The sequence below is a fragment of the Portunus trituberculatus genome, chromosome 32 (assembly GCF_017591435.1).
Source record: "Portunus trituberculatus isolate SZX2019 chromosome 32, ASM1759143v1, whole genome shotgun sequence".
Lineage (NCBI taxonomy): Eukaryota > Metazoa > Arthropoda > Malacostraca > Decapoda > Portunidae > Portunus > Portunus trituberculatus.
Genome location: NC_059286.1, coordinates 6538182 through 6595681, shown reverse-complemented (window position 1 = coordinate 6595681; position 57500 = coordinate 6538182). Strand labels below are relative to the sequence as shown.

Here is a 57500-nt window from a genome sequence, read left to right as displayed (position 1 = left end):
ACACACACACACACACACACACACACACACACACACACACACACACACACACACACACACACATGGACGCTGGTAGAGTAAGAAAAAATTATATTCTCTCTCTCTCTCTCTCTCTCTCTCTCTCTCTCTCTCTCTCTCTCTCTCTCTCTCTCTCTCTCTCTCTCTCTCTCTTTCTTTACATCCTCCAAACCCGATAGGAATTCTAATTTTGCGCCTGGCTGAGATAATCGAACGTTACTACAGCCCTACATAATGACAGGGGGAGGGTTGGGGAGCTTGGCAGGGGCTGGGAGACGCTAGGGAAGGGCTAGAAGGAACTGGAAGGCTCTAGGAAGGGGCAGGGAGGTGCTGGGGAGGTTATAACAGGCCCCTCCAGCGATACAGACAAAACACAGGGGGGCGACATCGAGAGAACTTGTGGCAAATATCAAAAGGCTTCGTGTGTGAAGGCAGCGTGTGTGTTATCAGGTGACAGGCGTGTTTTGTCCCAGGCTGCGGTAATATTGTCATTCTTGCCTGACTTTTAATACCAATTTCCACATACTTGCGCTGGCTAAGGTGAGTAATGGCGGTGTGGAGATGGAATAATTTGCATAAACGTCTTGTGTGTGTTTGTGTTTGTGTGTGTGTGTGTGTGTGTGTGTGTGTGTGTGTGTGTGTGTGTGTGTGTGTGTGTGTGTGGTGTGTGTGGCGCTTCCTTCCTTTATTTAACTTCAGTCTCGCATCTCGTCCATCCCTCGCTCGCTTACTGAGGCTGCAAGATTTGGGGTTCCCGTGAAATTGGGCCAAAACCCGCCCTCTTCCCTGTTAATTTATTCATGTATGGTACACGACCCCGCCATCAGCCAAGCCAACACAGCTCAGCCCATCACAGCCCATCCCAGCCCACCGCAACACAGCACAGCACAGCACAGCCCACCGCAACACACACACACACACACACACACACACACACACACACCAATCACTTCGCCCTGTCAATGTTTCCTGACGACTGTGCAGCATTCAGACCCTTACTCTAAAACACTTTGTTCTCTCACCACGACTATCTTTAACCCCTTCGATATTGGGACGCATTTCTCTGAGTTTTGAGTATGATTAAACGATTTTATTGACATTAGGAAGGGTTTATGGAGGTCAGAAGATAAATGTTCCAGAGTCTTCACTATTTTAATGCCCCTGAAGCTGTATGAAATCACCTAATAGTAACTAGAATGAATATGAAAACGTGTCTTGGTACTGAAGGGGTCAAAGGCTACAAATATAACTACTTGGTTTTTCATGAGTTTCTTCTGATAAGTGTCATAATCTTAATAATCTGTTACCTTACCTACGTGCGGTGCCCTGCAGACGCTGGCCAGCATGGATTAGCCACACACCTGTATTTCTTGCCATTTGTATATGCAGCTCTTCCTCCATCTCCTTGCTCTTTCTATTCCATCCATGTACTTCTTCCTTTGTTAATCTGCTTGAAAAGATTAGACAATTTTATGGACGAGGATGACAAATGGAAATAGGTAGACATACTTTATAAAGGAACTGCCAAGTGTAGCTCTGATGGCTTCTTACAGTTTCATTTATTTTCTATACCATAAAAAAGTAAAGTTGATGACAAGGTGGAATTCTAAAACACTTTGCTCTCTCACCATGACTCTCTTCAAGGGCCAAAAGAAAAAAAAAACTACGTGGATTTCTATTAGTTTCTTTTGGTAATAATGTAATAAATCTTGTTAATCTGTTACTGAAACCATGAAAAATACTCATAAATACCAGGGTTACATGACTCTGCCCGTCTTGAATGTAGTGAGGGAGTGTTTCAGAATACGGTTCTCATAAATACTTCTGGTTCTCGTGAGGACAATAAAGCACTAGAAACTTACAAAGGTGATGCATTGTACCCTCAAGTATGCTTTTACTCAGACTGGCCATGTAGAATCCTTTGTAAATTACTGATAATCATGAAATCACACATAATATATAACTTCCACTACAGATTATTAACCCCTTGAGTGCCATGACGCGTTTTCATATTCATCCTGCTTACTATTTGGTGATTTTGTACAGCTTCAGAAACTCATGTGGGGGATTGAGCTAGTGACGACTCTGGCTATTAATCTTCTAACATCCATAGACTCTTTTTGATATCAATGAAATGGTCTAATCGTAAAAAATCTCAAGGTAAAAATGTGTCTCAGTACTGAAAGGGTTAATCTTCTGACCTCAATATACCCTTCCTAATGTCAATATAATGGTCTAATCGTACACAAATCTCAAGGTAAAAATGTGTCCCAGTACTAAAGAAGTAAAAAGTTATCAAAATGACGTGCGAAATTGAGAAACGACAGAGAAAACGAGTAATATTAACTTCTAAACCCAAGGCATTCTTGAGACCCACTGGAATTTCAATGTATATACAGAATCTTCCACAAATTCAATATGGGTAAAGGGAAAATAGAACTGCATCTGATTCTAGGCACTAAAAATGAAAGTAGTAATTTTTAATCGGTAACATTCTTGAAATTCACTAAAACACAAGAAATATACAAAAACCTTCATTAAATTCAATACGAGTAAGGAAAACACAGTAATACGTACACTTGACCCCTGAGACACTAAATAGAAAAAACAGCAACATTTAATCTCTAACATTCTTGAAATCCACTAAAAACACAAGGAATATACAAAAACCTTCACTAAATTCAATACGAGTAAGGAGAATACCAAACTCTTGACCTCTAAGACACTAAATGAAAAGAGTAACATCTAAACCTCTAACACTCGAAATCCACTGAAAACACAATGAATATACAAAAACCTTCACTAAATCCAATACGAGTAAGGAAAACACACTTGACCCCTGAGACACTAAATAAAAAAACAGCAACATTTAACCTCTAATATTCTTGAAATCGACTGAAAACACAAGAAATATACAAAATACTTTCATTAAATTCAATACGAGTTTGGATGATTATACATACACTTGATCCCTGAGACACTAAATAGAAAAACAGCAACATTTAATCTCTAACACTCTTGAAATCCACTGAAAACATGTAGTATAATATCTTTACTGCACCGAAACTTATATCTTGAAACACTTTAACGCATCTCTACTACTTTCAAAAGGCTGAAGTTGAAGTCACAAGGATTTTTAAGATTGTTTTTACGATTATAGTGGCATATTAACAAGGTTTCTGCAGCATCACGAGGAGGAGAAGTCTTGAAAACGCTCCCAATCATCTTTGTGGCCTTTGAAAACAGTCGTGGTAAGAGAACTAAGTGTCAGTCGTGCTAAGAGGACAAAGTGTTTCCGAATAGGAACATGAAAAACGAGTAAGGAAGGACCTACACTTGCCCGCTAACGTCCAAAGACCAGCTAGAAAACAATGAAGGCAAAACACAGACCAAAATTAATCCAAGTAAACCCTCACTGACCGCGAACAACAAGGCGACGCTGGAATTCTAAAACGGCAATAATGAAAATGGATAGAAAGGGTCCGAGTATGAAAAAAAAAAATAATAATAATAATAAAAGAGGAGGAAAAGGTCGCGTCCTCTTTACGACAGGACAACAATATGTAACAGAAGCACCATGCGGCGGAAAACGGTCGCTGTGATTGTTACTAACTCATAAACGTCCAATAAACACGACGCTAAGAAGAGGGTGATGACAGTGTAGCCAGACTCCCAGGCGCCGCGCAGTTCCAGTGTAGTCAGAACAGACGCTCACCCCACACCAGCGGAGCATGCAATTCCCTACTAATTAGCAATATTAATGCCTTCATTTGTTTCAGTCAAGGACGCATTACCATAGCAGAGGCAGTGGGAGGCGTGGTGTGCCTGGCTGTAGAGAAGGCGGCGGTGGAGCCCTCTATGCTTCCCAAACGGAGGGGTCTGGCAGGGGACGGCACAGTACTTCGGCTCGGATGCAACAACACATCACTTCCTCACCTCGACAGTTTTCACGGACCACAGAGATGAATAACAGGGATTTCACATGTGTTTCTTTTGTTGATAATAGGGAATTTTTGTTAATCTGTCACTTGAACCGTGCAAACACCCTTAAAAACCATCGTAACAACAGCTTGAGCCTCTTGAAATAATGGAGGTACAGCGTAGAGGTGTTTCAGAATACGAGCCTTGGGTGTAAGGGAACGAGAGGATAACAGAGGATTATGCCAGATGGATAATAATTCACCGCTGGGTTTACACTAGGGTGAACCGCGAATATCTCAAGTACTGTGGTGAATTTGAACACTTGCCTTCTAAATTGAGTTACTGAAGAAGAGTTTGTCCAAGATGCGAGTCCAGAGCATGTATCATTGCTGTGTGCGTGAGACTATTGAGCGTTCAGAGGCGCGTTTGAGGGAATGATCAGGAAAAACAGAAGTAAGGCTGAAAAATAAGTTATAACAGTAAAGAATTTTGTTTTTGGTGAGCGTTTTAAAATGTGAATCTCAAACAAATATTGCATCTGTACACTGAAACGTTATTTGTGAAGTTAGACCGAGAAGAAATGTCCACAAATATCTTGGCATGGAAATATAACTTAACTAACCCTAACATAGATAACAAAGGAGAAATACGCACGTCTAACCTAACCTAAACTAACTACCAGTGAGGAGAAATGTTGAGGAAATCTAACCTAACCTTACCTAACATGACATAACTAGTATTGAAGAAAGATATCCACGAATGCCAAGTTGCAAGTCTAACCTAACCAAACGTAACCTAACGAAGGAAAAGGTGATAAAAAAAAAAAAAGGAAAAAGAAGGAAAAGGTAAAAGATTTGTTTGTTAAAAAGTGCTTAACGTAACTTAACGTAACTTAACGTAACGTAACCTAAAGTAACCTAACAAGCACTATGAAAAAAAAAAAATGTTAGAAGTGTCTGGTATAAAAATCTAAATAACAAAAAAATAAATGCAGTAGATGTGTGTGTGTGTGTGTGTGTGTGTGTGTGTGTGTGTGTGTGTGTGTGTGTGTGTGTGTGCGCGCGTTTGCGTTTTTCCAAGCCATGTTTTTTCTTCCCTCAAGTGACGCATGTGATTACTGCTTATCTATCTTCTCTATCTACCTATCTCTCTGCCTTACACCTCCCTCTTTTATTCTTCCCTTCCTATCCACCATTCCTTGTCTGCCTTCTCCCTACACACACACACACACACACACACACACACTTCTCCCTGTCTACCTCCCTCTCCCTATCTCCCTCTCTCCCTCTCTCTCCCTTTCTCCCTCTTCAGCTGTAATCCAATGTAACACGTAGCACATATTTGGCTTCCTCTGACCTATTTCTGACACCCTTACGACCACAGCAGCACACCTGTACACACATCCACTCACTCATCCCTTACTCAGCACTGTACTAAACACCTTACGCAGCCACACTCACTCGCTCACTCGCTCACTCCCTCACTTATTTACACCTTCACGTATTTACTCATCGCTTCTCTCATGTCTCCCATCACATCAGTCACACTCATCATTCATACACAGTCACACACACCACTGTTCTCTTTATTTCTCACCTTTTCCTCCTCCTCGTTCACTTTTATATCTTCTTTCTTCATCATCTCTTCTTCGTCAACTCCTCTCCCTCTCTCTCTCTCTCTCTCTTTCTTCTTCTTGTCGTTGTCGTCGTCCTCCTTTTCTTCCTCCTCCTCCTTCTCCTTCTCGTTCTCTTCACATTTCATCTTTGTAACTTCTTTTTCCTTCTTCTTGTTCATTTCTATATCTTCTTTCTTCACCACGTCTTCTTCGTCAACCTCTCTCTCTCTCTCTCCTCCGCCTCGTTGCCGTTCTACTCTTCCTCCTCCTCCTCCTCTTCCTCCTCCTCCTCGAAACACGCGACCAGACACAGCACGGGGTTCAATGCTTCATACGGCTTCTCGGTATGTGGATCCGGATACGCCTGCTTCATTTGTGGTTTCGTATCCAGAAAAAAAAAAGAAGGAAAGAAAGCGTAACTGTTACTTCCGCTTCTGTTTACTCATTTGGGTATTTTTCTGTTTTTTTTTTTTTTCTTGAGTTGCGTTATTTTCTTTTTCTATCTCTCTCTCTTCCTCGTATTTGGAAGCGTAGAGGGTTGTGTGTGTGTGTGTGTGTGTGTGTGTGTGTGTGTGTGTGTGTGTGTGTGTGTGTTATAAGTACGAGTGTTGATAGATATTGCTCTTAGTGAAATTTACTCTCTCTCTCTCTCTCTCTCTCTCTCTCTCTCTCTCTCTCTCTCTCTCTCTCTCTCTCTCTGTGTGTGTGTGTGTGTGTGTGTGTGTGTGTGTGTGTGTGTGTGTGTGTGTGTGTGTGTGTGTGTGTGTGTGTGTGTAGAGAAAGAGGGTTTTTCACTTATTTGAGAGAGAGAGAGAGAGAGAGAGAGAGAGAGAGAGAGAGAGAGAGAGACAGACAGACAGACAGACAGACAGACAGACAGACAGACAGACAGACAGACAGACAGACAGACAGACAGACAGACAGACAGACAGACAGACAGACAGACAGACAAACAGACAACCAGAGAGAGGAAATAAAAGAGAAAAAAAGAACACCATCCCGGAAAGACAGAAGGACACAAGGAATATTAGAGAAAGCGAGAAGAATGCGCCTTTCTTATTAGATCTGGGCGAGAGGCAAGGAAGGATTTTTGAGCTCCTAATTAGCCCTGGGGAGCGAAAGGACACAGCCATTAATCAGATGCAATGATGAAGGATCGACGCCAGCTTGCTCCCTTAATGAGACAACGCAAAACAATGCATTTATTTCACTTCCCATCGTCATCTTTTTCTCATTATCAGCACATCATGCATTGCGGAAGAGATAAGAAGATAAAATGTAAAGGAAGTAAGACCAGGAACTGATTTAAGGAACCTGGAAAAGAAATTAAGATCGAGAGGAGGACAAAGAGAAGGGATGGACTTATGGGTAGAAAAGTCAACAGATCGAAGGCACAGGGAAAGAAACAAGGAAGAGACTCGTGCATAGGAAAGAAGTAAAATTATTAGTAGTACAGAAGAGTGGTTAAATTATAGTGAAGGGGAAGACAAGGAGGAGGGATGGACGAAGGGTGGAAAAGCAAGGAAAGGAACGCACAGGGATGAAAAGCACAGGGAAAGATGCAAGGAAGAGACTCGTGCATAGGAAAGAAGTAAAGTTATTAGTAGTACAGAAGAGTGGTTAAATTATAGTGAAGAGGAAGACTAGGAGGAGGGAAGGACATGGGGCGGAAAAGTAAGGAAAGGAAAGCAAGGGATGGAAGGATGTAAGGAGACTCGTGCATAATAAACTAAGAGTAAAGTTATTAGTACAAAGGAGTAGTTAAATTATAGTCAAAGGAAAACAAGGAGGAAGGATACGGACTTGGGATGACAAAGCAAGGAAACGAAGGCATGGGGGAAAGATGCAAGGGATAGAAACGCTAGGAAGAGAATTGTGCATAGGAAAGGAGAAGTAAAGTTTTAATAGTAGAGTGACTAAATTACAATGAAAGAGGACGGATGGACTTAAGGTATGAAATCAAAGGATAGAAGACACAGACAAAGATACAGAGGGGATAGATACACCTGGACACTTACTAATTCTGGCACGTGGAAAATGGAAGGTGTGCGTCTTTTAAGTGTGCAATACATAGTTCTAGGCCGAGACATTAGCCGATGAGTTTAGAGAAGTCTGCCCCAATATGTGTGAGTGGCTGAACAACGGTGAGTATGGCGTGCTATTGACGATTGAAGCATAAGTGAACAAGTTAGTCCGTCAGCGAGTCTTGTCAGAATTCCCTCCCCTACTTACTACACACAGAACTCACCAAAAAAACAAACACTATATATATATATATATATATATATATATATATATATATATATATATATATATATATATATATATATATATATATATATATATATATATATATATATATATACTATATACTTACTTACTTTCATATATAGTACAAGAAATCTTCTTCACTTTTCCTTTTCTTTTTCACTCACGATAAGCACCACCACCAAGAGGAGAGGAGGAAACAGAACGGAAAGAAGGAAAGGAAGGAGAAATGTTGAATATAAAAAAAAGTACACTGAAGGAAGAAGGGTGGGGGGGAACTTTGTGTGTGTGTGTGTGTGTGTGTGTGTGTGTGTGTGTGTGTGTGTGTGTGTGTGTGTGTGTGTGTGTGCAAAACAGCAAACTTTTTTTTTTTTCATGAGGAGGCAAAGAAAGGACTTCACTTGTGAAAAACTACTAATATTTATTTATTACTCGACATCAACATTTCGGTGGGTGCCTCTTGCTAATTTTCATTCCTTTGCCTCCTATATATTTATTATGCTCTCTCTGCCTGCCCTTCCACGTGTGAACTCATGAATAAAATAGGTTTGCTGTTTGCACATATACAAAGGCTGCCGCCCGTCAGTGTGACAAATTAATAAAAACAACAGCAACAAAAATGTATTCCCTTTCGCTTCAACAATTATCCATCCTCTCATTTAAGTCACAACACTTAGACAAAAACAGACTCTTTCTTCTCTTGTTTTCCATCTTGCAAATCAACAACACTCAAATCTTATAAAAAAGACTTGATGATGGAAATACTTTTAAAGATACACTAAATAAAAAGGTATTTCGAGATTCAGAATCTCTTCATAGCAATTTGGCAGGGCTAAAAGCATCTTCAGGGAGCAGGAAGTTGCTTCTAAGTTCATTACCATTGCCTCCTTTATTGAGAAGAGACCAACACTGATACCTAATGCACTTTGGAGGCACAAGAAGGCCGAAGTTAAGAGAGAGAGAGAGAGAGAGAGAGAGAGAGAGAGAGAGAGAGAGAGAGAGTGTGTGTGTGTGTGTGTGTGTGTGTGTGTGTGATGCGGTGGTGAGGTGATGTGTGATGAGGTATGGTGATGCCTTCAATGGAGGATAAGGCCAGGGAAAGTTGAGACGAGAGGGCCAGCCCTGTTAAAACTTGAGAGAGGTGTGATGAAGTGATGAAGTGATGTGTAGTGAGTTGCAGTGATGATGATCTCGTGGTAGTGACTGTGGATGTGGTGACTGTTGTGGTGATCAACCACCACTACCAAAACCAACATCAACATCACCAGCCTCTCTCTTTCTCCTCCCTTCCAATATCTCTTCACCCACCATCATCACCATTAGCACTTCCATCACCTCCTGTGCCTCCTCCTCCTTCTCTTCCTCCAATTGCTTTTTAAATAGTATATATATGTTATATTATTTCCTCGGATTCACCTCTCTTTTCTTCTCTCTTCAACCACTTCCTCCTCCTCCTCCTCCTCCTCCTCCTCCTCCTCTTCCTCCAGCCATTCCACCCCTAATCACTTTTTTTTACTATTGTTTCTGTCATTACTTTTTCTTACTATATCTCTGTCCTCTATTCTCCCTTCCACTATTCCTTCCTACTTACTCCCTTTTCCTATTCCCTCCAGCACTACTACCACCACCTCTACCTTCTCCTATTAAATAAATACCTCAAACTAGTATTTCTGCGATTATCCTTTATCGATCGGGCTCTCATTTCCGTACCGTTAATGGAAGGCACGTGAAATTTTTATCAGCGATAGAGCTCACCTTGAACTTTCTAACGGTATGTTTACTTTCAATTTAGCCAAAACACACACAAAATATTTAAAAAAGATACAATAAAGTTTTATAATGACTCTTCAGTGTGTTTTTTTTTTTTTTACACTGCTCACTTTGGTTCAACGCTCACTGAGCCCAAACTATTGATAATTATGATCTGTTTTTTGGATATGATGCTAGAATAGGCATAATACTCATGTTGTGGGAGTTTCATTAAGCTGCGACCAAAACTGTGGCCTCAATAACTCGGTGACACCCGGTGACACCAGTGAAGAGAGAAACCATTCTTGTCACTCACTACTACTCCTGCCATCACCATATATATATATAAATAACTAACTGGCTGTCCCTCAGAGTGGCAACATCACTTATATAATATGCAGTTTTGCCTGCTCTTTCCAACTACGCTGAGTATATTTGCGCGTCACCAAGCGAAATATCCGATTCACCGAGGTGACAAGATAAGTAAGTAACAACACCACCACCAACCAACCAGGAAGGAGAAGGGTGTTGTTAGTTAAAAAAAACTAACCTGTCTCGCGGACCTCTCTTGCTACCTAATGCTTCACTGACCACTAGCGCGCCATACTCACCGTTGTTCACACACACACACACACACACACACACACACACACACACACACACATTAGGGCACACTTCTCTAACGCAATAGCGAATGCCTTGCATTTCTCACGTGCCAGAATTAACAAGTGTCCAAGTACGCAGACTGGCTGTAAGAGTAGCGTTATAGTTGAGTTAGTGTGTATCTGATAACACAGCAGGTACATGTACAAGCTAGAAATTACGGTCTGTGTGACGTGCTCGTGATAACTCGTTTGACATTCCTCTTTTCCCAATAGTAAGAGAAAAAAAACAATAACAAAAAATAAATAAAACAAAATGCAATGCTATAACATCGTAACAAAATCAATCTTATGCTGCAAAATTTGAAAACTGTTTTGTTACTGCTCAACATTTTCTGCTACTTGTTCTTTATGGACAACTTAAATAATTTTGTCGCTGGAGAGTTACGGTGGTGATGCCTTGAAGCGACGAGAAGGCCAGAGAAAGTTGAAACGAGAGGAAGACTTGAAATAACTTGAGAGAGGTGTGATGAAGTGGTGAAGTGATGTGTGGTGAGTTGTAATAATGATGTCCTCGTGGTAATGATTGTAATGTAGTGACTTGTGGTGATCAATGCGTCTCCTTTACTACCACCATCACAAGCCCCTCTCTTCTACGTCCCATCAAATATATCTTTATTCACCATCACGACCATCACCACCTCCATCACCTCCTGCTCCCCTTCTTCCTCGTTTTCCTCCTGCACCTCCTTCTGTTCCTTCTCCAATTGCTTTTTGAATAGTATATAAGTTATATCATTTCTTCCGATTCTCCTCTCTTCCTCTTCCCTCTATTCATGCCACTTCCTTCTCCTCCTCCTCCTCCTCCTCCTCCTTCCCCCCTTAGAGGAATTGATGGCGGAGTTGGTTAAGGGGGCTCGTGGTCGAATCCTTGCCAAACCTCATTGCCCGGTGGGAGATGATGTGTTCAACCGTCAACCCTAGCGGTGACATATGACCGAAGCTGTTGCGGCACCTAATGGATTCATTTCCATCTTTATTCTACTCCTCCCCTTCCTCCTCTTTCTTTTCCAATTCTAATCACCTTTTGACTATTGTTTCTGTCATTACTTCTTCCAAAACCTCTCTCCTGTGTTCTCTCTTCCACTATCCTCTCCTCCCCACTCCCTCTTCCCACTTCCTCCAACACACTCATCACCACCATAACCACCTCCTCCTCTGCCTCCTCCTATTACCTCTACTAAGTAGTATTTCTGCAATTACCTTTTAGGGATATTTTGGGTATTTATACGTTGCTACTGAACATATGGAGAATGAATGCACAGTAAATGTTTCACTGGAATTCTAGTTACACAATTACAGAAGTCACCCATTAAAAACAAGTAGAAGAAAATGTTTGAGCAGTAACTAAAGTTTTCAAATTTTTGCATCATCTAATTGCTAGCTTTAATATATTGCATCATCTTATGTTTCTTGTTATATTTTCCTTCTTCTCTTACAACTGGGAAAACAGGAAAGTCATACGAGTTATAACGAACACACCACACAGACCGTAATTTCTAGCTTGTAACTGCTGTGTTATCAAATGCACACTAACTCAACTATTATAACGCTACTCTTACTGCCTGCGTACTTGGACACTTGCTAATTCTGGCACGTGATCAATGTGTGTGTGTGTGTGTGTGTGTGTGAACAAAGGTGAGTATGGCGCGCTACTGACCAGTGAAGCATTAGGTATCATGAGAGGAGTTTAGTCCGGACCGGACAGGTTAGTTAGTTTTTACCCTCTTATTTTATTTATTTACTACCTCGGTGAATCGGGTATTTCGCTTGGTAACGCGCAAATATACTTATGACAAGAATGGTTACTTATCTCTTCACTGGTGTCACCGAGTTGTTGAGGCCAGTTTTGGTGCCAGTTTAATGAATCTCCTACAGCATGTGTGTAAATATTACTTACGCCTATTCCAGCATCGTATCCAAAAATCAGCTCAAAATTCCCAACAGTTTGAGATCAGTGAGAGTTGGACCAAAGTGAGCAGTGTGGAAACTCATCAGCACAGAGAGAGAGAGAGAGAGAGAGAGAGAGAGAGAGAGAGAGAGAGAGAGAGAGAGAAGACTAATATAAGTATATCTTAACCTGAAAAGAGGGAAAAAGCAAACATTAGGAGTGTTGAGTGTGTGGAGTTTGTCATGCTTTGTGGCTTATCTTTGTGGCTTTCCTTTGTGGCTTACCTAGGTAGTGTTCCATACGCCGGGCGGCGAGGGTACAGTAGTCAGCAGAAAGAGGCACAGCAGTCAGCAGACAGAAGCGGTGTGGCGCACCAGGGGCGGAGAGCTCGGGAGTGTGGTGGTGGTGCGGGAGTACAGAGAGGGTGTTGGTGTGTCGTGTGGCCGCCATTGCCATTGCCGCCCACCTCCATTTGCTTCCTGGGGAAGGTGAAGGAAGCGACACGCGCCTTCTCCTCCTCCCCCAGCAGCACTGGGTGTTGAGCGGACACCCACACACTCTACGGGGTCTCTCTCAGGTACCCTCACCTCGCCTCCCCCGGATCTGAAGAAGGCTACAGCCCGGCGCCCTGCAGTGGTGCACGTTGGCACCTGCAGGTGTGCGGCCAACGCCACCTCCCTCCTGAAGATACCACCCCGTTCGCGGCGTGACGGGGATGTGGCGTCCTCCCAGCACCCCAGCACCCCAGGGCCACCTCGGCCACCAGGGCAGAGATGAAGACTCCCCGCTCCCCGCCACCATGTGCTTCTTGGGGAGGGTGAAGGAAGCGCTGGACGCCTCCTCCTCCCCGAGCAGCACTGGGCGTGGAGCGAGATGCCCGCACACTCCGCCGGGCCACACTCGCCCAGTCATGCAAACAGTTGCTGTGCTGTTTTCTTCTGACTATTTTCGAAAAGAAAAATCTTGATGAGCTGCAGTTCTGCTCTAAACAAACTTCATGGATGGAGTGGCGAAGCCATGATAACAGTTCACCATCATTGCTCTCCAGTCTTCACTACGCTGTGTGACATTACTAACTCGCTCCACCGTTATTGTCTTTACTGTTAGTACCTTCATGTGTTGAAAAGACAACTTGCGTGTCCTTACAATTGGGAAAAAAGGAAAGTCAAACGAGTTATCACGAGCACTCCACAGGCCGTAATTTCTAGCTTGTACCTGCTGTGTTGTCAGATACACACTAACTCAACTATAACGCTACTCTTACTGCCTGCGTACTTGGACACTTACTAATTCTGGCTCGTGAGAAATACAAGGCATTCGCCATTGTGTTAGAAAAGTGTGCCCTAATGTGTGTGTGTGTGTGTGTGTGTGTGTGTGTGTGTGTGTGTGTGAGTGGTTGAACAACGGGGAGTATAGCGCGCTACTGACCAATGAAGCTTTAGGTACCAATTGAGAGGAGTTTAGACCGGCCCGCGAGACATGTTAGTTTTTTTTTACCCCTGGTGTTGTTGTCCCTTATTTTGTCACCTCAGTGAATCAGGTATTTCGGTTGGTGACTCACAAAATTAATATACTTGCGTAGTTGGAAAAAACAGGCAAAACTGCATAGAATAAGTGATGCTGCCACTCGGAGGGACAGTTATGGTGATGACAGAGTGGTGACAAGAATGGTTGGTTACTGGTCTTTTCACTGGTGTCACCAGGTGTCACCGAGTTGTTGAGGCCACAGTTTTGGTCCCAGCTTAATGAAACTCCCACAGCATGTGTATTACGCCGATTCCAGCATCATATCCAAAAGTCATCTCAAAATTCCCAATAGTTTGGGGTCAGTGAGCGTTGGACTCAAAGTGAGCAGTGTGAAAATACACCGATAAACTTCAGTACCATGACGCGTTTTCATATTCATTGTGGTTACTATATAGCGATTTTATACAGCTTAAGAAACTTGTGTTGACATAGAAATAGTAAAGACTTAAGATTTTGGCCATTAATCTTTTGACCTCCAAAGACCCTTCCTAAAGCACATAAAATCGTTTATTCACACCCAAAACCATGGTAAAATGGGTCTCGGTATTAAAAGGGTTAAGAGAATCATTATAACTTTACTGCATTTTTTTGTGTGTGTTTTGGCTGAACTGAAAGTAAGCATACCGTTAGAAAGAAAGCTCTCTGCAAGCTCTATCGCTGATAAAAATTTCACGTGCTTAGTATTAGTGGTATGGAAATGAGAGCCCGATAAAGGGTAGAATAAAATTACGCTGTCAGAAAAGAAGTTCACGGAAGGGCGGCAGACTTTGTATATGTGCAAACAGCAAACCTTTCTTTCATGAGGAGGCAAAGGATTTCCACCAAATCTCACTCTAGGCACGGGTGATTACTTTTCCTCACCACTGGGACGGGAAATGAAAAGGTGAGCAAATTGTGTTCCCAGACCGAGCGAGGGTGGCGCCTAACGAAAGTGAAGTCCGCGGCTCCCATGGTAAGTAAAGCTCACTCATCACCGACAGTAAACGCTTCTTAGGTCATGTTTTCAGACGTCTTAGTTTTACCCTACTCATTATCGGGCTCTTATTTCCATACCATTAATGGTAGATACGTGAAATTTTTATCAGCGATAGAGTTTGCCGAGAGCTTTCTAACGGTATCCTTACTTTCAATATAGCCAAAATACACACAAAATAACATAATACAGTAACTTTATAATGATATAATGACTCACTTAAGTGTGTGTTTCCACACTGCTCACTTTTGTGCAACGCTCACTGAGCCCAAACTATTGGAAAAATTTTAGCTGACTTTTGGATATGATGCTGGAATAGGCGTAATACACATGCTGTGGGAGTTTCATTATGTTGCGACCAAAACTGTGGCCTCAACAACTCGGTGACACCAGTGAAGAGATAAATAAGTAAGTAACCACTCTTGTCACCGCCCCTCTCATCACCATAACTGTCCCTCAGAGTATGCAGTTTTGCCTGCCCTTTCCAGCTACGCTAAGTATATTTGCGCGTCACCAAGCGAAAAACACTCGATTCACCGAGGTGACAATGTAAAAAATGAACAACAACAAGCAAACAAACACCAGGCAGGGTAAAACTGACCTGTCCGGTCCGGTCTAAACTCCTCTCTTGCTACCTAATGCTTCACTAATCAGTAGCGCGCCATACTCGCCGTTCTTCAGCCACTCACACAAATTAGGGCACACTTCTCTAAGACAATGGCGAATGCCTTGCATTTCTCACGTGCCAGAATTAGCAAGTGTCCAAGTACGCAGGCTGTAAGAGTAGCGTTATAGTTGAGTTAGTGTGTATTTGATAACACAGCAGGTACAGATGCGATCAGTAAATTCCTTGCCAATCTTAGCCCATATATTTTCCAGTAGCAATACCTGGCAGATCATCACCAGGTGAAGGCTCCAGGTTCCCTTGGATTGGTTAAACTCCCTCAAAAACTAAGCCTTAAAGCTCCACCCACTTGACCCATCTCCCCCGACCACCATCCCATTGTGTGTGTGTGTGTGTGTGTGTGTGTGTGTGTGTGTGTGTGTGTGTGTGTGTGTGTGTGTGTGTGTGTGTGTGTCTGATCTTTATTTTTATTTCATTTTCTCAATTCACGTAGCAAATGTAGCATAGCAATCTCTCTGATCTTCCTCCTCCTCCTCCTCCTCCTCCTCCTCCTCCTCCTTCATATATATATATATATATATATATATATATATATATATATATATATATATATATATATATATATATATATATATATATATATATATATATATATATATATATATATATATATATATATATATATATATATATCTTTCTATATATAGAGAGAGAGAGAGAGAGAGAGAGAGAGAGAGAGAGAGAGAGAGAGAGAGAGAGAGAGAGAGAGAGAGAGAGAGAGAGAGAGAGAGATTTAATATTTCCTTTTCAGCATTGATATTTTACTATTGAAATCAATATGATATTCATATATATTCATATATTCATATATTGATTCATATATTGGTTGTATAGTAGAGTTTACAAATGTCAAAGACTTCAAGATGGTGGTGGTGGTGGTGGTAGCAGTTGTAGTGATGGAAGCAGAAAGGATTAACAAAATATTTCACACTTTTTACGACTTTGAGTCTTCCGCCTTTTGACCTAAGGAAGAAGCTTATCAGGTCGTCACCTCAATGGATTAAATTTCTCTCTCTCTCTCTCTCTCTCTCTCTCTCTCTCTCTCTCTCTCTCTCTCTCTCTCTCTCTCTCTCACACACACAGACACAGACACAGACACAGACACAGACACAGACACACACACACACACACACACACACACATTATTATCATTATTATTATGAATATTATTATATGATTTTAGTGCTTCATGACATTATTATCATAATTACGATTATTATAATTGTTTTATTATCAATTTTCATCAATAATTAGTGTAGTAATTTCTCTCTCTCTCTCTCTCTCTCTCTCTCTCTCTCTCTCTCTCTCTCTCTCTCTCTCTCTCTCTCTCTATCTATCTGTTCATCTTATTTGTATTTTTTCTTCTTATTTGTTCTTAAAACTTTTATTTTCTATATAAATTACATTAGGCAGAACAATAAGTTTACTGAAACTACTTCCTGTACTACTACTACTACTACTACTACTACTACTACTACTACTACTACTACTACTACTGCTGCTACTACAACTACGACTGCTACTACTACTACTACTACTACTGCTGCTGCTACTACAACTACGACTGCTACTACTACTACTACTACTACTACTATTACCACTATTTCTACTACTACTATTACTTTTACCACTATTTCTACTACTACTGCTACTGCCACCACTGCTACTGGCACTGCTACTACTGCTGTTGCTGACTGCTGCTGCTGCTGCTGCTGCTCTTACTTTGCTGTTTCACTGCTGCTGCTGCTGATCTGTTGCTGCTGCTGCTGCTGCTGCTAATCCATTACTGCTGCTGCTGCTGATCTGCTGCTGCTGCTGATCTGCTGCTGCTGCTGCTACTGCTGCTGCTGCTGCTGCTGCTGCTGCTGCTGCTGCTGCTGCTGCTGCTGCTGCTGCTGCTGCTGCTGCTGCTGCTGCTGCTGCTGCTGCTGCTGCTGCTGCTGCTGCTGCTGCTGCTGCTGCTGCTGCTGCTGCTGCTGCTGCTGCTAATCTGCTGCTGCTACTAATCTGCTGCTGCTAATCTACTACTACTACTGCTACTACTACTACTACTGCTACTGCTACTGCTACTGCTACTACTACTACTACTGCTACTGCTACTGCTACTACTACTACTACTACTACTACTAATAATAATAATAATAATAATAATAATAATAATAATAATAATAATAACTGATAGTAAAAGGCATGAATTAAAGAAATTGTTTGATAGAAAATTGTTATATTCAATATTGAGTCCAGCCTCCCTGGTGAGTAATAACGCTTTGAAGGCGGTCTGGTAGAGAAGTTACTAATCGTTGGGTTAATCCAGGTCGTCGCCGTAGCCTCTCCCACTCCCGAAGTGCATGCCTCCATAGGTCCTCTCTCTCTCTCTCTCTCTCTCTCTCTCTCTCTCTCTCTCTCTCTCTCTCTCTCTCTCTCTCTCGGCTTACAACCGAAAATGCTTGGATTCGAGTACCGGGCGAGCGCGAGGCAAATGGGCAAGCCTCTTATTGTGTAGGGTCTGTTCACTCAGCGTAAGGAGGTACAGGATGTAACTGGAGAGGTTGTGTGTGACCTCGCTTTCCCGGTGTATGGATGAATCAACTTTCCTTATAGTTGATTGGTGAAGACAACTATTACGGTACTTAATTCTGAGTTTTTTTTGTGGTGTGTGTTGTGGTCTCAGTCCTACCCAAAGATCGATCTATGAGCTCTGAGCTCGCTCCGTAATGGGGAAGGCTGGCTGGGTGACCAGCAGACGACCGTGGTGAATTATACACACACCGAGTAGTGTAGTGGTTAGCACGTTAGCTCACAATCCAGAAGGCCCTGGTTAGAGCCCCTGAAAGCGGCGAGATAAATGGGCAAGCCTCTTAATGTGTGGCCCCTGTTCATCTAACAGTAAACAGGAACGGAATGTAACTCGATGACTTATGGCCTCGCTTTCACGGTATGTGGAGTGTTGTGGTCTCAGTCGTACCCGAAGATCGATCTATAAGCTCTGAGCTTAGAGAGAGAGAGAGAGAGAGAGAGAGAGAGAGAGAGAGAGAGAGAGAGAGAGAGAGAGAGAGATGAAATGATGCCATAGTGAGATGATGTGTGATGAAGTGTGGTGATGCCTTGAAGGGACAAGAAAGCCAGGGAAAGTTGAGAAAAGAGGAAGACTTGAGAAAACTTGAGAGGTGTGGTGAGGTGATGAAGTGATTTGTGGTGAGTTGTAGTGATGCTGTTCTCGTGGTAGTGACTTGTGATGTGGTGATTTGTGGTGATCAATGCGTCCCCTTTACAACCATCACCATCACCAGCACCTCTCTTTCTCCTCCCTTCCAATAACTCTTCATTCACTATCAATATCACCATCACGAGTTATCACGAGCACACCACAGACCGTAATTTCTATCTTGTACCTGCTGTGTTATCAAATACACACTAACTCAACTATAATGCTACTCTTACAGCCTGCGTACTTGGACACTTTCTAATTCTGGCACGTGAGAAATGCAAGGCATTCGCCATTGTGTTACTCATAGAGAGTGTGGCCTCATGTGTGAGAGTGGTTGAACAACGGTGAGTATGGCGCTCTACTGACCATTGAAGCATTAGGTAGCATGAGAGGAGTTTATTTAGACCGGGCCGGACAGGGTTAGTTAGTTCGTTAGTTTTATTTACTTACTTTATTTACTTACCCTGGTGTGTTGTCAACTCGGTGAATCGGGTGTTTGTTTCGCTTGGTGACGCGCAAATATACTTAATAGTTGGAAAGAGGAGGCAAAACTACATAGTATAAGCGATGTTGCCACTCTGAGGGACAGTTATGGTGATGACAGGGAGCGGTGACAAGAGTGGTTGGTTACTTACTTATTTTACATCTTATCTCTTCACTGGTGTCACCGGGTGTCACCGAGTTATTGAGGCCACAGTTTTGGACGCAGCATAATGAAACCCCCACATAATGTGTATTACGCCTATTCCAGCATCATATCCAAAAGTCAGCTCAAAATTCCCAATAGTTTGGGCTCTGCATGGGGCGTTGGACCAAAGTAAGCAGCAGTGTGGAAACGCCCTTCAGAGAATCTTTATAATTTACTTTTCTATATTTTTGTTATTTTGTGTGTCTTTTGGCTAAATTGAAAGTAAGCATAGCGTTACAAAGCTCTCGGCAAACTCTATCGCTGATAAAAGTTTCACATGTCTACCATTAATAATGGTATGGAAATGAAAGCCCGATAATGAGTAGGGTAAAACTAAGACGTCTGAAAACACGACCTAAGACCTAACCTAACCTAACGTAACCTAAGCGTTTACTTACTGTCGATGGTGAGTGAGCTTTATTTATTTCCTAACCTATGGGAAGGAACCATGGACTTCTTTTTTTTTTTTTTTTTTTGTGCGCGCCCCCCTCGGTCTGGGAACACAATTTGCTCACCTTTTCATTTCCCGTCCCAGTGGTGAGGAAAAGTGCTCACCTGTGCCTAGAGTGAGATTTGGTGGAAGTCCTTTGCCTCCTCATGAAAAAAAGGTTTGCTGTTTGCACATGTACAAAGTCTGCCTGCCACCCTTCATACAGTGTAAGTACTTGTTTTCAGACGGCTTAATTTTACTCTACCCTTTATCGGGCTCTCATTTCCATACCATTACGTGAAATTTTTATCAGCGATAGAGCTTGCCGACAGCTTTCTAAGTGTATGCTTACTTTCAATTTAGCCAACACACACAAAAAAAGAATTCAGTAAAGTGATAATGATTCTCTTCACCTCTTCGATACCGAGACCCAGACCCATTTTTACCATGGTTTTGGGTGTGAATAGACGATTTTGCGTGCAATAGGTAGGGTCTATGGAGGTCAAAAGATTAATTAATGAATGGCCAAAGTCTTTTTACTATTTCTATCCCAACATAAGTTTCTTGGGCTGTATTAAATAACTAAATAGTAAGGAAAATGAATATCAAAACGCGTCATGGTACTGAAGTGGTTTTCACACACACCGCTCGCTGACTTTGGTTGGTCCAACGCTCACTGAGCCCAAGTTATTGGGAATTTTGAGCTGTGGCCTCAACAAATCGGTGACACCCGGTGACACCAGTGAAGAGATAAATAAGTAAACAAACCATTTTTGTCACCTCTCCTGTCTTCACCATAAATGTCCCTCAGAGTGGCAGCATCACATATATATATATATATATATATATATATATATATATATATATATATATATATATATATATATATATATATATATATATATATATATATATATATATATATATATATATATATATATACATACATACATACTATGCAGTTTTGCCTGCTCTGTGCAGTTTTGCCTGCTTGCTCTTTGCAATTATGCTAAGTATATTTGCGGGTCACCAAGCGAAAACACCCGATTCACCGCGGTGACAACAAGATAAGGAAGGAACAACAAACACCACCACCACTAAAACTACTAACTAGGAGGGTAAAAAAAACTATAATAATAACTAACTAACCTGTATGGACCGGACTAAACTCCTCTCAATGCTACCTAATGCTTCAGTGGTCAGTAGCGCGCCATACTCACCGTTGTTCAACCACTCACATCTTTGGGCAGACTTCTCTAAACTCAATGGTGAATGTCCTGTATTTCTCACGTGCCAGAATTAGCAAGTGTCCAAGTTCACAGGTTTTAATAGTATATTTAAAACGGAGTTAAAAAGGCAGGTTCAAAAGTGTCAATTTCCGACTGAAACTGCAAAGTCGGTAGACTTTCCGACTCAATATCGATGCCTAGCAACCAGTCACAACAAAGCAATGTTCAGTCGATTTGCGATGTGACGTCACGCAGAAAGGTTTGAAAATGTGGTGTCCAAACTTAAGAGAATATTTTGGAATTGGAGAGGGCAAAAGAGCACGTCAATTAATTATACTGCAACAAAAAGGCTGACAAATCAACGTTCGATGAGATAGCTGCCACTCTCCAAGAACTGCTTCCCTCTCTGTAGGGTGTAGGGTGTTGGTAGCGCCAAAACATCTTCAGGGAGAAGAAAATTGCCTCTAAGTTCTTTACCATTGCCTCTTCCATTGAGAAGAGACCAACACTGATACCTAATGCACTTTGGAGGCACGAGAAGGCCGAGGGAAGCTATGAAGAGAGAGAGAGAGAGAGAGAGAGAGAGAGAGAGAGAGAGAGAGAGAGAGAGAGAGAGAGAGAGAGAGAGAGAGAGAGAGAGAGAGAGAGAGAGAGAGCCATCCACCTGACAGTGACAGTGAAACACAGTGACGTGGGATGTGCGTGTGCCTGACATGACAGTGCTGATTAGTGGCGAGGGAGGTGCGCAGCTGACAGTGACAGTGTTATGACTCCCTCGCTCACAATGCCGTCCCCGGGAGCAGCTTTAAAATGAGCGTCACATGCCAGTGTACGCTCTTAGCTCACGAACTCAGCTCCAACTGTAAACATACTTATGTGTAAATATGTATGTTATGTGCATTAAGTTTAAATCAAGAGAGAGAGAGAGAGAGAGAGAGAGAGAGAGAGAGAGAGAGAGAGAGAGAGTTAAATCAAATCAAATCAAATTTATTAATTTCCATGAAACCTGGTTATTCTGTTACAGACATTATCAAAAGAACAAATACAGAGTATAATATAATATAGCTGTGATAAAACATTGTCTAAAACATAAAATCAATGATAAAATATTAATAAAGAGTTAAAAACTAATTACAGATCTTTTAAAAGTAGTTTTCTTAGGTTAGATTTAAAAGTGGGCAAGGTACCAGAGTTAGTAACAATTTTAGGAAGATTATTCCATAACGTTGGCCCATGAACTAAAATAGCTCTACCACCAGAGTCTGTATTTACTCGTGGAACATATAATTGTTCTAGTCGTCTTGTTATTACTGATGAATTATTCTTTACTGTGGGAAATTGTAGATACCAATTAGGATACTTTCCAGTAGTGGCTTTATAAACAGTTGTACATTTATCAAATACATGCATATCATTTACGGTAAACCATTTTAATTCTTTTAATGTTGGAGACACGTGATCATACTTCCTTAATCCACCGACAACGACCTTGGCTGCAAAATTTAGTAATTTTTGAACTTTAAAGAGAAGAGTTTTATTTGTAGAGCCCCATATTCCAATGCAGTAATTTATTAAACTGATCACCAAAGACTGCACTATAATTAATCTAGTATTTTTGTCGAAATTTGCACTTACACGGTTAATAAATATTAGTGTACCCATTATTTTCTTACCTAACTCCTCAATGTGGACATCAAATAACATATGTTTATCAATATAGATACCTAAGTTTTTGACATATGAACAAGGTTTAATACATTCATCGTTAAAATTAATAAAAGTGTTTGGGGGAATACGTGACAACAGTTGCCTATTACCGATAAAAGTACATTGGGTTTTCTTAGAATTTAACAGTAAACCATTCCCAGCAAAGTATTCTTTTACATTTTTTAGTGTTTCCTCAGTTCGTGCAATAAGATCTCCAAGGTTGTTGATTGTGTCACCATAAAGAAATTGGGTGTCATCAGCGTATTGTACAAGCTTACAGTCCTTTATTGTTATGGAAAGATCGTTCACATATATAGAAAATAAGACCGGGCCTAAAATAGAGCCTTGAGGAACGCCATAATTTATGCAACGTTTATCTGATATTGAGAGAGAGAGAGAGAGAGAGAGAGAGAGAGAGAGAGAGAGAGAGAGAGAGAGAGAGAGAGAGAGAGAGAGAGAGAGAGAGAGAGAGAGAGCCGAGTAGATGTTGCAGAGCTGCAGAACAGAGAGAGAGAGAGAGAGAGAGAGAGAGAGAGAGAGAGGTGGGATGAAGTGATGCGGTGGTGAGGTGATGTGTGATGAAGTGTGGTGCACGCCTTGAAGGGACGAGAAGGCCAGGGAAAGTTGAGACGAGAGGGAAACTTGAGAAAACTTGGAAGTGTGGTGAAGTGATGCGTGGTGAGTTGTACTGATGCTGTCCTCGTGATAGTGACTGTAATGTGGTGACGTGGTGATCAATGCGTCCTCTTTACCACCATCACTATCAGTATTAGCGAGGCGGTGGCGCAGCGGATAAGGTGGTGAGCGTGGGATCGGGCAGACGTCCCCGCGAAGGTTCGAATCCCACCACGTACAGCCTTAAAACACTTTGCCATTTGTTGAGTGCTTTAAAGTTACCTACATGTCACCATGATACCCAGGTTCTAGGTGGTTACACTCACGATGAGCTTGGGTGGTGATATGGGCCTTAATATGGGTACCACTATAAATAAAATTGCCAGCGCCACTAATGGGCGGAAGCTGAACAGCGCTTCCTAATGCTCTTCAAGTGTGCTTTCTCCTCCATTCCAATATTTCTTCATCCACCATCACCACCTCCTGCTCCTCCTTTTCCTCTCTTTTCTCCTCTATCACCTCCTTCTCCTTTTCCAATTGCTTTTTAAATAGTATGTAAGTTATATTATTTCCTCTAATTGTCTCCTCTTCCTCTTCTCTCTCTCTTCAACCACTCCTCCTCCTCCTCCTCCTCCTCTAATCACTTTTAGACTATTGTTTCTGCCATTACTTCTTAGAATACCTGTCCTCTACTCTCCCTTCCACTATTCTCTCCTTCCTCCTTCTTTTCCTGCTCCCTGCAGCACTACCATTACCATCACCACCATCACCTCGACCTTCTATTACCTCTAATTTGTATTTCTGCGATTACCCTTTATCGGGCTCTCATTTCCATACCATTAATGGTAGGCACGTGAAATTTTTATCAGTGATAGAGCTCGCCGAGAAGCAGTTTTCAAATTTTGCAGTATCTAATTCAGTCGTTCCCAAACTTTTTTCTGTCATTTCCCCCTGCACCCAGTTCAACCATTCAGATTTCCCCCTTCATGTGTATGAGAGAAAGAGCAGTTAAAACACAGAGACTATGTACTGATAAACTTGTATATAGTTACAGAGTAAAGTGGATAGAGAGCAGTTAGTAACAGCTAAACATAGCCATAGAGAGCGGTTAGAAACAATTAAAAAGGACTTTTGATTTGACTGAGATTTTTTTAGTTAGTAGGTAGTGTAATTATTTCCCTCCTGGTAGCTTCAAATTTCTCCCCAAGGGGAAATTTCCCCCAGTTCGGGAACCACTGATCTAATTGCTATAACATTGTATTTTCTTAAACTTTATAACATTTTCCCTTTTTCTTACTACTGCAGAGGAAATCCATACCAGTTATCACGAACACTCCATACAGACCGAAATTTCTAGCTTGTACCTGCTATGTTATCAAATGCACACTAACTCAACTATAACGCTACTCTTACTGCCTGCATACTTGGACACTTGCTAATTCTGGCACGTGAGAAATGCAAGGCATTCGCCTTTGTGTTAGAGACGTGTGCCCTGATGAGTGTGACCGGCTGAACAACGGGGAGTATGGCACGCTATTGACGAGTGAGACATAAGGGAACAACAAGGCAGTGAGTGAGTCCAGTCCGGTCGTCGTCGGACGGTCCAAAATTACTTACCCCTACTACATACATACATACATACATACACACACATACATACACAAACACGTAATTTCATCGCATCATCCAACCAACAAACAAATCCATTACTTACTACAACAAATAATCATTTTTTTTCTTTTATTTTTTTGCTCCACCACTACCACCACCACCACCTATATATATATATATATATATATATATATATATATATATATATATATATATATATATATATATATATATATATATATATATATATATATATATATATATAGGACACGAGGAAGCAGGGAGGAAGGGAGGAAATTACGGAGAGAAAGAAAGTAGAGAGGTTGAAGTACACACACAAGGGAACTGAAGAGAGTGAGTGACTGGCAGACTTTGTGAATGTGCAAATAATAAACGGGTTTTTTTTCATAAAGAGACAAAGGACTTCCTTCACTTCCACTTGTGAAAAACTTGTGAAATCCTTTAGTTAGGGGAGAAACACTTAAAATGTGTACTACTTATATTAATAGTCGACATCCACACTTTGGTGGGTGTTACCTGTTAATTCTCAGTCCTTTGCCTCCTATTTATTCTCTGCCTGTCCTGCCAGGCATGACCTCCTCATGATAAAAAGGTTTGCTGTTTACACATGTACAAAGTCTGCCACCCTTCAGTGGAATGAATCAATAATAAAAACAACAGCGACAATAATTCCTTCTCTGCTCCTTCAACCTCCTCTCTCTCTCTCTCTCTCTCTCTCTCTCTCTCTCTCTCTCTCTCTCTCTCTCTCTCTCTCTCTCTCTCTCTACCAGGGATTTTCAACCTTTTTCTCGTTAAGGACCCTTGAGTTACGTAGTATATAACCATCTATCCGAACTCCCAGTAATCGACATCCAACAGAATGTTAATTTAGTGACTGACACTAACTAAATCAGTAAGCAATGGTACTGCAAAGGATATTATTATCAGACCAGCCATCCAAGTACCCGTGGAAACCTTTTTGAGAACCACTGCGGGTTTCCAAACCACAGGTTGAGAACCATTGCCCTTCTACCTTCCTCCCTACTCCTCCAGCCCTCTCACCCCCTTAACTCAGTGGTCACTATTGTTTCCTATGCACTAATCACAGTCCCGTCTTGCATATCTTCCTTCCTGAAGCAGTGCACGTGGTTACAGCACAAACAATTCCTTCCCTGAGTTATCTATCACACCACCACCACCACCACCACCACAGTCCACTGAAGGGGTCGCTCACGTCCACATTCAGATTCATTTTGTTCCATAAATGGCTATTCCATACATTATTGACAGTTCCTTATTAACCATACATATATGTGTTTGCAGTTTAGAGAAGAAGAAAAAAAGAATAGTAATTAAAATCTTTATAGAATCTGTTTATACAGACAAAGGCGTAGTAACTACTACAGCATTATTAGTACAGAGGAGTGGTTAAATGTTTCTGTTGAGTCGGCTCTATGTAAATGTCTGCTGGTCAAACATTGAGAGGAATAGAAAATATTAAAGAAAAAAATGAGAATACCAAAAGGAGGCAGTGGACACCTGCTGAAATGGTAATACTAATAATACCAATACCAATACAGGTACAAAAAAAAAAAAAAAAAACACGGTATAAATTTTGTTCAGTACAAGTCAGCGACTTTGTTATCAATGTCCAAACAGCAAACATATTACTCATGAGGAGGCCATGCCTGGCAGGGCTGGCAGAGAATAGGAGGCAAAGGAATGAGAATCAGCAGGTGTCACCACCAAAGTGTGGATGTCGAGCATAATAGATATTAGTAGTACATGTAAAGCGTCCCCTAGCTAAAGGTTTTCACAAGCTTTACACAAGCGGAAGTCCTTTGCCTCCTAATGAAAAGATTTGTTGTTTGCACACATACAAAGTCTGCCACCCTTCAATGTACAACTTCATTTTACTCTACCCATTAACGGGCTCTCATTTCCATACCATTAATGGTAGGCAAGTGAAATATTATTAGCTATAGAATATAAATAAACAAAAAGCAATACGTTATAATAATGTTAATTAAGTAATATCTGTTGGATAATGCAAAATTTCAACGCTGTTAAGTTACTAAGGTACATTGTCTTCTACTTTTTTTTTTATGAGTGACTAAATGATTGTCAGTGGAGAAACACACACACACACTGAGAGAGAGAGAGAGAGAGAGAGAGAGAGAGAGAGAGAGAGAGAGAGAGAGAGAGAGAGAGATGGTAGGGGGAGGGAGGGATTGATGAAATAATGCGGTGATGCTGTGGTGAGGTGATGTGTGATGAATTGTGGTGATAGCTTGAAGGGGTGAGAAGGCCAGGGAAAGGTGAGACGAGAGGGACATTCGAGAAAACTTGAGATGTGATGAGCTGATGAAGTGATGTGTGGTGAGTCTTTACACTGCTTACTTTGGTCCAACGCTGACTGAGCCCAAACTGCCATTAATGGTAGGCATGTGAAATCTTCATCAGCGATAGAGCTTGCCGAGTGTTCCTAACGACATGCTTACTTTCAATTTAGCCAAAACATACACAAAATTAATAACAGAATACAATAACATCGTAATGACTCTCTTCTATCTTGTTTGTACCTGCTGTGTTATCAAATACTCACCTACATAACTATAACGCTACTCTTACAGCCTGCGTACTTGGACACTTGCTAATTCTGACACGTGAGAAATGCAAGGCATTCGCCATTGTGTTAGAGAAGTGTGCCTAATTTGTGTTAGTGGTTGAACATCGGTGCGTATGGCGCGCTACTGACCCAGTGTTGCCAACTTAGCGCTTTTGGCGCTAAATCTAGTGCTTTTTCAAGTTATTTAGCGCCGAATTTTTCCACTTAGCGCCTTAGTGCTTTTTTAGCGCTTTTTTTTTCATTTAGCTTCAAATTTAGCGCCATGTGACTCTTTTCAGTATGAATTTTCAGTATGAATTTTGCTTTGCGTCATGTACTTTTTTTTTTTTTACCACGTGACGTCAGTACCCCAGATGCTTGACATACGCATTTTGTAAAAACAATGCTAAATTAATTACGCGATATTAATGATTTTATTGGTGTGTAATGCTATGTATTATTAAAAAAAATTATAAAATAAAAAAAATCACGACAGATACGGGAGAAGGGGACCTGTTGGCCACTCGTCAGATTCTTGTCCAAGTGTCAGTCAGTTGCGTGTATTGCTGCCATTCCAGTCTGTAATGCTAGGTAATTAAATAAAATAATATTGTGCCACCTTTTTTCATTGGATACTTGGATACTGTTATCATTAGTAATTTCGCAGACGAGTGAGGCTTATGTACCTTAGTAACTTAACAGCGTTGAAATTTTGCATTATCTAACAGATATTACTTAATTTACATTATTATAACGTATTGTATTTTGTTTATCTATAGCTAACAATATTTCACTTGCCTACCATTAATGGTATGGAAATGAGAGCCCGTTAATGGGTAGAGTAAAATGAAGCTGTACACTGAAGGGTGGCAGACTTTGTATGTGTGCAAACAACAAATCTTTTCATTAGGAGGCAAAGGACTTCCGCTTGTGTAAAGCTTGTGAAAACCTTTAGCTAGGGGACGCTTTACATGTACTACTAATATCTATTATGCTCGACATCCACACTTTGGTGGTGACACCTGCTGATTCTCATTCCTTTGCCTCCTATTCTCTGCCAGCCCTGCCAGGCATGGCCTCCTCATGAGTAATATGTTTGCTGTTTGGACATTGATAACAAAGTCGCTGACTTGTACTGAACAAAATTTATACCGTGTTTTTTTTTTTTTTGTACCTCTATTGGTATTGGTATTATTAGTATTACCATTTCAGCAGGTGTCCACTGCCTCCATTTGGTATTCTCATTTTTTTCTTTAATATTTTCTATTCCTCTCAATGTTTGACCAGCAGACATTTACATAGAGCCGACTCAACAGAAACATTTAACCACTCCTCTGTACTAATAATGCTGTAGTAGCTACTACGCCTTTGTCTGTATAAACAGATTCTATAAAGATTTTAATTACTATTCTTTTTTTCTTCTTCTCTAAACTGCAAACACATATATGTATGGTTAATAAGGAACTGTCAATAATGTATGGAATAGCCATTTATGGAACAAAATGAATCTGAATGTGGACGTGAGCGACCCCTTCAGTGGACTGTGGTGGTGGTGGTGGTGGTGGTGTGATAGATAACTCAGGGAAGGAATTGTTTGTGCTGTAACCACGTGCACTGCTTCAGGAAGGAAGATATGCAAGACGGGACTGTGATTAGTGCATAGGAAACAATAGTGACCACTGAGTTAAGGGGGTGAGAGGGCTGGAGGAGTAGGGAGGAAGGTAGAAGGGCAATGGTTCTCAACCTGTGGTTTGGAAACCCGCAGTGGTTCTCAAAAGGTTTCCACAGGTACTTGGATGGCTGGTCTGATAATAATATCCTTTGCAGTACCATTGCTTACTGATTTAGTTAGTGTCAGTCACTAAATTAACATTCTGTTGGATGTCGATTACTGGGAGTTCGGATAGATGGTTATATACTACGTAACTCAAGGGTCCTTAACGAGAAAAAGGTTGAAAATCCCTGGTAGAGAGAGAGAGAGAGAGAGAGAGAGAGAGAGAGAGAGAGAGAGAGAGAGAGAGAGAGAGAGAAGGAGCAGAGAAGGAATTATTGTCGCTGTTGTTTTTATTATTGATTCATTCCACTGAAGGGTGGCAGACTTTGTACATGTGTAAACAGCAAACCTTTTTATCATGAGGAGGTCATGCCTGGCAGGACAGGCAGAGAATAAATAGGAGGCAAAGGACTGAGAATTAACAGGTAACACCCACCAAAGTGTGGATGTCGACTATTAATATAAGTAGTACACATCTTAAGTGTTTTTCCCCTAACTAAAGGATTTCACAAGTTTTTCACAAGTGGAAGTGAAGGAAGTCCTTTGTCTCTTTATGAAAAAAAAAACCGTTTATTATTTGCACATTCACAAAGTCTGCCAGTCACTCACTCTCTTCAGTTCCCTTGTGTGTGTACTTCAACCTCCCTTTCTTTCTCTCCGTAATTTCCTCCCTTCCGCCCTGCTTCCGTTCCTCGTGTCCTACATATAGGTGGTGGTGGTGGTAGTGGTGGTGCTTACCGTTAGCAAAATAATAAAAAAAAATGATTATTTGTTGTAGTTAGTAGTGGATTTGTTGGTTGGATGATGGCATGAAATTGTGTGTGTGTGTGTGTGTGTGTGTGTGTGTGTGTGTGTGTGTGTGTAGTAGGGTAATTCTGGACCGTCCGACGACCGGAGAACTGTCTTGTTCCCTTATATCCCACTCGTCAATAGCGCGCCATACTCACAGTTGTTCAGCCACTCACAACTTTGGGCAGACTTCTCTAAATGCAATGGAGAATGTTCTGTATTTCTCACGTGCCAGAATTAGCAAGTGTCCAAGTTCTAGGTTTTAAGAGTAGATTTATAATTGCGTTAAAGAAGTTAAGAAGAGAGAGAGAGAGAGAGAGAGAGAGAGAGAGAGAGAGAGAGAGAGAGAGAGAGGAGTGTGATGAAGTGATGCGGTGGTGAGGTGATGTGTGATGAAGTGTGGTGCACGCCTTGAAGGGACGAGAAGGCCAGGGAAAGTTGATACGAGAGGGAAACTTGTAGAAAACTTGTAGTTATGGTGAAGTGATGCGTGGTGAGTTGTACTGATGGTAATGACTGTAATGTGGTGACGTGGTGATCAATGCGTCCCCTTTACTACCATCACTATCACCATCACCATCACCAGTCCCTCTCTTTCTCCTCCATTCCAATATTTCTTCATCCATTATCACCACCTCCATCACCTCCAGCTCCTCCTCTTCCTCTTTTTTCTCCTCTATCACCTCCTCCAATTGCTTTTTAAATAGTATATAAGTTATATTATCTCCTCCAATAATCTCCTCTCCCTCTTCTCTCTTCAACCTCCTCCTCCTCCTCCTCCTCCTCCTCCTCCTCCTCCTCCCTCTAATCACTTTTAGACTATTGTTTCTGCCATTACTTCTTAGAATAACTGTCCTCTACTCTCTCTTCCACTATTCTCTCCTTCCTACTCCTTTTCCTGCTACCTGGAGCACTATCACCACCACTACCACCATCACCTCGACCTTCTATTACCTCTAACTTGTATTTCTGCGATTACCCTTTATCGGGCTCTCATTTCCATACCATTAATGGTAAGCACGTGAAATTTTTATCAGTGATAGAGCTCGCCGAGAAGCAGTTTTCAAATTTTGCAGTATCTAATTGCTATAACATTGTATTTTCTTAAACTTTGTTATATTTTCCATTTTTCTTACTACTGCAGAGGAAATCCATCCGAGTTATCACGAACACTCCATACAGACCGAAATTTCTATCTTGTACCTGCTGTGTTATCAAATACACACTAACTCAACTATAACGCTACTCTTACTGCCTGCGTACTTGTACACTTGCTAATTCTGGCACGTGAGAAATGCAAGGCATTCGCCATTGTGTTATAGAAGTGTGCCCTAATGTGTGTGAGTGGCTGAACAACGGTGAGTATGGGGCCCTACTGACCAGTGAAGCATTAGGTAGCAAGAGAGGTCCGCGAGACAGGTTCTGCCCTCAAAAGGCAAAACGCATTCATTATTAACTCGAAAGAAAATCTTGCTTGGTTTTGAGAAAATTGATGATAAAGATTTGATTAGTCATTACTCTTTTGATAATTCCATCTGAACACTGCAATTTGGTCAATATATAAATTGACCTTTGTAGTGTTGTTTTATAGCATTAAATTTCACTTAATGTGTAACAAATAGTAAGTTTTTTTTGTTTAAGTCTGACTAACTTTAATATAGTGTGGACATAATGCGTTATGCTTTGAAAACCGTGAACTTAATGCGTTCTGCCTTGAAAACGTTGGCTACCGATATTATTATATGATTAAGCAAAATGCATTTTTTACATATTTAATTCATGAAATTCAATACATGAATTAAAATATATAGGATCTTGGATAGGTAGAAAAAACAATTAGCAAAAGGTAAAGATTTTTTTATTAATAATTGAACATAAATCAATATTTTCTCACTCAATACAAAATTCTTGTAATTACTTGATTATTCCTTAAATAAAAAGAAATATTTTTTTTAAGTAATAACTCTTATACAAAACTGTATTAAACTGTAGATTTACAGGTTTTTCTTAAGTGAATAAGTAATCTAGAAAGATTTTTTCTCAAGAGCAGCTACTGACTGCATCTTAGAAAAGAAATGTTTTAAAAATCACAAGGAAATAATACTGAAAATTATTGTAATAATAATAGAAAAAACAATTGCGAAACCTTTGTTGAAAATCAAAATGCAGTTTTCATATCCAAAGTTTTGAATCTAACGAATAACAATGTAATCCTATCTTAGAATCCATGCATTTTCAGCAAATCTTCACTCTTAGAGTTTTCGGGCATATTTATCCAGAATTCTCGTCTTGTCTGGGGCATTTTGCATACAAGCTTCTCAACGATGTTTTTCTTCTTCTCTGAAGATAAACCTCTGGGACAATTATCCAGGGGAGTCTTAAGGAGTTCGCTTGATAGTTTTACAGTCTTCTTGATGAAGTTACAAAATTGGTAATCCGTGCTGAAAGTTGTTTTGTAATGAAACCCTGTCACCCCTTTCTCAAACTTGACGTCTACAAGAGTTTCTAAATACGGAATATCTCGTTCATCGTGTGCCCTTGTTTTTCTCTGTCTGTTGATTGTTGGAATTTTGAAAAAGAAATCTTTCTTGTTAATATCAAGGGTTTCCAGTCGCTTGACAGAGTTTTGAATTACCATTTTCAGATCCTCATAGTCATATACATTTCCTTGTCTCTTGAGGGACTTTTCAATATGGCCATGGATACCATCAGCGGCCATGAATGTATGGCCTGCAGTTAAATACTTAAAATTTATACTGTTGACTCCATTATCAGAATTAACTAGAGCTGCCATAGCAATATACAGGCTCCAGTTTTTGTTCTGGGCAGCACAATTATCGTCCAGAATACAAAGTCATTTGCATCTCTTTCTTTCTTGATAAGAGACAGATATGCATTAGTTACATGTTCTTTATTTCTTCCTGCTGTTGACTCATCCCAAAGTACTGCATAATGTTTATCTTTTGCTGTAGAAACTTTCCCTTCATTCAATTCCTTTTCCTTAATGCTGGCAAAAGTTTCATTGAAAACAACAAGGCGAGGAGTGAATATACAACTCTTCAGGCCGCTAATCATTGGCAACAATAGAACTTTCTGTAGATCCACAGCATAAACTCTGCTCGTTGAGCTCCATTCTTTTGTTTTGTCTTCGTTGTAGGCATTCCGAGCTTCTCGCACCTTAGCAATGTGATTTGTGTGTGAACTGGATACACTATCTGTAATTTCATCCTCATTTAGGTTTTTGTACACAGCACATACATCGCACATGTCTTCCTTAGGCTCACCAAATCCAATGTTTTCTTTTTTAAATACTGTATAGTATGTACTGTATGTGCATTTATAGTCAGGGTTGTGTGACTTGAAGTCTTCAAACATGTTTTTCAAGTTTGTTTCTGAGGTAATATATCTCCTGTTTGGGGCATGTTCCCTCCTGTAATGAGAAACTTGTGGGTTATACTTTTCAATATGATTCAAAATAACAGAGTGATCTTTCTTATTTGCAGGGATATGTCGGCCTCTTTTGTCAGACTTACTTTGTTCATTCCCCCAACAGACTCTCCTGAATTCTTCAGGAGTTCCACAATGATCCTATTACTGCTATAACCAAGAGTTTGAGTAAAGAATGTCTGGCAAACCGTTATCTCATTTGCGGAGCTATTAAGAAAGGTATATTCAAGAGAACACGTCTTTTCTGACCTTGCCAATGTTGATGGTCTTTTTCTTTGGACAGGCATTTTACGAATCCTACCGAGTAACCATTGCTTTTGTGTGTCATGATGCATATTCCAAAATTCATCATGGATTTTGTATCTTTCCTCTCCTGAGATTAGAGTTCTGCATTTTTTCCTGCAATTTTCAGCACAAGGCGAAAGGAGTGGGTGTTTTTGCCTCTTGGCGATCAACCTCTCTTCACTTGTTCGAGGTCTTTTCTTAAGATTTCTTTCCTTGACAGGAATTTGTTGGTTTGTGTTATCCTCTTGTCTGTCTTCATTCAGCAGACCATGATTTTCTTCACTGTTATCATCAGAACCTCTAGCATAATTCTGGTTTTCATTCTCATATGTTTGTGATGATACAGGTTCTTCATGAACACTGGTGCTCTGAGTTTCATCTTCAAGAGGTGGGATGATGCCACTGTAAATAAGAAACATGATAAAACATGATACTATTAGTGCACAGGAAAGTTTGCACTTTTAATAATTCTCATTCAATAAATTGAATCATTCAATAAGAAATGCAAAGAGATACTTCAACCACAACTAGCCTAGGTTCTCTGTTTCATATCTGACTACTCTTTATCATGTTGAAATTATATATATATATATATATATATATATATATATATATATATATATATATATATATATATATATATATATATATATACTATGCAGTTTTGCCTGCTCTTTCCAAGTATGTCAAATATATATGCAGAACACCAAGCGAAACATCCTATTCCAAGTGACACGGTCAAATATATATGCAGAACACCAAGCGAAACATCCTATTCACCCCGGTGACACGGTAAGTAAGGACAACACAACAGGAGGGAGGGAGGGAGGTATATATTGGTATATATATATATATATATATATCCCTATATGTGTTGTATATATATATACATATATATATATATATATATATATATATGAATATATATGTATATATATATATGTATGTATATGTATATATATATATATATATATATATATATATATATATATATATATATATATATATATATGTATGTGTAATGTGTGTGTATATGACATATATATATATATATATATATATATATATATATATATATATATATATATATATATATATATATATATATATATATATATATATATATATATATATATATATATATATATATATATATATATATATATATATATATATATATATATATATATATATATATATATATATATATATATATATATATATATATATATATATATATATATATATATATATATATATATATATATATATATATATATATATATATATATATATATATATATATATATATATATATATATATATATATATATATATATATATATATATATATATATATATATATATATATATATATATATATATATATATATATATATATATATATATATATATATATATATATATATATATATATATATATATATATATATATATATATATATATATATATATATATATATATATATATATATATATATATATATATATATATATATATATATATATATATATATATATATATATATATATATATATATATATATATATATATATATATATATATATATATATATATATATATATATATATATATATATATATATATATATATATATATATATATATATATATATATATATATATATATATATATATATATATATATATATATATATATATATATATATATATATATATATATATATATATATAAGTGATGCTGCCACACTGAGGGACAGTTATGGTGATGAGAGGAGTGGTGACAAGAATGGTTACTTATCTCTTCAATGATGTCACCGGGTGTCACCGAGTTGTTGAGGCCACAGTATTGGTTCTATCTAGCTTAATGAAACTCCCACAGCATGTGTATTACGCCTATTCCAGCATCATATCCAAAATCAAGCTCAAAATTCCCAATAGTTTGAGATCAGTGAACGTTGGACCAAAGTGAGCAGTGTGGAGGAAACATCAGCCATATAGGTAAATAAATACCTCGAGAGAGAGAGAGAGAGAGAGAGAGAGAGAGAGAGAGAGAGAGAGAGAGAGAGAGAGAGAGAGAGAGAGAGAGAGAGAGAGAGAGAGAGAGAGAGAGAGAGAGAGAGAGAGAGAGAGAGAGAGAGAGAGAGAGAGAGAGAGTAATATAAGTATATCTTAACCTGAAAAGAGGGAAAAAGCAAACATTAGGAGTGTTGAGTGTGTGGAGTGTGTGGAGGTTGTCATGCTTTGTGGCTTATCTTTGTGGCTTTTCTTTGTGGCTTTCCTTTGTGGCTTACCTAGGTAGTGTTCCATACGTCGGGCGGCGAGGGGACTGTAGTCAGCAGAAAGAGGCACAGCAGTCAGCAGACAGAGGCGGTGTGGCGCACCAGGGGCGGAGAGGCCGGGAGTGTGGTGGTGGTGCGGGAGTACAGAGAGGGTGTTGGTGTGTCGTGTGGCCGCCATTGCCGGGCCACAGGGAAGACGGTCCTGCTCTCCCTGGCGTGGCGTCGTGGCTGGAGGTGTGGTCGGCGCCACCAGCAGCCAGACGCCTGCCACTGCTGAGCAGGTCTACGAGGCCCTGCTGGCCTTCCTCAGGTCCTGCAGGGGCGGAGAGGCGGTGATGGTGCGGGAATATAGAGAAGAGGGTGTGGGTGTGTCAGCCGCCATGGCTGGGCACAGGGAAGGCGGCCCTGCCCTCCCTGGCGTGGCGGCGTGGGTGGCTGGGTGGTCACCGCCAAAGTAAAGAGAATAACCCTTCACCCTGGGCGCCACCAGCAGCCAGACGCCACGCCAGGGAGGGCAGGACCGTGATTTCCCCCTTCCCCCTCCTGCTGGCCTCCCTCAGGTCCTGCCCCGGAACTGAAGCAGGTCACAGCCCGGCGTCCTGCAGTGGTGCACGTCGGCACCTGCAGGTGAGCGGCCAACGCCACTTCCCTCCTTAAGACGCCACCCCGACGTGGATCTGGCGTCCTCTCAGCACCCCAGCACTCCAGCACCCCAGGGCCACCTCGGCCACCGGGGCAGGGCTGAGGGTTCTGCTCCCCGCATCGATGTGCTTCCAAGGGAAAGTGAAGGAAGCGGCACGCGCCTCCTCCTCCTCCCCCAGTAGCACTGGGCATGGAGCGGACACCCTCAGGTACCCTCACCTCACCTCCCCCGGACCTGAAGAAGGCCACAGCCCGGCACCCTGCAGTGGTGCACGTTGGCACCTGCAGGTAAGCGACCAATGCCACCTCCCTCCTGAAAACGCCACCCCGTTCGCCACGCAGCGCGGCGTGACGGGGATGTGGCGTCCTCCCAGCACCCCAGCACCCCAGGGCCACCTCGGCCACCCGGGCAGAGATGAAGACTCCCCGCTCCCCGCCATCATATACTTCTTGGGGAGGGTGAAGGAAGCGCTGGACGCCTCCTCCTCCCCGAGCAGCACTGGGCGTGGAGCGAGATGCCCGCACACTCCGCCGGGCCACACTCGCCCTGTCATGCAAACAGTTGCTGTGCTGTTTTCTTCTGACTATTGTCGAAAAAAAAAAATCTTGATGAGCTGCAGTTCTGCTCTGAACAAACTTCATGGATGGAGTGGCGAAGCCATGATAACAGTTCACCATCATTGCTCTCCAGTCTTCACTACGCTGTGTGACATTACTAACTCGCTCCACCGTCATTGTCTTTACTGTTAGTACTTTCTTATGTGGAAAAGACAACTTGCGTGTCCTAGTCTCTCTCTCTACAGAACAAGTCTTCCACGCCACTAGTTTCTTATATCCCAGTTTTTGTTTATCGGAAATGTTTGTCGCTTCCTTTTTTCACCTCTGCCGCCACCAAGGTGTGTCCAGGTGAGCAGCGGGGCCTGGGCAGGTAAATAATGACAGCTTAGGTTAAGTTAGGTTCGGTTTTCAGTTACAGAGAAATTCAATTCAGGTGGGTGGACGGAAGGTAACGGTTAGGAGGAGGAGGAGGAGGAGGAGGAAGAGAAGTAATTGTAGTATAATCATAATTAGTAGTAGTCTCCTTCCTTCTCTTTTTTAACTGTATATCTATTTCCTTTTTCTATCTTCTTCTTCCTATTTCCTCTCCACTTCAGTGTTGACACTATCTACCTATTTTCTCTTCCTATCTTCATTCCATTTCCTTCTTCCCCACATCACTGTTGAAACAGTCAATCTTATTCGTCTGTCTGTCTTACTTCTATTTCCTCTTCCTCCTCCCCATGTCACTGTTACAACTATCCACCTCTTTCTTCTTATCTTCATCCTTTTATTTCCTCCTACTCCCCATATCACTGTCAAAACAACTTATTTCCTCTTTCTCTTTTCAGTGTTGAGAGGAGTGAGGAAGCAAAAATCTGTGAAGGGAGTAAGGTTGTCATTGTAGAGACGAGTGATGCTGTAGAAAGCTTTTTTTTTTTTTTTTTTTTTTTTTTTTTACATTACAAGGGCACTGGCCAAGGGCAAACAAAGTGTTGGAAAAAAAAAATCCCGCTGGTTGCCAGGCCCTGTTAAGAGGAAAGTAGAAAGAGAAAAAACAAAAAAATCTAAAAGGAGGGTCCAGTTAACGTAAGAGGTGTCTTGACACTCCTCTTTTGAAAGAGTTTAAGTCATAGGCAGGTGGAAATACAGACACAGGTAGAGAGTTCCAGAGTTTACCAGTGTAGGGAATGAAGGAGTGAAGATACTGGTTAACTCTTGCATTAGGAAGATGGACAGAATAGGGATGAGAAGAAGTAGAGAGTCTTGTGCAGCGAGGCCGCAGGAGGGGAAGGCATGCAGTTAGCAAGTTCAGAAGAGCAGACAGCATGAAAACAGCGGTAGAAGACAGATAAAGATGCAACATTGCGGCGGTGACTTAAAGAATCAAGACAGTCAGTTAGAGGAGAAGAGTTGATAAGACGAAAAGCTTTAGATTCCACCTTGTTTAGTAAAGCTGTGTGTGGATCCCCCAGACATGAGAGCCATACTCCATACACGGGCGGATAAGGCCCTTGTACAGAGCAAGCAGCTGGGAGGGAGAAAAATGGACGAAGACGCCATAGGACACCTAACTTCTTGGAAGCTGATTTAGCAAGAGTAGAGATGTGAAATTTCCAGTTTAGATTTTTAGTGAAGGATAGACCGAGTGTGTTTAATGTAGAGGAGAGGGAAGTTGAGTGTTATTGAAGAAGAGAGGATAGTTGTCTGGAAGGTTATGTCGAGTAGATAGTTGTAGAAATTGAGTTTTTGAGGCATTGAACAAAACCAGGTTTTCTCTGCCCCAATCAGAAACAAGTGAAAGATCAGAAGTTAGGCGTCCTATAGCATCTCGCCTTGAGTCATTTAATTGTTGTTGGGTTGGGCGTCTGTTGAACGCTGTTGAATAATGCAGGGTGGTATCATCAGCATAGGAGTGGATAGGGCATTGAGTCAGATTTAGGAGATCATTGATGAATAATAGAAAGAGAGTGGGTGATAGGACAGAACCCTGTGGAACACCACTGTTGATAGTTTTAGGGAAGAACAGTGACCGTCTACTACAGCAGCAATAGAACGATCGGAAAGGAAACTGGAGATGAAGGTACAGAGAGAAGGATAGAATCCGTAGGAGGGTAGTTTAGAAATTAAAGATTTGTGCCAGACTCTATCGAAGGCTTTCGATATGTCAAGGCCGACAGCAAAGGTTTCACCGAAGTCCCTAAAGAGGATGACCAAGATTCAGTTAGGAAAGTAAGAAGATCACCAGTAGATCTGCCTTTACGGAAACCATACTGGCAATCAGAGAGAAGGTTGTGAGCTGATAGATGCCTCATTATCTTCCTATTAAGGATAGACTCAAAGGCTTTAGAAAGGCAGGAAATCAAAGCTATAGGGCGGTAGTTAGAAGGATTGGAGTGGTCACCTTTTTAGGGACAGGTTGAATGTGAGCAAACTTCCAGCAAGAAGGATAAATAGAAGTAGAGAGACACAGATGAAAGAGTTTGACCAGGCAGTGAGCGAGTTCGGAAGCACAGTTTTGAGAACAACAGGAGGGACTCCATCCGGACCGTAAGCCTTCCGAGAATCAAGGCCAGAGAGGGCCAGGAAAACGTCTTTATAAAGAATTTTAATTTTAGGGATGAAGTAGTCAGAGGGTGGAGGAGTAGGAGGAATATGCCCAGAATCATCCAAAGTTGAGTTGGTAGCAAAGGTTTGAGCGAAGAGTTCAGCTTTAGAAAAGAAGAGACAGCTGTAGAGCCATCTGGATGAAGTAAAGGAGGGAAAGACGAAGAAGTAAAGTTGTTAGAGATATTATTGGCTAGATGCCAGAAATCTCGAGAGGAGTTAGAATTGGAAAGACTTTGACATTTTCTATTGATGAAAGAGTTTTAGTAAGTTGGAGAATAGATTTGGCATGATTACGGGCAGAAATATATAGGGCATGAGTTTCAGCAGTTGGATGGCTACGGAACCGTTTGTGAGCCGCCTCTCTATCATTGACAGCACGAGAACAAGCAGAGTTAAACCAAGGCTTTTTAGCTTTAGGGTTAGAGAAAGTATGAGGAATGTATAGCTCCATGCCAGAGATAATCACCTCTGTTATGCGCTCGGCACAAAGAGAAGGATCTCTGACATGAAAACAATAATCATCCCAAGGAAATCAGAATAGTACTGCCTTAGTTCCTCCCACTTAGCAGAGTTAAAATGCCAGAAGCACCTCCGCTTAGGCGGGTCCTGAGGCTGCACTGGAGTGATAGAACTGGTAACGGAAATTAGATTGTGGTCGGAGGAGCCCAACGGAGAGGAAAGTTTAACAGAGTAAGCAGAAGGGTTGGAGGTTAGGAAAAGATCAAGAATGTTGGGCGTGTCTCCAAGGCGGTCAGGAATACGGGTAGGGAACTTCACTAGCTGCTCTAGGTCATGAAGGATAGCAAAGTTGAAGGTTTGTTCACCAGGTTGGTCAGTGAAAGAAGATGAAAGCCAAAGCTGGTGGTGAACATTGAAATCCCCTAAAATGGAGATCTCAGCAAAAGGAAAGTGAGATAAGATGTGCTCCACCTTGGAAGTCAAATAGTCAAAGAATTTTACATAGTCAGAGGAATTAGGTGAGAGGTATACAGCACAGATGAATTTAGTTAGAGAGTGACATTGAAGTCTTAGCCAGATGGTAGAAAATTCTGAAGATTCAAGAGTATGAGTAAGGTTAGCAGTGTTGAGGGGACTGAGGATGAAAGAAGCTACATAAAGTTGAGTAAGGGAGGCATTCATTGTTCATCCCTTCAGCACCATGGCACATTTTTCATATTTATTCTGCTTACTATTTGATGATTTCATACAGCTTCAGAAACTTGTGTAGGGATTAAAATAGTGAAGACTCTGGCCATTAATCTTCTGATCCTCATAGACTCTTACTAATGTTAATAAAATCGATTAACCATACCCAAAACTTAGGTAAGAACGCGTGCCAGTATTGAAATGGGTGAAGACGAATAGTAATGTAGAAAGCTATAAGAATAAGGCTATAGAAGTATTGAGGGGACTGAGGATGAAAGAAGCTACATGAATCAGTAAGGTTTACATTGGTGAGACGTGTGGTGCTGTAGAAAGCTAAGAAAGAGAAAGGCTATAGCAGTGTTGAGAGAACGAGTGACGAATGAGGAGTGAGGATGTCCGGGTATAGCAAGGGAATGATGACCGTGAGCTGTAGTATAACCTGACTAATTGAGAGGTGTGATGTTCCAGCAAGCTAATAGTAAGGATAGCAGTGTTGAGAGGACGAGTGAGGAGTGACATGTGAGGAGTGAGGGTGTCTGGGCACAGCTAGGCAGTGATGACCGTGCATGAGCTGTAGCTTAACCTGACTAATCTACTTCTTGTCGTATTATTGTAACGTGTACATTATCCCAAGAAGAACGTGGCTTATATACAATACCGAACATTCTATTGACTCGCTCCACCTCTTCCTCTTCCTCCTCATTCAACAGTGTGGCCCAAAAATCATAAAATATTCACCCTTTTAATATTTTTCATTCAATAACATCTACCTGTAGTTTTAATTGATTACTCATCATATTAATATCACCAAGACAATTCATTCACTTTTGACAAACATACATTCAATCCACAAACAAAAACACAATAATAAGAATGTATTACTAATGTGTGCAGACTTACGGGTGACACTGTTTAACTATGCGAGGTGTGTCTTTCAAGTTCCTGTGGTCTGTTAAACGTGACTTCTTATTCAGAAACGCTATGCTCTCTCACCACGACTATTTTCAAAGGCCACAGAGATGATTAGCGGGGTTCTCAACAGTGTTCCTCCAGAATTTGTAAGACTAATGATATCCCTTAGAAACACACGTACAAAGCAATGGTAGTGTTTAGACTAATGGGGATATAGGAAGCTATGTAAAGGAATAAGGATGGCAGTGTTGACATGATTAAGGATGTAAGAAGCTATCAGGAGTAATTAATGCAGTTATCAGGTCAGTGGATAGGTGGATGAATATGAGTGGATAAGATTGATAGGCAGAGATATATCGAATGTCTGAAAATGCAAATCAGAGAGAGAGAGAGAGAGAGAGAGAGAGAGAGAGAGAGGTGATGCGGTGGTGAGGTGCTGTGTGATGAAGTGTGGTGATGCCCTAAAGAGACAAGGCCAGAGAAAGTTGAGACGAGAGGGACACTTGAGAAAACTTGAGAGAGGTGTGATGAAGTGATGAAGTGATGTGTGGTGAGTTGTAGTGATGTTGTTTTCGTGGTAGTGACTAATATGGTGATCAATGTGTCCCCTTTACCACCACCATCACCATCACCATCACCTCTCTTCCTCCTCCCTTCCAATATCTCTTCATTCACCATAACCGCCATCACCATTTCCATCACCACTTACCCTTTCTCTTCTTTTTTCTCCTCTTTCACCTCCTTCTCCTCCTCCTCCTCCAAATACTTTTTGAATAGTATAAAAGTTGTATTATTTTTTACTATTCTCCTCTTCCTCTTCTCGTTCTTCCACTTCTTCCATCACCACCACCACCATCACCACCACCACCACCACCACCTCCTCCTCCTCCTCCTCCTCCTCCTCTCCTCCTCCTCCTCTAATCACTTTTTGGCTATTGTTTCTGCCATTACTCTTTACAATACCTGTCCTCTACTTTCCCTTTCAGTATTCTCTCCTTCCTAATCGCTTTTCCCACTCCACCACCACGTACAACCACCACCACCACCACCACTTCTACGTCCTCCTATTACCTCTATATAGTATTTCTGCGATTACCTTTTGGGATGTTGTACTGTGATTCTTGGTATTTATGCGTCACTGTTGGATATGTGGAGAATGAATGCATAGTAAATGTTTTGCTGTAACTCTCCAGCGACAAAATTATTTAAGTTGGCCATAAAAAAAAATAAAAGAAAATGTCGAGCAGTAACTGAACAGTTTTCAAAATTTGCCGTATGAGATTGATATTACTTATTTTACGGTGTTATAATATTGCATTTTGCTTTATTTTGTTGTTATTGTCTTGTTTTTCTTACTATTGGGAAAAGATGAAAGTCAAACGAGTTATCACGAGCACACCACACAGACCAAAATTTTTAGCTTGTACATACATGCTGTGATATCAAATACACACTAACTCAACTAACTATAACGCTACTCTTACTGCCTGCGTACTTGGACACTTGCTAATTCTGGCACGTGAGAAATGCAAGGCATTCGCCATTGTGTTAGAGAAGTGTGCCCTAATGTGTGTGTGTGTGTGTGTGTGTGTGTGTTTGAACAACGGTGTGTATGGCGCGCTACTGAGTCAGTGTTGCCAGATTAGCCGTTTTTCGGCTAGATTTAGCCGGATTTAGCGGATTCTAGCCAGAAAAAAATGTTTTTAGCCGATAGCCGGAAAAAGCAGCCGAAGCCCTCCCAAAGTTAGCCATTTTTTAGCCGATTTTCTGCGATAAAGAAATTTTCGTGTGAATAGAACATTGTTTATATAAATTACTAGGTTATGGAATAAATTATCGTTAGAAATGTTTTATATTATGAGTATTGGGAAATTGTGGCGGTGGTGATAGTTGATAGCAGAAGGTGGGGAGCCGAGGGAAGGGTTGGGCGAAGTCGTAACTCGTAACCAACAACAGTTCGTCTGACAAGTATCCTTCCTGTCATGATTCTGTCGCCGCGCCGTCCCAGTACGGTATCACACCAGTGACTGTTTGACTCACGTGTGTAACGGTGCGTTTGCCGTTCAGTGTGCATTACCCTGCCCAACCGTCGCTATCACAGCCCAGTACCTACGTACCAGTGACTGTTTGACTCACGTGCGTAACGGTGCGTTTGCCGTTCAGTGTGCATTACCCTGCCCAAACGTCGCTATCACAGTACCAAGGGAAGATCATTATTATTATTTTTTTTTTTACAGGGAAACATGGCTAAGGAAATTAAGCAGCGAACATACACACAGAAGTTTAGAAAACAGTGGCTGCAAGATGATATATGCAAGGACTGGATCGCAGAAGTTCCTAACGACGAAAAAAGTGTTCTTTGCAAATATTGTAAATCAACTTTCAGAGCAAAATATTATGACATAAAGGATCACGCAAAGAGCAAGAAACACCAAGTGAACAGTGCACCCTTTTCTTCTTCCCGACAAGCAAAAATAAGTTTTACCAAGGTTACTAAGTCTCGTGATGTGGCTCGAGCTGAAGCTCATTTAGCACTTTTCGTTGCCAAACACTGTGCCATTAGTTCATGTGATCACCTAGTAGATGTAGTGAAAAAGTGTTTCAGTGATAAAACGTCATCAGAAGTTGCAATGCACAGAACTAAATGCACTGCAATAATCAAACACGTTCTGATGCCCCACTTTGTTACTAAGTTGAAAGAGGACATAGGTGACAGGAAGTACAGTATTTTACTGGATGAATCCACAGATATTGCTGTTAATAAATACCTGGGATTAGCAATAAATTACTTCAGTGAACATTCACAGACACTAGTTTTACTTTCTTGCATCTCGCACCACTACGAGTACAAGAATGTGATGCAAGGGGCATCGTTGATGCTCTGAAGACATCTCTACATGCATATGGACTGAACATACAGAACATGATTGGAATTGGAACTGACAACGCTAGTGTGATGGTTGGTATTAACAATGGTGTTTATAAGCAACTAAAAGAAGAAGTTCCTTCTTTAGTGCATATTCGCTGTATATGTCATTCAGTCCAGTTAGCTGTGTCACACGCAAGTTCTGTAACCTTGCCAAGGAATCTAGAATTTCTCGTGAGTGAGACTTATAACTGGTTTGCCAGATCGTCCACAAGACAAATGGCATATAAGGACTTATTCAAACTGATAAATGATGGACATGAGCCTCTTAAAATTGTACAAGCCTGCCACACCCGTTGGCTATCTATTGCTTCTGCAGTGCAAAGAATATGTGACCAGTGGTTGGAGCTGAAAACTCATTTCAGTCTGACAAAAGCGTCAGAAAACTGCTACACATCAGAAATGTTGCATGCCATGTACAGTGATGAATTCAGCCATGCTTACATGATTTTTCTGAAGTCTGTCTTAAGTGAGGTACAGAGGGTGAACAAGGTATTTGAATCTAACATCCGTGACCCCTCAAAATTGTTAGATGATTTGACATTGCTGATTGAAAGTCTAGTAAATAGAGTCATATTGCCAAGCAACCAGCATCGCATAGATCCCTTCACATGCAACCTGGAAGAGTATGTGGCCCCCAAGGTGAATCTTGGATACGAAACTGAGAAACTGTTATCAGACCTGCCCAAGCATGAATCTGCGAATTTAGAGGGGAATCTACAGGAAAGATGCAAACATTTCCTTTTGACTCTAATCACAGAACTTCGCCATAGGCTTCCAGACAACGTGCGCGTATTGAGAACCATGTCACTATTCAGTGTTGGAAACACACTCCGTGTGGTAAAGAACTCCATTGCCCCTCTCTTGGAACTATTAAATGTTAGTGCAGAGGATATAACAAAAATTGAGCTTCAGTGGTCAAATATAACCCTAGTAAAATGGCTTGAAACAAAAGACACTGTAAAATTTTGGGCTGAGGTTAACAGGTACAAAGACGCTTCAGACAATAACCCTTATCATGAGCTCTCATCTATTGCGCTAACAGTGCTAAGTTTGCCACATTCAAATGCAGAAATTGAGAGGGTTTTCAGCCAAATGAACATAATAAAGACCAAATTAAGAAATAAAATGCAAGCAGACACCACTAACGCATTACTGCATGTACGTTATGGGCTGAAGCGAATGTCGCAAACCTACTGAGTGACTCAGAGTGAGGAATCCTCACTCTGAGTCACTCAGTATTCTTGTACCCTCAGCGGCCAGCGCTGTTGAATTCGCGTTGCTCCTGGATAATATCATTTCCCCTTCACTCTACAATGAGTGGTTCAGGAGAGGAGGGGTGTAGTGGCAGCGTCACCCCACCAAAGAAAAAGAAGAAAGTGTGGTACCAGCAAACATTTAAGAAGGAATGGCTGGAGGACGAGGAACTGAAGGAGTGGTTGCAACCAGATTCTGCAGATAAATACTCAGCGCTGTGTAGTGTATGTGACTGCAAACTAAAGAATTGTAACAAGTCCTCTCTTATGGCACACAAGGCTTCAATTAATCATGTCAAGAACTTAAAAGTAAAAAAGGCTCAGGTAAACATTCAACAGCACTTCAAAAAAGTACCAGGACTAAGTCATCAAGAAAAGGTAGCAAAAGCTGAATTAATTATTTCAGGATTTATGGCAGAGCATAACATGCCATTTCTCCAAGCAGACCATTTAGTGAATGTCTTGAAAAAAGCTTTTGCAGACAGTGACATTGCTAAGGATATTTCACTGAAAAAAACTAAAGCATCATATTTACTGCAACATGGCATTGCTTGGGAAGAGCGTCAGAAAATAGTTAACATATGTAAGGAGAACAAATTCTCATTAATAATTGACGAGAGCACTGACGCATCTGTCTCACAGATCCTGGCACTGGTGGTAAGATTTTATGATAGAAAGAGGTCAAAAGTAACAGACGCCCTTTTAGATATTGTTGAGGTAAATGATGGTACAGCAAATGGACTGTACAGTGCAGTGAAAGAGGTTTTTAGCTCAGCAGGAATTCCATTGAGCAATATAATAGGATTTGCAAGTGATAATTGTTCTACCATGCTGGGGCGAACAATGGTTTCCAAGCACTTCTAAAGAAGGATCTTCCACATGTTTTTGTCTTAGGTTGTATCTGTCACTCATTTGCATTATGTGCCAGCCATGCAAGTAGTCGGTTACCATCATGGCTAGAATCCTTCTTGAAGGATATATGTTGCTACTTTGCGCGAAGCAGCAAGCGAAATCATGATTTTCGGTTAATTCAAGAAGTACTTGATATGCCAAGTCATAAGATGCTGAAGTTAGCACAGACAAGGTGGCTATCTAGAGGAAAAGTAGTTTCTAGAGTCTTGGAGCAATGGGATGCCCTAAAGCTATTCTTTCAAAGCGAATCAAGGACCGACAAAGTTGATGGAGCTTCACAGATACATAAAATGATGACGACTCGTGGAACGAAACACATGCTGCTATTCATAAACTACATTTTGGGTAAGGTTGACATGATGAATATTGAATTTCAGTCTCAGCACTTCAGACTTGGAACCTTGCACTCAACCATTTCAGATAATTATCGCAGCATTCTTGGTCTCTTCCTAAAACCTGAAGTAATCCAGTCTCATCAGCTAGCTCTCATTGACCCAAGTGATGAATCTTTGCACAAGAGACTGGAAGATCTTAGTCTAGGTGGCAGATGTGAGGGACTGCTGGAGTTAGAAGCTCTTCAGGATAAAGAAAGACTGTTTCGAGTTCACTGCAAACAGTTCCTAGTAGAGTTATGTCTGCAGATAAAAAAGAGATTTCCATTTGCAAAGGATAGTATTATTGCAATGTTGAAAGCTATGAACCCAACAGAAGCTCTCTCAAATACACGGAGCCTGCAATCCCTAACAAAACTTGCAATTCATTTCCCAACTCTGGTAAATGAGAAAGATCTAGACATCTTACAAGAACAATGGAACGATCTTCTCTTGCTAAAGATTCACTGAAGTGCCTAAATCAATCTGCAACCACTTTCTGGAATGATTTACACTCAGTCAAAGATGGAAACAACAGAGCAAAGTTTGGTCTTGTGTCTGGATTAATGTGTGTGGTTTACTAGCTTTGCCACATTCTTCTGCATGTGAGGAAAGGATTTTTTCACAGATCAATATAATAAAAAATGATAAGACCAACAAGTTACATGCAAATACCGTAGCAAATCGCTTGCTAGCATACGCCTATTCCAGCATCATATCCAAAAATCAGCTCAAAATTCCCAATAGTTTGGGCTCAGTGAGCCTTGAACCAAAGTGAGCAATGTGTGTGAAAACCCCTTCAGTACCATTGTACTTCATTGTGTTTACTATCTAGCGATTTTATACAGCTTAAGAAACTTGTGTTGGGATAGAAATGGTAAAGACTTTGGCCATTAATCTTTTGACCTCCATAGACCCTACCTATTGCACGCAAAATCGTCTATTCACATCCAAAATCGTGGTAAAAAATTGGTCTCGGTATCGAAGAGGTGAAGAGAATCATTATAACTTTATTGCATTCTTTTTTTGTGTGTTTTGGCTAAATTTAAAGTAAGCATACCGTTAGAAAGTTGTCGGGAAGCTCTATCGCTGATAAAAAAAAATTCACGTAATGGTACGGAATTGAGAGCCCGATAAAGGGTAGATAGAGTAAAATTAAGCGGTCTGAAAACTTACTTACATTGTATGAAGGGTGGCAGGCAGACTTTGTATATGTGAGAACAGCAAACTTTTTTATGAGGCAAAAGACTTCCACCAAATCTCACTCTAGGCACGGGTGAGCACTTTTCCTCACCACTGGGACGGGAAATGAAAAAAAAGGTGAGCAAATTGTGTTCCCAGACCGAGGGTGGCGCGCACAAAAGTGAAGTCCGCGGTTCCCATACTCTAGAAAGTAAATAAACCTCACACACCACCGACAGTAAACGCTTCTTAGGTCGTGATTTCAGACGTCTTATTTTTTCCCTACTTTTTATCGGGCTCTTATTTCCATACCATTAATAGTAGATACGTGAAACTTTTATCAGTGATAGAGTTTGCCGAGAGCTTTCTAACGCTATGCTTACTTTCAATTTAGCCAAAAGACACACAATATAACAAAAATATTATAGTAAAGTAATTTATAAAGATTCTCTGAAGGGTGTTTTCACACTCCTCACTTTGGTCCAACGCTCATGCACTGAGCCCAAACTATTGGGAATTTTGAGCTGATTTTTTTATATGATGCTGGAATAGGCGTAATACATATGCTGTGGGACTTTCATTATGCTGCGACCAAAACTGTGGCCTCAACAACTCGGTGACACCCGGTGACACCAGTGAAGAGACAAGTAACCATTCTTGTCACCACTCCTGTCATCACCAACCATAACTGTCCCGCAGTGGCGCAACATCGCTTATACTATGCAGTTTTGCCTGTTTTTCCCAACTACGCTAAGTATATTTTTGCGTCACCAAGCGAAACACCCGATTCATCGAGGTGACAATGCAAGAACGACAAACAAACAACACCACCACCAGGCAGGGTAAAACTAACCTGTCCGGTCCGGTTTAAAACTCCTCTCATTGCTACCTAAGGCTTCATTGGTCAGTAGCGCGCCATACGCACCGTTGTTCAGCCACTAACACACATTAGGGCACACTTCTCTAACACAATGGTGAATGCCTTGCATTTCTCACGTACCAGAATTAGCAAGTGTCCAAGTACGCAGGCTGTAAGAGTAGCGTTATAGTTGAGTTAGTGTGTATCTGATAACACAGCAGGTACAAGCTAGAAATTACGGTCTGTGTGGTGTGCTCGTTATAACTCGTTAGACATTCCTCTTTTCCCAATAGTAAGAGAAAAAAGACAATAACAAAAAATAAATAAAACAAAATGCAATGCTATAACAACGTAACAAAATCAATCTTATGCTGCAAAATTTGAAAACTGTTTTGTTACTGCTCAACATTTTCTGCTACTTGTTCTTTATGGACAACTTAAATAATTTTGTCGCTGGAGAGTTACGGTGGTGATGCCTTGAAGCGACGAGAAGGCCAGAGAAAGTTGAAACGAGAGGAAGACTTGAAATAACTTGAGAGAGGTGTGATGAAGTGGTGAAGTGTTGTGTAGTGAGTTGTAATGATGTTGTCCTCGTGGTAATGGTTGTAATGTGATGACTTGTGGTGATCAATGCGTCTCCTTTACTACCACCATCACAAGCCCCTCTCTTCTACGTCCCATCAAATATATCTTTATTCACCATCACGATCACCACCACCTCCATCACCTCCTGCTCCCCTTCTTCCTCGTTTTCCTCCTGCACCACCTCCTGTTCCTTCTCCAATTGCTTTTTGAATAGTATATAAGTTATATCATTTCTTCCGATTCTCCTCTCTTCCTCTTCCCCCTATTCATGCCACTTCCTCCTCCTCCTCCTCCTCCTCCTCCTCCTCCTCCTCCTCCTCCTCCTCCTCCTCCTCCTCCTCCTCCTCCTCCTCCCCTTAGAGGAATTGATGGCGGAGTTGGTTAAGGGGGCTCGTGGTCGAATCCTTGCCAAACCTCATTGCCCGGTGGGAGATGATGTGTTCAACCGTCAACCCTAGCGGTGACATATGACCGAAGCTGTTGCGGCACCTAATGGATTCATTTCCATTTTTATTCTACTCCTCCCCTTCCTCCTCTTTCTTTCTTAATCCCAATAATTTTTTACTATTGTTTGTCATTACTTCTTCCAAAACCTCTCTCCTGTCTTCTCTTTTCCACTATCCTCTCCCCCTCTCTCTCTTCCTCACTTCCTCCAACACCATCCTCTACCTCCTCCTATTACCTCTACTAACTAGTATTTCTGCAATTACCTTTTTGGGATATTTTGGGTATTTATACGTTGCTACTGAACATATGGAGAATGAATGCACAGTAAATGTTTCACTGGAATTCTAGTGACACAATTACAAACGTCACCCATTAAAAACAAGTAGAAGAAAATGTTTGAGCAGTAACTAAAGTTTTCAAATTTTTGCATCATCTAATTGCTAGCTTTAATATATATATATATATATATATATATATATATATATATATATATATATATATATATATATATATATATATATATATATATATATATATATATATATATATATATATATATATATATTGTATCATCTTATATTTCTTGTTATATATTCCTTCTCACACCACACACACACACACACACACACACACACAGTCGACGCAATCACCAGCAACATACACAAAGGCCTGGGTTTCAAGACCCAACTCTAGTAAGGCTCCTACAAGCCCATCCAGCCATCGTGCTGGTAAAAGTCAAACAACAACAACAACATCATCCTTTTCTTACAACGAGTTATCACGAGCACTCCACACAGACCGTAATTTCTAGCTTGTACCTGCTGTGTTATCAGATACACACTAACTCAACTATAACGCTACTCTTACTGCCTGCGTACTTGGACACTTGCTAATTCTGGCACGTGAGAAATACAAGGCATTCGCTATTGTGTTAGAGAAGTGTGTGTGTGTGTGTGTGTGTGTGTGTGTGTGTGTGTGTGTTTGAACAACGGGGAGTATAGCGCGCTACTGACCAGTGAAGCTTTAGGTACCAATTGAGAGTAGTTTAGACCGGCCCGCGAGACATGTTAGTTTTTTTTACCTTGGCTGGTGTTGTTGTCCCTTATTTTGTCACCTCAGTGAATCAGGTATTTCGGTTGGTGACTCACAAATATACTTGCGTAGTTGGAAAAAACAGGCAAAACTGCATAGAATAAGTGATGCTGCCACTCGGAGGGACAGTTATGGTGATGACAGAGTGGTGACAAGAATGGTTGGTTACTGGTCTCTTCACTGGTGTCACCGAGTTGTTGAGGCCACAGTTTTGGTCCCAGCTTAATGAAACTCCCACAGCATGTGTATTACGCCGATTCCAGCATCATATCCAAAAGTCATCTCAAAATTCCCAATAGTTTGGGGTCAGTGAGCGTTGGACTCAAAGTGAGCAGTGTGAAAATACACCGATAAACTTCAGTACCATGACGCGTTTTCATATTCATTGTGGTTACTATATAGCGATTTTATACAGCTTAAGAAACTTGTGTTGACATAGAAATAGTAAAGACTTAAGATTTTGGCCATTAATCTTTTGACCTCCAAAGACCCTTCCTAAAGCACATAAAATCGTTTATTCACACCCAAAACCATGGTAAAAATGGGTCTCGGTATTAAAAGGGTTAAGAGAATCATTATAACTTTACTGCATTTTTTTGTGTGTGTTTTGGCTGAACTGAAAGTAAGCATACCGTTAGAAAGAAAGCTCTCTGCAAGCTCTATCGCTGATAAAAATTTCACGTGCTTAGTATTAGTGGTATGGAAATGAGAGCCCGATAAAGGGTAGAATAAAATTACGCTGTCAGAAAAGAAGTTCACGGAAGGGCGGCAGACTTTGTATATGTGCAAACAGCAAACCTTTCTTTCATGAGGAGGCAAAGGATTTCCACCAAATCTCACTCTAGGCACGGGTGAGCACTTTTCCTCACCACTGGGACGGGAAATGAAAAGGTGAGCAAATTGTGTTCCCAGACCGAGGGTGGCGCGTAACGAAAGTGAAGTCCGCGGCTCATATGGTAATTATGTAAGTAAATATAGCTCACTCACCACCGACAGTAAACGCTTCTTAGGTCGTGTTTTCAGACGTCTTAGTTTTACCCTACTCATTATCGGGCTTTTATTTCCATACCATTAATGGTAGATACGTGAAATTTTTATCAGCGATAGAGTTTGCCGAGAGCTTTCTAACGGTATCCTTACTTTCAATATAGCCAAAATACACACAAAATAACAACATAATACAGTAACTTTATAATGAGTCACTTTAGTGTGTGTTTCCACACTGCTCACTTTTGTGCAACGCTCACTGAGCCCAAACTATTGGAAATTTTAAGCTGACTTTTGGATATGATGCTGGAATAGGCGTAATACACATGCTGTGGGAGTTTCATTATGTTGCGACCAAAACTGTGGCCTCAACAACTCGGTGACACCCGGTGACACCAGTGAAGAGATAAGTAACCAACCACTCTTGTCACCGCTCCTCTCATCACCATAACTGTCCCTCAGAGTGGCAACATTACCTATTAGTTAGGATGCAGTTTTGCCTGCCCTTTCCAGCTACGCGAAGTATATTTGCGCGTCACCAAGCGAAAAACACTCGATTCACCGAGGTGACAATGTAAAGGAAGGAACGATCAACAACACACCACCAGGCAGGCAGGCAGGGTAAAACTAACCTGTCCGGTCCAGACTAAACTCCTCTCATGCTACCTAATGCTTCACTGATCAGTAGCGCACCATACTCACAGTTGTTCAGTTCAGCAACTCACACGACACGCTTCTGTAAACACAATGAAGAATGCCTTGCATTTTTTCTTTTTTATTCCAAGAGGGAAACACGACCAACATGAACAAAAACTGGGATTTAAAAACAACCACTGAGGTGCCGGTCCCCAAACAGTTTGGAAGAAATGAGGATGGTAAACAAGTCATCTTTTTTTTTTCAAATATTAAATTTAATTTTGCATGAAGAATGCATGAGTAGTTGATGCACTTTTATTTATTTATTTATTTTTTTTTTTTGTATGTGTAGCCTATGTGAATTAAGAAAGTTATTTGTCTAGATGGCAAGCTTTGTGATGTGGCAAACAAAAAGAAAAACGTTCAGTGAGTAATGAGAAGTTCACAGCACCCCCTGAACCACTGGTATTATAGACCTCACTGGGAGGAGTTATCGTTACGGCCTTCTTTTGATATCGCCATTTTTTTTTTTTTTTTTTTTTACTAATGCCTATCCTATAACCACGTGCACTGCTTCTGGAATGAAGATATGCAAGACGGACTGTGATTAGTGCATAGGAAGCAAAAGTGACCACTGAGGTAGGAGAAGTCGGTGGGTTGGCAGTGGGGGGGGTGAGCAGGGTGAAAGGAATATAGTAGAGAGAGAGAGAGAGAGAGAGAGAGAGAGAGAGAGAGAGAGAGAGGGTGGTGATACGGCAAGGAAGGAATTTATGTTGTTTTTATCAATTCACAACACTGAAGGGTGGCAGACTGTGTACATCTGCAAAGGGTAAGTAAACCTATTTATGAGGAGGTCATGTCTGGTAGGGCAGGCAGAGCATATAAATAGAAGGCAAAGAAAGGGTATGAGAATTAACCGGTGGCACACATTAAAATGTGGTTCGTCTGAACCTACTGTACTAACTAAAGGATTTCACAAGTTCTTCACAAGTAAAAATTAAGTCCTTTGCTTCCTCAAGAAAAAGGTTTGCTATATATATATATATATATATATATATATATATATATATATATATATATATATATATATATATATATATATATATATACAAATTCTTCCGCTCTTGTTCTTGTCACCACTCCTGTCATCACCGTAACTGTTCCAAAGAGTGGCAACATCACTTATAATTATATACTATGCAGTTTTTTTTTTTTTGCCTGCTCTTTCCAACTACACAAAGTATATTATTTGCGCGTCAGCAAGCGAAAAATAATAAAATACCCGATTCACCGAGGTGACAAAAAAACTTAACCTGTCTCGCGGACCTCTCTTGCTACCTAAAGCTTCACTTGTCAGTAGCGCCCCATACTCACCGTTGTTCAGCCACTCACACACACAATAGGGCACACTTCTCCAACACAATGGCGAATGCCTTGCATTTCTCACGTACCAGAATTAGCAAGTGTCCAAGTACGCAGGCAGTAAGAGTAGCGTTATAGTTGAGTTAGTGTGTATTTGATAACACAGCAGGTACAAGATAGAAATTTCGGTCTGTATGGAGTGTTCGTGATAACTGGTATGGATTTCCTCTGCAGTAGTAAGAAAAAGGGAAAATATAACAAAGTTTAAGAAAATACAATATATTATAGCAATTAGATAATGCAAAATTTGAAAATCATTTAGTTACTGCTCAACATTTTCTTCTACTTGTTTTCTGTGGCTAACTTAAATAATTGTGTCACTGGAGAGAGTTGCGGTGAAACTTATTACTACGCTCCTTCATAGGTTGAGTAGCCACGTAAAAATACCAAGAATCACAGTGCAGCATCCCAAAAGGTAATCGCAGAAATAGTAGTTAGAAGTAATAAGAGGACGTAAAGGTGGTGGTGGTGGTGGTGGTGGTGAACTAGGCCCTAGGGTGCTGGAGGGCGAGGGATGAGGGTGTTGGGTGTAGAGGATTGTGGAAGGGAGAGTAGAGGAGAGAGGTATATATCGGAAGAAGTATATGGCAGAAACAATAGTCAAAAAGTAGTCAGGAGGAGGAGGAGGAAGAGGAAGTGGTTGAAGAGATGGGAAAACGAATTAAGAGAGGAGAATCGGGTGAGATAATATAACTTAAAAGTAATTAGAGGAGAAGGAGGTGAAGGAGGAGCAGGAGGAGGAGGTAATGGAGGTGGTGATGGTGGATGAAGAGATATACTGGAATGGAGGAGGAAGAGATCGAGGGACTGGTGATGGTGCTAGTGATGGTGATGGTGATAGTGATGGTTGTAAAGAGGACGCATTGATCACCACAATAGTCATCTTATATGTCATTACCACGAGAACAGCATTACTACAACTCACCACACATCACTTCATCACACAGCTCTCAAGTTTTCTCGAGTGTACGTCCCTCTCGTCTCACCTTTCCTGGCCTTCTCGTCCCTTCAAGGCATCACCACACTTCACATCTCTCTCTCTCTCTCTCTCTCTCTCTCTCTCTCTCTCTCTCTCTCTCTCTCTCTCTCTCTCTCTCTCTCTCTCTCTCTCACACACACACACACACACACACACATACCAAGCATTACTACTTCCGATACCTCTCCTTTACTCTCCCTTCCACTAACCACTCCTCTCTACCTCTTCCCACTCCCTCCTGCACCCTCATCACCACCACCACCACCACCTCTACCTCCTCCTATTACCTCTATAGTATTTCTGCGCTCACCTTTTTGGGATGATGTACTGTGATTCTTGGTATTCATACGTCGCTACTGAATATATGGACAATGAATGCATAGGAAATATTTCACTGCAACTCTCTCCAGTGATACAATTATTTACGTTATCCATAAAAAAAAACGAGTAAAAGAAAATGTTGAGCAGTGACTAAACAATTTCCACATTTTGCATGATTTAATTGATATTACGTCTTATACTATACTATACTATATTATACTATATTATATTTTGTTTTACTTCTTGTCTTATTTTTTTTCCTCTTACATTTGGGAAAAGAGGAAAGTCATACAAGTGATCAAGAGCGCACACAACAAACAGACCGTAATGTCTAGCATGCACTTACTGTGTTATCAAATATACACCGACTCAACTGATTTTACTCTTAAGGCCTTCGCACTTGACAGTTTCTAAATCTGGCACGTAAGAAATGCAAACCGTGTGTCTTTTAGGGGTGCAGTACATAGATTTAGGCCATATTCGCTATTGTGTTTAGAGAAGTCATCCGTTATATATTTGAGTGGTTGAACAACTGCAGGTATGGTGCGCTATTGACTAGTGAGGCATTAGGGAACTAGAGAGAAGTTACGCGAGACAGTTCTGAATTCACCTACCTACTACTACCTACCTACCTTACGTACTTAATAATAATATCTAGCCCCGACCCCAACTACTTACTTACTACATACAACAAACAACTCGCCCAACACACCACACACTATTAGGAGAAATAATTATTTTGTCTCTTTTTCACTAACGATAAGCACCGCAAACAAAACAAAACCACCACCACGAGGAGAAAAGGAAACGGAGAAAGAAAAATGAAGGAAAGAAGAAAAAGAGATTGAAGTGGCAGAGAGGGAATTTTTCTTTTGTTCTGAGTTCCTTAATTAATCAATTATTCTGGCGAACTTTTGTATAAGTGTAAATAACGAAGCTGGCAGGACACTAACTAAGATTAATAATAAATAGTAGGCACTTCCACTTGTGATAAAACTTGTGAATTTCTTTAGTTAGGGGACAGACACTTTAAAAGTACTTACTACTAATATTTATACTCGACATCCACTTTTAGTGGGCGCCACCTGCTAATTTTCATTCTTTTGCCTGCCTCCTATTTATTATTTTTGATGTACTACTAATAATATTTATTGTACTCACCATCCAGATTTTGGTGGTGCCACATGCTGATTCTTTCACTCCTTTGCTTCCTATTCTCTGCCTGCCCTGCCAGGCATCATCACCTTGTTATTAGCACATATACAAAGTGTAATGGATTAATAATGACAACAATAACAACAACAAAAATTACTTCCTTGCCGCTTCAACCCTTCTCTCTCTCTCTCTCTCTCTCTCTCTCTCTCTCTCTCTCTCTCTCTCTATACCTTCTTCCTTCCTCCATGCTCCGATCCCCGTCACCTCTCCTCGTTTAGTCACAAAGCAGTGCACGTGGTTATAGCACAAACAATTCCTTGCCTGGGTTATCACACCACCGCCACCACAGTACACTGTGAAGGGGTCGGTTTCGTCCACATCCAGATTCAGATTCATTTTACTTCATAAAAATGGCTATTTCGTATATTTATTGACTTTTTTTTATGTAAGAAGGTACAACTTGCCAATGACAAAAAAAAAATAATAGAACGAGCCACTATGTTGCCTGTCCTCATCGAGGTCCGATAGAGTAAGTCAA

At 40.8% G+C, this 57500-nt stretch overlaps 1 protein-coding gene and 1 long non-coding RNA gene across 5 annotated transcripts in view; one reads left to right on the top strand and one right to left on the bottom strand.

The window, feature by feature from the left end:
• LOC123512037 overlaps window positions 1-5592 on the bottom strand; it is a 63289-nt gene extending 57697 nt beyond the window's left edge. The window contains exons 1-2 of the long non-coding RNA XR_006677014.1: window positions 5536-5592; window positions 1331-1465 (exon numbers count right to left, since the gene is read on the bottom strand). This is a non-coding gene — a long non-coding RNA (uncharacterized LOC123512037). The remainder of the gene's footprint in view (window positions 1-1330; window positions 1466-5535) is intronic.
• Window positions 5593-43764: 38172 nt separating this feature from the next.
• LOC123511927 lies at window positions 43765-46298 on the top strand. Of its 4 annotated transcripts, none has more exons than XM_045268031.1 (2): window positions 43765-43978; window positions 44070-46298. In XM_045268031.1, the coding sequence occupies exon 2, from the start codon at window positions 44756-44758 to the stop codon at window positions 45956-45958; it is 1203 nt and encodes a 400-aa protein (XP_045123966.1). In that variant the 5' UTR covers window positions 43765-43978; window positions 44070-44755; the 3' UTR covers window positions 45959-46298. The 4 variants fall into 4 exon arrangements, with proteins under 4 accessions (XP_045123966.1, XP_045123965.1, XP_045123967.1 ...); XM_045268030.1 differs by having other exon boundaries at window positions 43780-43968; XM_045268032.1 differs by having other exon boundaries at window positions 43785-43882.
• Window positions 46299-57500: the final 11202 nt, after the last annotated feature.

Coding starts and splice junctions, on each gene's coding strand:
- LOC123511927 (XM_045268031.1), top strand. CDS start 44,756: ATGATTGGAATTGGAACTGACAACGCTAGTGTGATGGTTGGTATTAAC.